The 62,402-nt window shown below is 39.6% G+C and overlaps 2 protein-coding genes across 2 annotated transcripts; both read right to left on the bottom strand.

Moving 5' to 3' along the window:
• Positions 1-17,518: 17,518 nt before the first annotated feature.
• lrrc32 (leucine rich repeat containing 32) lies at positions 17,519-27,209 on the bottom strand. Its single transcript, XM_080866141.1, has 3 exons — positions 27,078-27,209; positions 25,388-25,481; positions 17,519-21,676 (listed from the first exon to the last, which is right to left on the bottom strand). Exons 1-3 carry the CDS (start codon positions 27,119-27,121, stop codon positions 19,844-19,846), a joined length of 1,971 nt encoding a protein of 656 aa, XP_080722267.1. The 5' UTR covers positions 27,122-27,209; the 3' UTR covers positions 17,519-19,843.
• A 10,124-nt stretch (positions 27,210-37,333) lies between these two features.
• Positions 37,334-61,059, bottom strand: mpzl1l (myelin protein zero-like 1 like). Its single transcript, XM_080866466.1, has 6 exons — positions 60,903-61,059; positions 54,421-54,602; positions 49,966-50,176; positions 46,829-46,958; positions 40,827-40,932; positions 37,334-38,397 (listed from the first exon to the last, which is right to left on the bottom strand). Exons 1-6 carry the CDS (start codon positions 60,973-60,975, stop codon positions 38,302-38,304), a joined length of 798 nt encoding a protein of 265 aa, XP_080722592.1. The 5' UTR covers positions 60,976-61,059; the 3' UTR covers positions 37,334-38,301.
• Between the last annotated feature and the right edge of the window lie 1,343 nt (positions 61,060-62,402).

The raw sequence follows: 62,402 nt of genomic DNA, 5'->3' as shown, positions 1-62,402 counted from the left end.
GGGCCGGTTTCCTGCAGGTTTTAGGTCTCACCCTGGGTCAACACACCTGAATCACATGATTAGATCATTACCAGGCCTCTGGAGAACATCAAGACATGTTGAGGAGGTAATCTAGCCATTTAAATTAGCTGTGTTGGATCAAGGACATCTAAAACCTGCAGGACACCGGCCCTCGAGGCCTGGAGTTGGACACCCCTGCTCTAACAGATCAGGATTTCTACTGCTTTTTATTCACAATTTCAAAGCACGTGCCTTCATATGCAGTTTTCTGTCTAAATATTCTACTTTGTAATAGACTTCTTCAGTTAAAGCTGGAGGAGTCTAATACGCCCACCCCTCCACCTCCACCCGATCTCTTTTGAGGGAAGTATAATGAAGGTTATCAGGACAGCTTGATGACCTCCACATGCAATGACTAAGAATTGGTGGGCAATAAAAACACATTAGTTCACCACTTCTTCAGAACCAGACGGCTTTTGTGACAAGGCTTTATTGAAACGGTAATTTGGGGATTTCCCCGCCTGGCAAAAAACGAAAGAATTACACATGCACTTTCTGTCATGTTGAACTGCTTTGCTTGGAAAAGCAAAGAGAAATATCCTCCACATACTTTTCTTTCTCACCTTTGACCTGTAACCTGAATGTGCTGAGCGACTGCTGCAGACTGTTGCTTAGCGAAAACCAGTTTTTCCTCTACAGGTGCTTCAGGAAACTGAGCAGTACACATTTTATACCGGGCAGCTGTGTCATTCCCAGTGTGAATGCCAGACTTTAAAATTGGGAACATTCGCATCTTATTTCTTGCACACAGTGACAGTTTGACAAGAGCCCTTTTTTTCATTTACACATTCTCCACCTCTTGAACTGCAACACATTTGCAAACCGTTTTTTTATAGAGTGACACGAGACCTGTTTGGCTGTACGTAACCATCATGCATCCTCTCACTTTTGGCCTGTAAACAGCTACGGCAGCCTCCAAAATGTTTCCAGGATTTATAGTTGCTCCTGCAGGCAAGTATAAAAACCTATTTACTGCATCGTGATGTCCATGTGAGCCAGGTTTCCTGTTTATTTAGGTTTGTCGCTTGTAAAAGCCTAACCGCACACTCCCTTGTAGAGCCCAGCCATGCACTGGTGCTTTCTCCCTCCTCATGCTGTAAATGATCCAGTGGGTTCTCAAGGGCTCAGGTCCACCCAGCAGAGTCTGATTGGCTGGCCTCAACCTGCAGACATGTGGCTCTGTTTAGGAGCGTGCTGACTTAGCGTCCCTCCATCCTGACCCCTTGCTGGGCGAGCGGTGCCAGAGTCCCACAGGAAAACACGGTTTACGCTGCTCTGCTTTCTCACCTGACTGAGAAACCGCTTCAGGGAACAGCCTCTGTGTTTAGGAAGCATGAGCATAAAGTTGTTTTAAGCTTCTTGGTTTTTAGAGCATTGTTTCATAAATAAGACTTGAAATGCTGAAATACTGGGAAGTGTTAACTTAATGTCAGCAACACGTTTTTTTTAAGTTGCTACATTGGCTACACTCATCACAGGATCTCCCATCAGATTGGGTTAACTGGCATCAGACCAGTAGCATGAGTGGGAGAGAGGACTAGTCTTTCCGAAGATTAGAGACGTGAGAGGTTCATCATACTGTGAAAGCCTGAGTGGGAAGGTAGTTTAACAAATTATGAACAATGTTATTTTTTAGAAAAATTAGAAAGGATTCGGGGATTTCACAGATAACAGAACATAATATTATTAAAAGATTCGGGGAAGTCTCTGTGCACAAGGAAAAAGGTCAGAAAAACATTATGAAAAGGTTGTGATCTTCAGGCCCTGAGGCAACATTACACTGAAAACAGACATGGCTTTGTAGTGGAAATCACAGCGTGGACTGTCTGTGTGCCCCAGAACCCAAAAACAGACCGTCCTGTGAGGTCCTCGCCTTCTTTGGGTGTGAGTTTGTTTAAGATGAACTGATGATAACAGAGGCAAAGTGCATCTATTTCAGAGATGGGATAACACAGTCAGTCTATTTATCATGTCATCATCAGTTCACCTGAGGCCTTTGGACCTTCGAGGAAGCTGGAATACCCAGAGGGAAATGCCTCATTTCATTCATGTACTGTGAGGCGAAAGTGCTGATCACTGTGCTGCCTCAAAATAATAATAAATAAATATAAATATTATACATGCAGCTCATCCAGCTTGATATGAGTGCACAGCTCAAAAGCCATCATCTCTACCATACGTTGGAGGATTAGTGCACGTGGCCAAGTACGGATATCTGTGAAGGTGAATCATGGAAGGTCTTTTTATTTCAGAAAGACAGCACTGAGTCACTTCTTAAGTTTGAAGCTTTTCTTTCCAAGCTCCTTAGACTAAAGGTTTGATAGGTAAACTAGTTATCCTAATTTATTTATTTGTATCTTATTATTTATGACAGCAGCCCTTTTTTTCATAAACTATCCCTCAATACATCCATTTTTATTCATCTTTTTTGAACTTGGATGTCCATATCCTCCATATGTCCCTCGAGCTGATTACCTGGAAGATCTCAAAGTTTTCCTAGATGATATTTATGAAGTTTGTCATCTAGATATTAGTTATTTCAAGCAGCAGATCTGTGAGCCTGATTGCTCAGATAGCCTGCAGTGCAGACTTGTCTGCCACTTAAAAAAAAAATAAAAATCCTGCATTATGAAATGAGAACAACAACAATCGAGGCCTACATAAACCGTTATCCTCGACATGAAATTCAAAATGAGAATTTTTGAAAAATATTCTTACAAAATTGAGTAATTACAGTTTATTGATGTGAACGTGACATCTTAACGTGGTGTTCAAACAACCATTTTTTATGTGTAATGTTTTTGCTGTCTAATTCTAACCACAAATGGGACTCGGAACCAAGAGTCAGTCAAACTTTGTACACCCACCTTCCACCCCAGCATCCTCCTCCAGAGTCTTTCTTCCTTCTTCTTCTTTCAGTTGCTCTTTCAGCCACAGTAGATCATCTGCCTCCATCTCACTCCGTCCCTAGCATCCTCCTCTGCCACAACCACCCTCTGCATGTCCCCCTTTACTACATCCATGAACCTCCTTTAGTGATCTTCCTCTTTTCCTCCTGCCTGCCATTCTTTGCTCATTGTCCAGCATATCCTCTCTTCCTCTTCTACATATGTCCAAACCATCTCGGTCTTGCATCTCTAACCTTTTCTCCAAACTGCTCAGCCTGAGCTGTCCCCCTGTTGTACTCATTTTTAATCTTCTCCATCCTGCTCATCCCCAAGGTATTAAGAGCATCTTCAGCTCTGCCACCTCCAGATGCTTTTTTCCAGCACCACAGTCTACAAACCATAACTCATAACAGGTCTCACCACCAACTTTTAAACATTCCTTTTCACTTTTACTGCTATCTTTCTGTCACAAATCATCCCAGATGCCCTGATACACCCTGCACTCTCTCACCATAGATCCCAGCGTCATCTGTAAACATCACAGTCCTTGGAGACTACTGCCTGACCTTATCTGGCAGCCTGTCCATCGCCTCTGTAGTGTCCAACAAATGTCATGTGCACAGTATTTTCACCACGCATACATACATTTTAGGAGACAGAAGTGAGCTGTCACAAAGCCATCAGTAATGTTGAAACCTGCAGTTCCTCCATTTGTATACTTGTCTTGATTATATCATGAAAGGCCCGGATATTGTTCCACATAATGAGCAAATTGTTACAAACACATTTTTCCTATTAATCCCATTAATCTTAAAGTGCTGATGAAACCTGAAGTATGTCTGATGAAACATCTGCGAAACTAAACAATCCCTACGGCTGACCTTATTACAAGCACTGACCCAGAGCAAATGACTAAGACCACAAAAGGCAGCAGTGTGCTTGGTGGTCTGATTGCATTGTTCTCAACAATAGTTGTTGTTCTCATTGTTGGAGACCTCAGTAGGAAAGATTATGGGCGTAAAGGGTTGGGTAGGAGTTTCCTTGAAAATGCCTGTGATTTATCACTGGGGCCCAAGCAGCATTCCTCAGGCTTGAGTTTATTTGACTGCACTTCTTGCCATTTATTCACCATGGCTGCAGACTATGTTCCTCGGGGCCGACATAGAAAGGTTTTACACAGTTATTTACACCTCATATTAGAAAATCATATTTAATGTTGCCACTCGTGAATTAATGATGTTTCCCTGTTTTTTGCCTCTGCTTTTGGTGCTATAACTCAGCTTTTTTTGGCAACTTTGGATGCAGCTGTTTTTGGGCAAACACCACACTCATAATGACCATTAGTAACAGATCCAGGTTATGTTCTAAGGGAAAAAAAACAATCCTATTGTAGTGCCAGCCAGCTTTAGGCCAGCATGTGGACAATAAATGTGAAATCTGGCCCGACTCCCTGTTTCTCTCACAGCCTAAAGCCCAACATTTTGTCCTGCTTGTAAAACAAACAGCCAAACCCCAAACTGAGTCCACCTGAACTCTCAAAAACAATCTTCTTGGAGGGACCTCAAAGTAAGTTAATGTGCTCAAACAGCAGATGCAGGATGCATGATACCATTGTCCTGGGGTGTGCTTCCTGCTCCCATTTTGTCTCCTGCCCTTCTCAACGTTACAACACCACAGCACAAGTAATGTAGGACATATTTAAGCATCTCATCAATTCATGTAGCTACAGGACGTAGACAGTCAACTTTGACCTTTCCCATGGCTGGGGATGATAAATCAGGACAGTGAGCAGTGCGAGGGAGCAAGGGGTGCGATTACTGTGGATGAATAATAGGTTGCTATCTTCTTTCAGTTTACCAGTCGATGAGGCTCGACCTCATGGAGCAAGGCACAGCTAATCTCTGCAAAGGGGCAACATAGGCATTCACCTTTAAAAAAAAGATACTCCCAGGGATGTTTTTATGATGTGAAACAGATGGAAATGGGAGTGAATCATCATTACTGGCAGACACTTCAGATTGAAACAGTATTTCCTGAGTTAGTCTCTTGAGGATGAACCAATAAGAAAGAAAAATAGGAACACAGCCACCTCAGTGCTAGTTTGGACCAGTCATGGTGCGATGTAAGCATATTTTAATAAGATAGAGAGCTAACCCAGCAAAAAGTTGAGAATCTACCCTGATTTCTGAGTTGAAAACTGGTGGTACGACTACAAAATCCGAGCCACAGGCAGATGAATGCTGAGGAAGTTTCCACATAGAATAGATGCTTAAGTCGGCCTTTGCTGGAAAGTCATCCGCTAACACTAGCAAGTTTGGGTTGCAAGCTGCAGGCCACACATCTGCTAACCGGTGCTGAGTAACAGAATACTATAATAAAACGCCAACTTTAAACCTTATCTATGTCCAAACAGATGAATTATCTTTTAAAATCACCCATTGTACAGTTTTTATAATGGAAAAACTACCCAAAGCCTTTTTTGTACCTGGCTGTGAACATTTTTAGGAACTAAATAAACTGCTGTTTTTTTTTGTTTTGTTTTTTTTTGTTTTTTTTCCCGCCTGTCCCATTTGGTTCTTTAGCCATCAGAATTGTTGTCTGAAGACCAACAAGGATACCCAATGGATTTACTTTGCCAAATGGATCATCGTGGCATTGCCGTATTGGTCCATTTGGTCGATCTTTGTTTTTATTATTTATTATATTTTATTTTCAGATGTTACAGACGGGACAGACATGAGTGAGAGATAGGAAAGGGAGAAAGAAAGAGGAAGGAAAGGAAAAACAGAAGGGGAGAGGGACAGTGAGAAAGGGGGGGAGAAAAAAAATCTCCTGGATCACCTGTTGAGAGAAGAATAGAAAACAAGCAAAAAAAGACAAAAAAAAAAGAAACAAAGCAACATACTAAACACAACACCATCGCATTAATCTAGCTAAGTGTAAACAGCAGTAAATACTAAATATTCAATGTTGTTGTGCAGCACGCAGGACAGATGTGCTTCGAAGTAGCGGCCAAGAAAGGTGTAATTTGGGTCTACGAGCAGTGAACACCCGTGTGCATACCTGTGTGGATCAGCGCGCTTGTATTCCAAAGGTTTCTCCATGTAACGATCTGCTAGGGAGTGTGGGGGGGCCACAGCCCCGTCCTCCAGGGTGTGAGGCAGGTATGGAGGAGATCAAAACTCCAGACATCCAGAGGCCCCCAGAACACAAGAAACCATGGAAGACCAACAGAGGGGCAGCCGCGCCACTGTTCCAGTAAGAGCTGAGGAGAGTCCCAGATGAGGGTTCACTCAGCAGCCGCGGAGCAGAAGCCAGGGGGAGTTGCAGTGACGCGCCCGACCACCCCGACTCCGTAGCAGCAGGGAGGCCCCACACTCCAGACCGCAGTCGGACGGCCAACTCCACCTAGCCCTCCCGCTCCAGCAGGCCGCAGAAACTGCTGTTTTTAACACTTCCATGTGTTAAAAATGAATGTTAGCATGACGAATGTAACGCCTCCGGTCGCTGGGAAAAAATATGTATGGTTCCTGAAAGTCAGAAAGAGGGTGCTGCAACAGAAATTGTGGTTATGATTGCTTTGGTCGCAGCTAGATTGCCGCAGTCATCTGGAGTTCGCATGAAAGATTATGACGATTTTGCAAACGCTTGCTAACTAACCCCTAAGCAGCAGTGAAACTTGAAAAAGTGTGACACTAACTGGAAACAGAGAACAGAAGTTGTGCCTTACCACAGAAACCAACATGTTTTGAAAAGGTGAAACTTTTGGCTTTGTAAGCAAACGGTCTCCATTCCCAGTTCGCAGCACAATCTTCACATTTTCACAACTGTTCAGGAAGTAGTTGCCAAGTGTTTGCAGACAAGTTGGTATCTTCCACAGAAATCTGCCAGCAACCAAAGCGACCACAAGGAGTTTTTTTGGGGCAGCACCTCCTAGCAACCAATTTCATCTGGCAATAGCAAGCAACCACTCACTAACCAATCAGGGAGTAGACATTTTTCTCTAATAACTAATGATTACCTGGAGTCACTGACCAGGTTTTAGGCCTGCTAGGCTGTCTTCACAATGACTATCAGCAATCTCCTATGACCAATCAGGGGATACCGAAACAACAAGTAGTTGTCAGGTCGTTGCGACTGTGTTACTGAGACATAAAATTTCTAATGCATTTGAGAGCTGGGACAACCTGACATCTGAACCCTCCCTTGGAAAGTTGGGGTAAATTTAACCACGTCTTGTAGAGCGGTTGATGGGAAATGTGCAAAATGTTCAAGAAAGCTTGATAAATGATATGAAACTTTCAATTAATGCTGTAAATTCATGTATTTCCTATGACATTTTTATGTCTAAGCCAACAGAGAATTCAGGTCATTTCACAGAGTTTATCAAACTACGCAAAGTTGGAAACTGTGATCTCACAGTAATGTGTAGATTATTTACAGGCCAACCTCCATATTTCCTTTGAAGGAAACACAAAGATCTTTTTTGTTTATCTGTAGCAGATGGTCAGACAAGTCTTGTTTTCTCTTTCCACTTTCTTTGCGATTGTTCATCAGTGACTAAGCGAGCTGCCCTTGCTTTGATGAAGCCGCCCCCTTGCAACAGAGTTGTTCTGATCTCAGCGTGATATGCTATGATAAACACAGGGTCAATTATGACTCAATGCCCGGTCACAGAGGAGAGGAAAAGTGACTGAGGTCTGCTTCCAATTTAGGAACCAAAAATATTTTCCGTAGGCCTCCTGTGATTGCATCGCTGCTCATCTAATAAACAAGAGGTTAAAAAAAAATAATAGAAAACAACATGGTGGAATTCCACAAAACAGGAAGAGGAAAGGCCTTTGGAAGGAAATTATGCCTTTTGGGAGGATGGTACAGCTGCAAGAGTTGGCAGGAGCCCACCAGCGCGTTGTTTTGTCTTTCCGTTGTGAAGGGGCAAAGCTGGGAGGAAAACGGTTTCCCTCCGGTGGGTGTATGAGCTCCCCGAGGAAGAGAAGCTCCCAGTGTTGTCTATTTTTTTTTTTTTTTTTTACTTTGCCCAGGAGAGGCAATACGGTGCTGGAAAAATAAACAGAGCTGCAGTGTGGTAGTCTCATTTGATTTCCCAGTGGCTCACTTATGTGGAGCCCTGCAAGTCGTTCTAAGCCATTACTTCAACTTTGACTTCATTCTTAGCCTCTTCAGTAGTCTTGCTATTGCTCACTGATTACAAATAAACTGTGAGACAAAGTCTTTCTGTAATCGGGTCTCGTTTCTGGAGCTGGAAAGTGTGTTTCTTTTGACCTGTTTCCAAGGCCTTTTACATACAGTTGGTAGAGTTGGAGTTTGATATCCGAAGCCCCAGAAGTGGTTTTATGATTTACCCACGGTTCTTAAACTTGCACAAATGCAGGACTATGCAGAGGCGAAAAGGCTGAGGGTAAAAAAAAAGAGATATCAATGGAAAAAAAAGTAAAAAAGTGCTGCAGGTAGGATATTATCACTAGAGCTAACTGAGGGAAAAACCAAAGGAACAGAGGACAAAAGAAAAGAAAAGAGTACAGCAACACAGGGACACAGGCAATGATTGGGAAACAAAACCCAGGTTGAATAGGGAAGAAAAAACAAAGCCAGGATGTAAAAAATACAAAGAGCCACATAAAAAACTATCCTTCAAAGTAGCAGCTTAAACTGGCAAACATAAGGACAGAGAAAGGAGAACTGAAAACACAAGAGTACAAAACCAATAAATATAACAAGAACTGTGACATATAGTTTGTTTAGGTACTCGCGTTAACCCTTTCCACCATAATCTTGCTCCAAAAAGACCAGGCTGGTTTCGTTTTAAATAGAAAGTTTTTCCCCTGTGGCATATTCAGAGATTATTGAGATAACTGTACTTGATGAACTTTATCCACTCATTTCACTCGCATCAGATTTGGCAGAGCTGCGGTTGGTTGAATAATATCACTTTTTACCAGCTCATTTTCTTTATGACTTTGTCGTCTACTCTCTGGGCTGCAATTTTTTTAAAAGGCTTAGAAGAAACGTCTCTGACAGATGATGTGGTATGATTTGGACTCCTTCTACAGATTTACTCTCAGCCAACTTCATCTTGGTTTCCTATGTCCAAAGAATATTTTTTGTGTAACTGTGCAGGCTCCTTTAGATGTTTTCTGGTGAAATCTAATCTGCCTGTAACCAGTGGTTTGCACCTTGCTCTAAATCATCTTTGTTTCCATTCATAAAGGTGTCTCTTGATTGTAGACCCTGATAATTACACACTTATCTCCTCAAGATTTTCTTGAAAAGTGTTTTTCTTAACCATTTTTTGACCGTAGAAATAATTCTATATTCCCTTTTGTTAGTTGTCTTCTGTAATCCTTTGGTCACTTGATTTGAGCCTGTGAAAATGGGGCTCTGTCTATAAAAATGGGGGTAATTCTTAAACAGTTGATGCAAAAAGTTTGTTAAACCCCTCTAATTAAAGCTTAATATCTGCACTTCAATTGCTTCTTGATTGAAGTGTTTTCTGATGTCAAAAAGGGCACAATAATTTGTCCTGGTGTGATTTGACTTATAAACCATTTAAAAGTTCTTCGCTTTTAACAAGAACAATCATCAACCTATCCATATGTTGCTACTGACACGAATCATGGTCTCCTTTTTCTTGGGAACACATCAAATGCATGGAAAATGCTGTTTTAACCTTTTGAACATGGATATTTACAACCATTGAGACGCAATTTCTACGTAAAACATACAAAAATATTAAAATCTACAGGGAATAGTGTCATGAACTTTCAAATCCCTCGAGGATGTTAACTTTCCATTTTGGATCCTCTTTCAGTTTTCGGGCCAAAATCACAACTTTTCTCACAAAACATCTTGTAATGTAAAAGGCAGATCACCATCGAATTTGCTGTTTGCATTGGCTGAGTGTTGATGGGGTTCCCCTGATCATGAAGTGCCAGAAATGTAAAAAAGTGCCTGTTTCTTGGAATCAGTAGGAAAAAGGACTGCCTCAGATTGTGGAGCCATTCAGTTCAAGTATTCAGGTACACAACAGAAGGGCTGCACTTGTTTATTAAGTCAATGAGCAGATGTAATTTTCCCCACGTAAGCACAGTCTACAGTTCCAGATTCCAGATAAAACAGATGTAGATTACAGTTGGAGTTTCCTGTAAATCCAAACTCCTCACAGCAAATAAGCAACCTCTTACTCACAAATACAACAAAGAGGGCCACAGTGGATTTATTCACAAAACTGGATCTTTAATATATATTTTCTGCTTAAATAACCTTTATGTTTCAAATTATTATTTGGATATAAATATTTATGTCTTCGTCCTTTTGCATCTCCTAGCCTTCCCCAACCTCCTAATGAAAGTATAAAAACAACGGCTTAGCACGAGACACTCAACTTAGACTGGATATTCTACTTTAGCACTTGAAAGACTTTAAATAGCTTCACGGTGTAAATCAGGACAGTGTTTAAGTCAAACACAAACACCAGAAGGCTTGTTGACAGACTAAATAGAAGGATAACCAAAGCCTGTGCCAACACGATGCCTCATTATTAACACAAAAGCCAACGTCTAGCTGTGATTTCTGCGTTGACAGAGATAAAGAGGCTTTTTCCCCTTTGATATAAAACAAGATGGCCCTGTTGACAACTTCCTGTACCACCCTGGACAGTAAATTAGGTTGAGTAACTGCGTTTCTCTCTCCTGGTGGGAATAAGGGGTGGAGGGTCTGAGTCACTGAGGGTAAAAGCTTTCTTTGGACAGTTAAGATAAAGCTGCTCGTGCTGAACAGCCTTTTCGCAGTTCCAGAGACTTAATCCCAAAAGTAAACTGAAGAAGAAAGCTGAGGTAGTGAGGCTGGGAAAAGAGCAGCACTACTAAATTTAACTGGAAACTAAAGGCAAAATAATAAAGTTAGGTTTAGCCCTCGGGTTTCTGGTTTAACTCCAGCTGAAAGGATGTGTTTTGGGGGAATATTTTTCTGTTTGGAACAACATAAAGGCAGAGAGGATAACTTTAAGTCTGAAATGACAGTTATCTTTGGGACTCTGGAGAGTTTTCCTGTAGTTAGCCTTTTAGGATGCAGGGATTAGCACAGATTCAGTATAAAGAATAGAAAAGTCCAGTTTCTGAAATGTTGAGCTGAGTGCCAGCTTTGTGAAATCAGATGTGAGTGAATCTAACTGTGTATGTGCAGTGTATGTTATCTTCAGTAGTTTACTGGCTAGCATGGAGGACCTCAGGTCAAAGGGCTCCATAGGCATCGGCGTAACTTTGTGTTGAACATTGGGGGGGGTCAAGATCTCTGTCTAAATAAAAAAATAAATCTGGGTAAATTCCCAGATGATTAAACATGCAACTATTTTGTTGGTAATAACTGAAATGAGTAAAGAAAATCAACAGCCTATTTATGCAAGATAATTCATAATTTTACTGGGGGGGTTATATTGGTTGGGTCTGATTATTGGGGGCGTCATAACACCCCTGACCCCCCTGGAAATTACGCCCCTGTACATAGGTTGCTGGAGCCATTTGAAGGTTGGTAGCTTTTGTAGGTGTCTATGATTTTTAGAGATGTGAAAGCAGAGGAAGTGACTTTATTTCTTTGAGTTTAGCTGCAGATATTCTTTTCAGACCAGAAGTCCATAATCCTCAAGCATTAATGCACTAGGCTATTATATAGCAGACAGATTTCTTTTCATTTGGATTTCATATTTGGTGCTGTCCTGCAAAATGTTTTGTGGACAACCATTTGTTTTTAAGTTGAACAATTTCACCACTCACGAGCCCTTTGAAAGTGGATCTGGTAGAGTGTACGACTGTGGGTGGCTAACACAGGAATCTTTAGATTGCTGTTGAAAGAAGAGGCTTTTTGTGTGCACATAAGAAGTTATAGAACGACAATATCTTGATCAGATTTTCAAGAACAACGACGATCTGCAGATCTGTACTAACTAGAACGATGAAGCTGCCTTATCATAAAGATGATATGATGTATAGAGATGTGAAAGAACAACTGTAACTCCACAATGACAGTTACCTTTGAGACACAGATTTTTTAAAAAAAACCTTCAGATACACTAATATATGATATAGCACAATGGCTGCACATATACATATATTATTTAATAGTTTGATTAATATTTGAAGGCGGTTGATCAGTCCAACAAAGCAAATTGTGGCATCAGTTTCTGCAACCTTAAGTTGAACAATTCAGTTAATTTCTGTCGGGATTCTTGGCAGAGCAGATAAACTGACTTGTAGTAAAAATACAGATAACTGCAATCCTCTAGCCACAGTACAGCAGTCCACTGGCAGCACACATTGTTTTATTTTGATTAACATTAAGAGGTAATTATTGAGTCCTGTAAATCTTTGGTTCAACAAATCAAATCTTTGGTAAAGTTCCTGCATCTGAAACTTGAACAGCTGAGGCATGTGTGTCCTTTGATAGCTCAGTTGGTAGAGTGGAGGACTGTAATAGGCATCCTTAGGTTGCTGGTTCAACTCTGGCTCGAAGGACAAATGTGCTTGTACAAAGAGAGATGACGTTACAGGAGGGCGATGCCTCTGACTGACTGGAATGATTAATGGCTAGAAAAACCATGAGGAATTGTCATCACTATGACAGAAAGTTTGTGGTTTTTCTCTATTTAATATTCAGAGCCAGATGTTCAGTCTTACATACTTGTGGTTAAGAATGAGTTTCTGCATCCAAATCTTGAGTAATTCTACACCTTATGCACCCTTCAGAGGACTAGGTGAGAGAAACAAGTATCCTTAGGTCATTGGGTCGATACTGGCTTGAAGGGGTGCCTTTTGTGTGTAACTGTATGACATGATGGTTAATGAGGGCGATGTCTCAATCTGACTGGAACGAACAGAAAATCTAGAGGTGAACTGTCATCAGTATTTACTTTGACTGAAGGTTTGAGGCTGGCTTTGCAGTCTTGCAAAATAAATTTATGCATCCAAGGAGTGAACAGTCCAACTCCACACACACCCTTTAGTGGGAGGACTGCAGGTGGGAGAAACTGGTATTTTTAGGTTAAAATCTTGTGTGTCTGCACAACATGAAAAAATGCAGAGACTCTTTGGAGTTTTCTGTAGGACAAAAATCTATCAGAATACTAGAAAGATTGTTATTACTGAGCTGCTGTAGGTGATAAAGTGGAACACTGTAGGTAGAAACAACAGTCTGTGTTCACGTTTTGCACTGTTGCAGTCAGTAAGCTTTCAGATAGACAGGATACATAAAGAAAGGAGGTGGCCTTGGAATGATATCACGACTGTATTACAGAGTGGAGCACTTTAGATAGAACTAAATGAGTAACAAAGATGGCTAACAGGAGGATGACGGTTGTCCTGCAAATTCAACTAAATCGTCATGAAAATAACATGTGCAGCCAGTGCGACACACACCTTTCTATAATCACCAAGCAGTGGTAGAGTGATATAACCTTTGTATACAAACTCATTTTGATTTAATATTTGGAGCCAGCATTCCTACAAAACAAGCATCAGGATGGTAAAGCATCATGCTCAACATTCAAAAGCTGAACAACTAAGGTGAAATTAGGTCTATATCTCCATCACAAGGAAATGAGTGACTGCATCCAAGACTCAACCAATTTAGCATTTCATATAGTCTTCAACACTTCTGCTCGACTGGGTGGAGGACTCGTGTTAAAGGAGGGTGATGTCGCTGTCTGACTGGAATGATTGATGTGTAGAAAAATGATTAATTTTTACTGTCATCATTCACTCAGACAGAAAGTTTGTGGTTTGCCTTTCAGGCTTGCAAAACAAACTTCCGCATTCAAGAGGTGAACAATTCAACACCACATGAACTCTTTGACAGTTCAGTTGGTAGAATGGAGGCCTGTAGTCGAGCTCCACGGGTATCCTTAGGTTGCAGGTTCAACTTTGGCTCACAGGGAGTGGCAGGAACCTAGCATTATATTTTTTTAAGTTTTGATTTAATATTCAGATTATTTTCATTGCAGACTTGCTGTTAAACATCAGTTTCTGCATCCAAAATAGTTAAGTATTTCATTTTGTTTTCAACACATAAGCATGGTCGGGTGGGGGGACTGTAGGTGGGTGCTTACTTGATGAACCCTGGCTATTTGAAACCTGTCACAGTGGAAAAGCTGTAAGACTTCCATTCTTTTCATTTTTAAGTCCTGGAGATAGAAACTTAGTCTTGCTCTTTGATGGTGTGGAGGACTTTAGGTGTAGGATCTATGGTTCAAAGGAGGGTCTTTGTAGGAGTAAAAATCACGTTGAAGTACTTTATGAACATTTTTGGTTGGCTTTTCAGTATTGCAAAACAAATTTGCACATCCAAGAACTGAACAATAGCTCAGTTGGTAGCATGGAGGACTGTAGATTGATAGAAAGATGATATCCTTAGGTCACTGACTCAACTAAAATTGAAGTGCTTTTCCATATTATCGTATTTTTGATATAGAAGCATGGTATTAAATAGACTTTATAGGTATTGGAATATATTAAACTGCACAAGGTAGCTAATAAAGTGTTCTGAGAGAAGCATTAACAAACATTCAAGTTCCTATTTTTGTTACCAGAGACAAGCTGCTTCCAGTCGTTGTGCTAAACTAAGCTAACAAACTATCTACATTCTCCACAGGCAAAATCGATTATCTCATCTAACATTTAGAGACAAATCAAAAACATTTTAACCAGGTCATAAAAATCCCAAGACTCTTTCACCAGATGTATTTAAGGTCAACAGTCTCTGGTAAAAAACCATATTACAATGCTTCAACATGAAGGACAGATTTATTTATACACATGGTGACAGCAAAGAGGAAGATTTAATGATCTAATCATTAATAATCGTGTTCCTTTTATGCTACAGAGAAATATCACTGCTAATTACAACACATACTGGAATTCACCCCTTTGCTTTGATAAGGTTAGAAATTTCCCACTCCACATAAGCTACCCGAATGCACCACTCCAAATTGAAACCAAAATACATGCAGCAACATCTGTCATGTTATCGACAACAATTCACACTTATTTAACCAATGTATCAAATATAAAACCTGATAAGTTGTTCGTTTCATGTTCTGGCTCAAGGTAGCTGCCTTTGGGAACATTAACATTAAACATTAATTCATCATATATAGAGAGCAGTATATACTACTTAGTCTCTGTGGTGGGTAATCATCCTGTTTCATATCCACAAAGTCAGAATTAGCTCGCTAAGCTCATGGTTTCTGCTAATCAGAGCTCTTTTAGCTCATGTCACAAGTTTACATGGTGTCAACACAGACAGTATAAAAGATTGATGGAGCCTCTGGAAAGTGCCTTAAAGCTAGATATATATATGTATTTTTTAACGGCTGCCAGAGGGGGACTTCTGATCTCCAAGAGCCTTACGAAGGTTTTGCAGAAACATGACCACTAACCACGTGACTGCTACCCATGTGAAGTTAACTTGTCTGCTGTTTTGGACGTGTGACAATCATGGCGAAACTGTAGGATCAAGAGAACAAAACAAACCACAAAGGCCCAAAGACTCCCCGAAGCAGTGGGCAGCCACCTGTCTTGAGGGAAAAATGAGTATTCCCCAGCAGGTTGAAACCTTCAGGAACCACTGCTAACCAGCTGGGGAATACACATTTTTCCATAGGAACCAGTGGTTGTATCACATCCAGTATGGCGGAGTTGATTAACTCAATCACTCATGAAATAGGAACTTTGTTTTGGTCATTTTAATGGTCACAAGGGAGGTTTATCTTGAGTGTGCCTACTGGCGAACGACTTGTGACATCACATTGTTAGCAGTGAGCGTGCGGTTTCATAGTAAGGTCCTCCCCTCACCCACAACATCAGGTTTTAAAGCAGTAAAATGGTGAAGACAAATATGTTGAGCTTTTACCCCACTCATAAAGTAAAACCGCGCAAGGAAAGACATTTTTTAACTGTCAAGTATTAACTCTGCAAACAAGTGTGAGTCCTGTCTCTAGAATTACTGTCATTTTAAAATACAGCGTTTTTAAAAATCCTAAATTAAAGAAATAACAAAGGCCAAGGTGCAATTCCAGTGAAGCACTGTTTGCTACAGAGAAACGGATTGCCAGCTTTGCACATATGTCTCAAACTCATTGTCTTTGATAGCCACGCTCCTCAGGGACAACTAGTCGATACTTACGGGCCCCTTGCTTATTCCCTCTCTGATACAGTAAGCAACTGAGGTGTTTTTCTGGATAGTTCTTTTAAACTTGATAAACAAGTGTCCTCCGTAGTACAATCTAGCTTTTATCTACTACGTCAAATTTCTAAGGCTAAGCCTTACATGTCGTGTAAGGATATCCATGCCTTTGTTAATTTTAGATTAGATTACTGCAACTCCCTTAACCTGGGCCTCCAATCTGCCCTTCTTCATAGATTGCAACTTGTTCAAAATGCTGCGACACACCTCTTAACTGGAACTAAAGGGTATCGATCACTCCGGCTCTTGCTGACCTACATTGGCTCCCCATTCAATATCGTATTGATTTTAAAATGTTATTGCTTACTTTTTAAATCGTAAACAATATTGCACCTAGCTACTTAACTGAACTCCACAGCCTGTATACCCCTAGGAGAGCCCTAAGATCATCGGGCCAACTGCTCTTGGTGCAACCTAGGGTCTAGGGACCAGAGGTGACCGTGCCTTTGCTAGTGCTGCAGTCAACCTCTGGAAAAATCTTCCAACTGACAGTCACGCATCTGAATCTATTCAATCTTTTAAACTGCGATTGAAAACTAAATTATTTAATCTAGCATTCCCGGCTAGTTCGTGTTTTTATCAGGTAGTCTTCTTTGTACTTTGTAATCGCACCCATATGTAACTTATATTGTTGTATTACCGGAATAATCTTCCACCTGATATTCCAGCGTCTGAATTTATTCAATCCTTTAAATTACGATTAATAACTTACTTAACTTAGCATTGCCGATTAATTAGTGCTCTGTTTCATCTGGCAGTGTACTTTGCACTTTGCTATCACATCCTTATGTAATTTTAATTTAATTTCATACTATTGTATTATTGAGAAGCACTTTGGTGTATCTATGGTCTTTAAATGTGCCATATAAATAAAGTTGTATTGTATTGTATAACTCAAACGACCCAAATGTCAGTTTCAGGTCTTCACAAATTTGAATCCAGCACCAGCACACATGTAAGTTTGGACTGTTAATAAAAAAATGGCACAGTTGCAGCTGTAGAGCAACATGTACCCAAAAAATACACCAAAAAGAAAGCTAACAATCCACTTAAGGGGCAGACTTTAAGTAGAGGTCTGTGTATCCAAAATACTTGTTCAACCTCTATTTAAAAAGCCCTGGAAACACTCTTGGCTATATTTGTTGGATCTTTAGGATACATTTCTGAGAGTGTTATACGTTACAATATAAAGCGCCTTGAGGTGATTGTTGTTGTCATTTGGTGCTGTATATTAAAAAAACAAATCATAACTACACAGAGAGTGTAATCTTTAATAACAATATTTGAGTTGATGTTAAAATAACAAATAACACACACACATTAAGAAATTGTCCTTCATTTACTAAAAAAAATAAAAACTTACACTTCACAAAAATACATGGCATGATAAGAAAAAATATTTAACTTTGGTTTTTGCTAATAACATCAATAATAATTTGCTTTTTAGGATTAAACACAGTAAAAATCACATGAAACTGTGAATCCCAGTGTAGCCAACAACAGCACAGCGCTAGATTTACCATTTTATATAATATTAATGTGGTAAAAACAACACAAACACTCATGTTATGCCAACACATTATTCATATCAGTCAAATTAACAGGTGGAGCACCATGGGCCTGGTATCAGTATGGAAAACATACTATGGAATATTTCCAGCTTTGTTTTTATAGTTTTTTTTAATATATATATAAAAACAAACAGAAGAAAAATAACTTATGTCATCATATGTTCTGCTCTATGTAGCATTATTAAGGTCTTATAGTGTTATAAAATCAGATACAGTCACACATACAAGAGGAAGTTTAAAGTGCAAACTATAAATAAAGGTTAAAGTGACGGCTTGGATTTCTTAAAAAACACAACAACAAAAAAACAACCTTCATCTAATCCTACTTCAGGAATAAAGAGCCTCTTGTTTCATGACCTTTAGTAGTGTTCTCGTCTTTATTTTTAGCTTAAAGGAAAATTCCAACATGTCTGAGTGAAGACATCTGTCTGAGATTCGATGCTCCCTCGCCCCGTTTCATCTTTCACCGTCTCAGTCACTGATCCATCTGCAACAAACCTTCATTCTACCCTTAAATGAGTGTGAGTGACGCTTTGGGAAAATACACAACTTTGCTTTCTTGTTGTGATTTAAATGAGAAGGTCAACTTCAGTATGAAGTTAAGGCGTGGAATGAGCCGGAAACAAGCCAGCGTACGCACAAAAAAATGAGATTAAAAAAATATGTAAGGTGTTTATTTTATTCCTCTGGGATAATCCATCCATAGGGATGATGCTTTTTTTGTAGCATTGCCTTGGTTCGCTACACTAAAACCCAGTGGACTTCTCTTCAGGCAAAAATTATAACAGAAATTAGCTCTGGTCATCGGAAGTACGTTTTGTTAGTGAAGGTGAGTGCCACATTTTAATTTTAATTTTTAAGAGCAAACGTAGTCTCCAAAAGTAAAAGGTTAACATTAATTCATGAACAAACTTAAGTTTCGCTACACTGAGCTGCCGTGTTCGGTGGGATAATGAGTAATTTCGCCGACAGCTTGCTAGCAACACTTAGAAGTTGCTAGCAAGTGGGGATATTTGCTTAGATTAGAATGGCTAAATCTTTTCTTTAAGTTCCCTTTTTAGAAATCTAACCTTAAAAAAAAAAACATTACAAAAAAATGCTGGAAGCGCAAAAATGCAGCCCCATTTCTGTGTTTTATTCATTTCTTTGGCACTCTTTGGCTTGATTTCCCCAACATGGATCATTTTTTACATTTTGATATGAATGAAGATGTTTTTCCAAAAATAAAAATCCCAGTTTTAAAAAGCACAGGTTTAAAAGTGTGGGTGTAGCCTGTGTTTATTTGTACTGAAGCACATTTCCTTTGGCGAGCTTGTTTTTTGATAGCCAAATTTAGGTTTCCTGTTTGTCAGAGCTAACATCCACAAGGCAAATGCCACAAACCAATGAGTGACTAAAAAAAAGGCAAAGTTTCACACTGAAATCAAAGTGTATTTTCCAAAAGGCCAAACACTTATAATAACTTTTATTGCTGCATTTCAGGCACGCTTGTTGATGCCACGCTTTTGTGGAAGTGTTTTTAGTGTTAATTCTTCATTTTACATTCAGTAAGATAATGTGCGGTCATGGCTCTACAACTGGGTTAGCCATAAAGTTGTGTTTAGACAGAAAGCAAAACAAGTTTCCACTGTGTGTCCTGCAAGCACACACAGCTGCTTAACGTCCAATGCACCAAGTGTATCTGCTCTGTGCAGTCTTTACTTGTTATCAAGTCACTGAAAAGGCTTTTTTATGAGTTGCCATCACTCTTGAAATGCTCAGTTTTGTAGTTTTCATTTGACTTTGCATTGTCACACTGCCTTGTTTGGTGTCTCAGCACACCATAAGGTCCTTAAAATCTCTTTTTTTCTTCAATTGGGAAGATACTGAGGAATGCTTGCTTGTTGATAGATGTCTCAGTGATCAATGGTAGCTTTTCGTAGTGGTACAAACAACTCAAAGCCTCACATTGTTCCTCCAGGAGACTTTGGTTTGCCCCACAGAAGTTACATTCACATTTTCAGCTGTGTCTGACTGAAACCTTCAGCTGTTTCTTAAATTCCTTCATGGCTTTCTGTGGCCAACCTTCATTCATTATGCCCTAAAACCTCTGTTATGTTTCCGCCTCCTTGAGTGGCAACATTTAACCAAGAGCACGAACACGATCATCCCAAGTAACAATATCACTATAACTGTAATAACATAGTTCTGGACGGGTGGTCCATGGCACATTGTCTGGGTCACCTTCTTGATGCTGACCGGCTCAGAGTAGTCCTCGTGAACGCAGGTCACCGTTTCAATGTCAGGAATGACCACGGCGGACTGCTGCACCATGATGATGAATCTGAGGTTGCTGCAGCAGCTCAGAGGATTGGAGCCCATGTAAAGAGTCTTTAGAGAGTGCTTCAAAGCAAGGATGGTGCTGTACTCCAGTGTCACCAGGTGGTTGTTCTGCAAATTTAGGGACTCAATGGAGGACTCTTTGCTCCACGTCGGTAGAGTGGTCAACTGGTTGGTGGACAGATCGACGTATTTGAGGCTCCTCAGTAAGGACAAGTCTGCTTTTAGAATGGAAATGTTGTTTTTCCTCATGGAAAGGTGAACCAGGGAGTGCTCTAGACCAGAAAGAGAGTCTTTGTGCATGTCCAAGCCTGGATTCAGGGACAAATCTAAGACCTTCAATGGGGTGTTGGCAAACATGTTCGCGGGCAGACTCCTCAGGTTGTTTTCAGAGAGGTACAAAGCCTCCAATTTTGGAACAGATAAAAAGGACACACAACTTTGAGGATCCTTGTGGTTTTGGTCTGTTGGCTCAGAGTCACAGACTTGCAGGTTGTTCTGCTGGAGATGCAGGTATTTGATGTTGGCGAGTCTCTGAAATATTTGATAGTCCAGGGTTGTGAGGTCGTTTCCTTGTAAGAAGAGTTCTTCCAGCGACTGCACAGTGTTTTCTCCAAATGTCAGACTCTGCAGTGGATTATAGCTCAGATTGATGACCTTAACTCTCTGTAGAAGGCCTACATCAGTAATAGAAAATGAGGTAATGCAGTTATTACTCACATTTAGGACCTCCAGTGATCCCATCATGGAAAAATACTCTTCAGGCATTTTTTTGAGTTGATTGTAACTCATGTCCAGGTATCTGAGGCAATTAAACGTTATGTTTCCCATGAATTTAATGTTTTGGATTTGATTTTTCGAAAGGTCCAGATATTTAAGGCAGTTGTTTTTCGGGAGACGGGGAAAGAAGAGCATTTTGTTTTGACTCAGGTCAAAAGTGACAAGTTCATATGGAGTGTCTGATTGCGCGCTTTGGAATGACTCCAGGCTGTTTTGGCTGAGATTAAACACTTTTAATTTGTCGAGATTGAAGTCGTCGATGCACCTTATTGAATTCTTGGACAAATCAAGTTCGGTCAAATGAGATAAAATGTCAAAAGCTCCATCTTCAATTTTTAAGATGATATTATTGTGGAGGCTGATTTTCCTCAAGGACAAGGATCCACTGAAGGTATCTTTTGCTACTTCAGTGATGCTATTGCTGTTCAGAGAAAGGTTCACCAGCCTGGGAGAGTCAGCCAAGAAATAGTCTGACATCCCCGTGTACAGGCCGTTGTTTGACAGATCCAGTGACTCCACAGCTTTAAGAGGTCCGATGTTTGTTTTGGAGTGGGCAAAAACATTCAAATGATTCTTGGACAGATCCAGGATTTTCAGATCATTCATGTCTTCAAAGAGCCTGGGCTGGATGAAGTGGATCTTATTGGAGTGGAGATTCAGATGCCGGAGGTTGGTGTGGTATGCTAAAGTTTCCTGGGTGAGATTCTGCACCTGGTTTCGTGAAAGGTCCAGCATTTGGACGACATCGGGAAGGTTGAGTGGCGCACTTCTAAGGCTCAGATCGCTGCAAAACACATCCATCTGGACCTACGAACAAAGACAAACACACGAGTCTGATTATCTCGGCATACAGCCAGGTTGACTGATCATGACACAACACAGACCCCATGTGGATGTGGAGGGTCGATTTATGAGTCGGTGTATCAAGGCCCAAGGCATGTTCTTGGCAGCAAGACAACCCAGTGTTGTATTTTTATTTTAATTGTTTAAACTATGATTATTTCTCTTTGAATTGATTAAAAAAAGCCAACCAAAAGAAAAAGAAATCAAAAAGTTCCTAAACCAAGAAGAAAACACACCTCACACCTTTACTTCTTCTTTCGTCCCTGTTAGACGTTTGAGGTATTAAGTGCAGTTTATAATTGAAACCATATGGCCACAAACCCCCATGTCCAAAAACAGCTCATAAAACTGTCTCCCTCTCTGCTTACTCTCTAAGGCAGAGTACATTTAGCTTCTTGGCGTATTTGTGGTATCGTGAAAGGGGCATTCCTTGTTGATTGCAAGCTGTCTGTAAACAAATAAGAACTGGATGGCAGAACATCTCGTATCTGCTCAGGAACAAATCAGTCACACTTGGAGAAAAGTTTTATCATTGAAAAAAGACGTATGTTTCCTACGTGACTTTGCGTCTCATTAGCAATACTGCTCGTGTGGCACGCAACTGCTTATGTCAGACTAAGTCAGACTTTAACTCCACATTATCTGAGTCACACGTGAGGCGGTTTACGGCACATTTAGTCAGAGTAACTGTAAAAACATGACTAATACTTGTGTAAATAATGGGAACAAAGTGGAGAAACTGCTAAAGTCGTGCTCAACTAGCTGAGGCTAGAACACCATAAAGTGCAACATCCCCAATTAGGTGATCTTTGTTTTACGGTCTGCTAGTGGTTTATTTAATGGCTCACAGTTCAGAGATGACAGTAAATGAGAGTGAGAGTGTTTAGTGCAACAATGTCACCAAACTGGACACAAAAGTCGCACAACCATTAAGCCAAAGAGGGGGGGGGGGGGGGGGGGGGTGCCCTTGACCTCAAGTTTCATTCCATTTCCCATCTCTCTATCCCCTCATTATCGGTCACCTCACCACTTTCAGTTCTCTTATAAATACTTGCTGTAACAAGGCCAAAATATGCTTTCAAGAAAGACTTTATTGCTGGAAGATACCTATCTGGTTTCACAAAGTCAGACTGAGAAAACTACACAATGTTTTTTAATCGCAAAAGCATCTATGGACATCCAAACACGGGGATTTTTCCCCCCCGCTCTTGTTTTTCCTTACGGTTGATTAACAGCTGATTTACGAACAAGACTGTATCTTACGCTTCCACACCACAGATCTCCACTGTTGTCCAGAAACTGTGACCACGTTCATAATTTCATTCCCAGTGTACAAAATACAGAGTTTGTTTATCAAAGCCGCTGGTGTGCCGCAGTTTTGTAGTGTGCTTTCTTGGCTGTACACAGCACTCGTCATTTTTCATGCCGAGGCTTTATTGTTGGTGATGGGTTTATTGTAACCCTAACCACAATGTTTTTCTAAACCAAGCAGTTTTCAGAGCCTAAACCCAACGAACCGACTGGAGGATGCAGTGTGGTTAAGCAGGTGACTCTCTGAGGGCCTTACTGCAGCAGACTTGGTTTAAATCTGCTCCAGACCATTTGCTATGCTTCACCCTCCCCCTCTCGCCATTTTCCAGCCTACTCTTCATGGTCCAGTCTAATACAGATCTGAAATGCCCCTCTTTAAAAAAGTAAACAGTCTGTATTGAGAAAAAAACCCTAGCAGGTTGTAAACTGTGGTTTCCTGGCTGGTAAACATGAGATTTATGCCATCGCTATCCCTCTAACCTACTTTGTTGATCTCTTAAACAGAGCGTTTTATATACTTCTCGGGACATTATTGCTGCAGTTACTGTGTAACAGTATCGATGGTTAAAAAACACCTTCATCATCGTGGAGACTCTAAACAGCATCATGTAACCGTCCAGAATGAGAACCTCCGTTTGTGATAGTCCTCCAGAATAAAAACTACATTTGTTCACAAACCTTTATTACAATGTTTTGATTTTGTAAGAGCTTATAATGAAGCGAATGATGAGTTCTTAAGACTGAACTCTGGATTTTAATCAAAAGCATCACCTTTTCTAAACCTAACCAAGTAGGTTTGGTACCAAAACCTTGAAAGTGGTCTCACACTCAAAAGCAGCTCTTCATTTTACAGTGGAAACACACCTATATGTAGTTTCAGCAATTCTTAGAGCAGAGGTGTCAAACATAAGGCCAGGGGGCCAGAATCAGCCTGGCAAAGACTCTAATCCAGCCACATTGGATGGCTTTTAAAAACATGAAGGAGGGCATAAATTGTGGACTTGGATCTTTATTGATAACTGCCATTCACATTAGACCAAAGTAATTAGGTCATATATTTTAAAAAATGATAGAAAAGTTATAGTTTCTTCACATATCTTTTTTTTTTCAATGGATTGTACACATATATATACTTTTTCTGTAGTTTTACATGTTTTTTATAGTTTATAAGTCATGCTGATGGATTTCAATTACTGCAGCAACATTTCTTTATCATGTGGTAAAAAATTAGGACATACTTTTGATTTGCGCTTCTTTTACTTATATCGAGAAATCTAAGGAATCAACTGTGTAATTAAACTTCTTTACACTGACAGAAGTGGGGGGCGTCGCTTGTCCAGCCCACTTAAGTTAAGCCCACATAAGTGTATGGCCCATGAGACATCCCCACTTTAGAGGGAACAAATGATTAATACCATGGAGGACTAGTTTATTCTAATTCCAAAAGTATACCAACCAGTGAAGCAAATAGGTATTACTCCACAGCCCAAAATAGTCTTTAACAAATGCAATATTTGCTGCTGTCTCAGTAACATTTTGTAAGAGCGACACTAACCAGCTACTTCAGGGAACTACAGAGCCTTTTTGTAATGTCTTAGACTCAAGTGTACAAAGTGTGATTTGTGGCATATCCTTATATGTCATCAGTAGTGTCTTTGTGCTGCTTTAGGATTTTTTTTTTACTTCATTCAGAAAGTGTGATGCTCTGAAAACCATTCCGATTTCAGCAGAGAAGTTCGGTGATATCTGGGTATTTATAGAACCACTGATGACCACATCAAATGTAGGTGACGCACCTTTCGCTTTCACTATCTGGCTATTTTTAGCTAACACATCTGAGCCTGACACTAATGACTCTGACCAATTGCTACGTGATCCAACCTTTAACCCATAAAGGCTTTATTTATGTATTTCCGGCTCTTTCCTAAGAAAAGCGAGTACTGTAGCTTACTGGAAGTGATGCATTTTTCTTTTTCATTTCATTTCATTTGATTACAGCAATATTTCTGCAAGATCAATCACCAGAAATACCATGAAAATGAAATCACAGCACTGTACACAATGGCAAAGCTGGGTGACACATGTCCTCTATGCTTTAAAAAAAAACCCAACCCTCTATCAGCATGACTTCCACTGAAGACAAATAACATTTTAATGCCCAGTTATTAAAGCTGGCAACTCGTGAACAAACTCTCTTCAGGTCTAAACTTGCAAATAATTATAAAATAAACTGCCTGTAGTTGATGTGAATGAACAGAGAAAGCGCACATACCATGTAAAATGTAAGTGAACAAAAAACAGAGAAAAGATGCCGTTAAAAAAAAACAGAGAAAAGACCAGACGTGCGCGTCTCTGTTTACTTACAACTCGGCATGGAGGGGGTTGCTGGGGAGGGTACGCGGATGCCGCCACGCAGCTGACCAACAGCAGGAAGAACAGCTGGAGGACGTCCATGGTGCTGCAGGCACAGACAGTCCAGATCACACAAGTGAGCAACACATGAATGTGGGAAGGATGCTGTATATGTAACTAAAAAGGGAAGGAGTAACAGTGTGTGACCTATGAAGGCGTTTTGTTGCTTTTTTTTATGCAATGAAAACAGGGGCTTTTTGTTGCAATTAATCTGAATGCCGTTTTTTTTTCTTTCTAGCATAAAGAATGACTAAGCCAAAAAAAGGGTTTCCATTAACTCTTTGTACTGTTATTGTTTTTAAAAAATTAGCGACTGTTTGAGGCGAGTGAGTCACGCTTATAGCGCTTCACTGTTTCCTGATAGGTTACTTAGAAACAAAACAATACATTATGTCACCTTATAGGGCAGACACGCTGTGCCCCGGATGGGTTGATAAGCTGATATGCATATGGAAACTTACGGGGGAAACAAAAGGTTTGCAGTTTGAGGCTAAGAATGGTTTAAAGTCACGAGTGACAAACACGGAGGCAGTTTGCTCTAATTTAATTCATCACAGTGCTCTCATGTGATGCTTGGAGCACGCAATCATCCTTCATTTAGCGTTAGAGAAACCTTTAAAAAGTTGAATGAATCAGCCTTTTGCTCCGATTTTAAGGCGGATCGCAGAGCTGCAGGGCTTTGATGAAAGTCGAATAGACTTTAAGGTTTATCTCATAGAAAAAAGGAAATGTTTACAGTCTGGTTAAACACCACAGCCGTTAATCTGCAGCCAAAAAAGATCCACACTTTCGGACTTTTAAATGTTCCCATTCAACCTTTTTTTTATTCTTCCTCCCATTTTAATTCCCATTCTACTTCCAGCCCCACCACGGGGAAATTTCACTGCATTTGTTTAAACTATCCCACTAATACCATGAAAGAGATACAGAGCATTGTTTGGCAGGGGGACATCTTCAGATTTCAGATCCACCAAAGAAATGTTTCCCCTCAAAATTCCTCACATGGTTTCACTTATATAAACATCTGAGGCACTAAAGAGGCCATCAGACATTATGTAATGTAGGATGTATTAACTAAGGTGAGGAAAAAGTCCACCTTATTATAGAGCTTGTGACCCCTAGTTTCAGAAACGCCAGAGCGCCTATAAAAGAGGAAGTTTTGTACATTTTGCAGATAGTAGTAGTAGTAACAGTGCTGCAGTGGTGGAGTTTACTGCATAAATGTGAACCAGGAGGCTTTTATTTTGGCAGAATCACAACTTTTTAAAAGATTCTATTACACAAAATAATATTTTAGCACGTAGAGTTCAAGTCCACGTGTTGGTACACGGCAACTTCATCTCAGTGAAGAGAGAAAATCAGCCTTTTCCAGCCTTTAAAGTCCTCATAACGCTGATTTAAAAGTATTTGAAAGAGCTGTTTAGAAGTGTTACCCATGCAAGCAATACAGCTGAGTTAGTAGCTGGTAAAACTTGTGCACTTTTTCTTCTGTTTTAGAGTTTACACGCAGGACTTTTACTACAAAATGAGTATTTGTACTCCGTCCACCTCTACAACTGTAAGCAAGTACACAAATGTCACCGAGACCCCGAGAACCTTCCAAAAACCTCTGCAGCAACAGCCCAACAATATGAACTTTTACCTCGCTTTCAGCTGATGATTAATCTTCACAAGCCTCCTGACCATATCGATTTCACACCCTCACACACCCACACAGGTCGATCGCTCCTTTCAGCTCGACGCTCCTCTCCCCACGGCTGCCGGCTGCTGTCCGGCCATCCTCACATCCTGTGAGAATATCCTGCATGGCTTGGCCTCTTTCCCCCCTCCCACTGTTCTCGGGGAAATGCCATATATGGGGGGGTTGGGTTGGGAATTCTAGTTTTGAGCTGTAACTTCAAGGAGACTCAACCCTAACCTCTCTCCCCAACCTCACAAAAAAAAAAAAAATGCCATCTATTAATCCTAAAATTGGATGTCTCGAGGAATAGTTTGAACGTTCTCACAGGCACCAGACTCCATTTGGAATCTGAGGCATTTAAGCCTCAGCTCTGCCGAATACTTTTCCGTTCTTTGAAATCTCTGGAAAGCAGCCTTTTATGGATGTTTTCTTTATTTTTTTAAACAAGTTGAGCTGTTTTTGATGCTTCTACGTCAGCAGCTCTTATTGATACCGTTCGCAGAGACGTGTGGGTGCGCTGAGAAATCACACATCCTTTTTATGACTGTGGGAGTAAGTCAGACTTGTCATGTGGCTTTTCTCTGGTCTGCCCTACTGTAAACAAACATCGCTCTAATTATAATGAATAAGACCAGTTTATACATACAGACAATCAGTTTTAAATGACTGTACGAATGTCTGCGTGTCTAGACAGGCTGGAAAAAAGCATGAGTAAAACTCTCGCCTCCATAAAGGGCTCTCGAGCTCTGACTGCATCGGTGGAGATTTTCAGCGATAGATTGCGCTGCATGTGAAGCAGAAATGCTATTTTTAACAAATAAAATCAGACTGTTTCTAAACTACAGTCTGATTTAGGACGCGAATATTGGAAAAAATGCAATTTATAAAGGGATTTGTAAGCGTTCTATCTCCGAGTTTATATAAGCAGGTGTTTCTTAATCCGTTGGCTTTTGTGTAAGTTAAGTGTTTAAACTCCACATTTAGTCAAACAAATCTGAATCTGTTATAAAGTATTAAGGATGCTAATGCTGTTTATCTGTTTCACAACCACAAACATAAATATAATCATATTAGAAACTGAAAGCAGCTAAAGGATAATTCTATTATTAAAGGGGAGGTAAAGAGGACATCCTTCATATGCTGTAATTAATTCTAACCAGGTGGTGGCATAACTCTCTAAATCTTCACCCACCTTCTGAAGTTTTCTCCAGTGAATTATCAGAAAACAGATCGCGTATGCAGAGTAGCTGGTTTCTGTTTCTGCATCATTACAGACTTAGAACAAAAATAACGCAGAATAAAAACTAGATTTTAGTGTCAGATTGTGGCACTTTGGAGGTGTGTGAAATTGACCTGATTGCGGAGCGTTTCTCGTGTCGTTAAGCTGGAAAGAAATTTACCCAGAGGGCCTGAAATTTTGAAAATCTTTTACAGGATGAAGGTTACATTTTGAAAGGCTTTGTTAAATTTACTGACGTTATCGTGCACAAATAGAAATCTGTTGAATCTGACCAACTGAACCAAAGAAACAAGACTATCGACCTGCAGAGCGAGGGGAACTCTCTCCTCGGCTCTCTGAGCTTTTTGGGGGGATCGCTTGTCTTTAGTCTCGACCTTTCCTCTTACACGTGGGATCTCACGCCCTGTGCCCTGAGAGTTACTTAAAACTGTGTTGATGTGTAAAACCCAGATTGTGACCCACACCTCGAACCATCAACAAGCCTTAGGTGACTTACTTAGTTTTTCCGAGTTCCTGATGATTTGCCTGCTGAGTCTGATTCTTCAGTATCAGCTTTACTTTGTGGTGTCTGAGCTCAGTTTTGGTTCTTTCCCGCTAAAGACGCAGCACAAGATGAGCTCGCCATCAAAAAGAGTCGAATAAAGATGTCACCATTAAATTCTCTGGTTTTGCTTTTGCTTTCCCCCCCCTTATGTAAATATTTAGGTGCAGTTTTTAACCTGAATTAACATGGCGGAATTTTCTTTAGTTTTTTGAATTGTAAATGACTTCTTGTGGTACACCTGCAGCTGAGAGCCTTCACTTTCTGTTCTGAGAGAGAAGCCACTGTCCACTCATTATGTGGTCCGACACTTTCACGCTTTTCTTATCACTACAATCACATCTATCATGAATACGTTGCTTGCATGTGTTCAGGATGTGTTTCGTAACCTTTTCTCTTCCCTGACCTTGTCGAGAAGCACGCTCTCTGGATTCAGCACCTCCTGATCTGGCTTTCCTCTCCTGCTTCATCAGACGCACATTTCAGCTGTGTGGACTGGTGCGTGTGCAGCTTTTAAGCCTGTAAAGCATTCCCAAAAGTTTGGACAGCTAACACACGCACCGCAGCGTTCCCAAACATCCAGCCTGGAGCAATCTTCATCCAAAAAAAAGAACAAATCCCACCTCACACAGAGAGCTGTGACCCGGACTTCATGGAGCCGGTCTAGGATTAGATCAACAGACAACCTAAATCCACTAAAGACCCGTGGATGCCTCCAAACGAGGCTTGCACCTGAAATAACCTTTCAAACTGAACACCTGCTGCAGGTTTAATGGCTCACACCAAATATTAGCACCACACACACGCGCTGGGTTACGGCACAAGCCAGTCAGCAGATTATTCTTCTTAAGGGTGTTTTTGGTTCACATCACGATCTTTCCCTCTCTTTAACCAAGTAGTTTTTATATGGAAACCTAACCAGTGAGAGGAAGTGAGAGCAAAGTGTGAGGGAAAAAATAAAGTGCCAAACAAAGCCGGTACTAACAGGAGGAAAACCAGGATCCCCTGGCTCTTAATCTGGGACAACGTGGTCCTTCCCATTTTCCAACAACCTCCTGTAGACTTCAAGCATCTCTTAAAAGCACCAACACCAAAGGATACCTTACAGGTAATGGCGAGCTGCAGGATGCACCTGACAGAACAGCATCATATAACACTCACTAAACCCGGCACGTTATAAACTTAAAAAACAAGCGCTCTGTTTAGATCTCCAGCAGCTCACGTGGGCTCATTATGTGAGTTATGTGGCTGAAAGCTCCAGAAATACTCAGCAGGTGCAAGCGGACCATTAGTTTGGATCGTTTGTGTAAATATTGGAATTTGTTCTTAAGTTAGATCTGCGGTTTAGAGGTTTACTGTATATAAATATATATTTCCGTGTAAAATGTAGAGTGGGTGAAAGCGTAAAAGTGGCTTTTTGGAGTAAATCTACAGTGTGAAAATACACAAACACTCCTTGTTTAATTAGATTTTTAGCATATCGCCTCTCTGGCAGGTGGACTCTGATTTATTCATAACTACTAACACTTATTTAGAAATATTTACAAAACCACAGGGTGAAATGGTGCATCAGGTTAATGTTCTGCATGTATATTATACATACATTTGCCCTACAGAAATGATATGGGCAAAAACAAAATCACTTAAAGTGGACTCATTGCACTCATATTCAGACCCAGCCTTTCCACTAAGGGGCTCCAACACAGTAGCTTTGCATGATTCACAGTGCAGCTGACCCCTCAGCTAGCTTTCTTCTGATTGGCTGCCCCTCACAAACAGGTTTAGGACATCACCCTGAACCAAAAGTAGAAAGAAGGATCTGAAGCCTGTTTAATAAAAGCATCTCCTACTGTACCGGCACCTGTGGTGACAGCAGCCGCTTTAAAGCGTCGAACAAGAAAAACTCGTCGTATTTGGCGAAAACTGTGATCTCCATCTCTGAATTTGTTGGACGCAAATATGAAAAGCTGTGTTGAAAAGCTGCCGAGCGCCTGCTGTTTTCGATGCTTCACGCGGATAACAGCTGGTCTATACTAATGCACAAGTTTTATCGTCTTAACCGTGAGTTTTTAAAAACAGCGTAAAGCTGCACGAACACAGGCGCGCTGTGTTCGTGCAGCTTTACGCTGTTTTTAGCAAACAGGTGTCACGTAAGAAGGAGCCTTACCTGGTCTGCTGTCTGCTGTTCATGTGCAGGTTAAGTTTCAGATTAACTATCCTTTCACTCTTTGCCATGTTTTATCAGGTGTCATGTTTACACACAAATACACAATGTGAGTGTGTGTCACAGATCTCCCTGGGGGATTGTCCCCTTATTTAAATTCACCGGGATTCCCGGACTTTTTGTTTCCATTTCAGAAAAAAAAAAAGGTCGCCATTACTCGCGGGTGTGTGGGGTGGTTTTTTCCCCCCTTTATTTCTCAGATATTTGTTTCCTGGAAAAACAGTGAGATCAGAGGGATGTTATTCCTTCAGGTGAAGGGTGCTTAAGAAAAGCTAAGATTATGGACGGCTCAGGTAAGGTGTACCTGAAGGTAATGGAAGGACCACTCTGCCTCCTGCTGGTCATGGAAAGAAAGCACACCTATGTGAAAATTTGACTCTATGTGCACAAAACGACCTCACAGCCAAAGCTGTAATAAACAAAACACGGTGTAAACTAGACTTAAACAGTGAAATTTTAACGCATTTGTCTCTAGAAATATAATAAAGTACTACGTAATAGCCATATATTCACATCAACATTTACTTTTGAATTTGTGACTTGAAGTAGAAGATCAGACTTTTCCACCTCTGTTTATTTGCTCAGAGAAAACAAAAAGTTTAAATTTAAATTATCTTGGTAATTATAAAAATGTGACCCCTTTTCTTTTTGGTACACAAAACTAAAGATTGGCAACTTAAAGGCAGAAAATAGTCTGATGTATCTCACACACACCAGAAGTAGAAATTCGTTTTTCTAATTTCTATTTTTTTCTTTTATGTCCCATCAACTGCTTCTACATCTGTCAGATTTACACTGAGACACTCGCTGTTCTTTGTTCAGCAGCACCCTCATGTTTCCTGCTTTTTCATGGAATAAGTTCTGGTTCTGGAACCAGACCACCTCCTGGGAAGTGGACCATCAGGTCCATCACCAGCAACAGAGCAGACCTGGAGGCTCCGTCCATTGTAAAAGCATTAAACTTTGTATAGTACTGTGCAAAAGTCTTGAGATACCCCTCCTTTATGTTTTAGTAATGTTAGGAATGTGCAGTAATTTAGTGACACATAGACAAACAGTATACAAGACAAAAACAGAGTTTGTACAGCTCTGAAGTTGTATGAGCCTTTATTCTTCAGCACAGCCTGAACTCTTTGAGCCAAGCTTTATTGTAATGTCTTTAAGTAGTCTTCAGGAATAGTCTCCAGGCTTCCTGAAGGGCATTCAAAGCTGTTCTTTGGGTTTTGGTTGCCTGATCTCTATGAAACGCTGCCAACAGTACAGTCGCAGAGCGCCCTCTGGTGGACAAACTGCAAAATCAACACTCATAATGTGGTTAAAGACGCTTCTCACCTCTCTTCTTCAGTTTTTAAATTCTCATTTAATCTAATGTATCAGTATATAGCCAATATATGCCGGCTTCTACTGTAGGCACTCACTCTTCTGACCTCCTCTGTAATCTTTTGCAATTTCAACCAAAAAACACATTTACATTCATGACCCCATCAAGCCTGTTATTGATTTTCAGTCCAGTTCTTGTGTAATGGGCCCAACATGGGCCATACCTCAGCCTGTCTTGACAGCCACTGAGAGAATTACTGATGAGGCGTCAGTGAACAGTAGATGGATCAACTTCTTCAAATTTTTAAGGTTGCATTACTTGGGACATTACTTTATCCTAAGATATGCCAAGTTTTTATTCAATAGCTTATTGAGAATCATCTTGTTGGTGCCAAAATACAATGTTATGGCTCTCTTACTCTTATCTTTGGCATATTTTATACATTCTGCTAAAGAAATGGGATCAAATCAGGCTGATAAGCTACGTGTCGACAACACAGGTTCATCCTTTGGGTTCGGCGCCTTCTTTTATGTTTGACTGACTCGGATTAGTTTTAAGTGGCTTAAAAACAAAAAACATTCCTGTGAAAATGGTCAGGTGCAAGGACTGGACTGAAAATGAGTGAAAAAGAAGCCAATGTCCAAAGAAATTCACAAAGGTATGTGAACTATTGCTCAAGACCACTTTAAAAATATTAAAGTCTGGCTTCATGGAAGCAAAACATGAAGAAATGAGACAAGACTTTTGCACAATATTTACACACAGTAGTTTAAAACTAACCAACATACATAATATTCATGGGGAAAAAAGTAATGGAAGAGAAATCTGACAGTTTTGTGAGTATAATATAATAATAATAATAAACAGAAACACATGGATAGTTGGCCAGGAATAAGTTTTATATAAAATTTGAACAGTGGATACAGAGGCGATATTATGTGTATAAAAAAATACATACAATAAAAGGAAAATAAATGAATCTTATTTCTATTTTGAGCAGATGTTCAAGTTAGCTGATGAAATGTAAAAGGCACTAAATGTACAACATTCCAGTTTTAAAGACGGTAAACAAACAGAGGCCAAAGTCATTCAGAGACGAATGAAAATAACAATAATAATAATAATAATAATAATAATCACAGGGCATTTTGTTGTCTTTGTTATGCCAGACATAGTGCAGATTTTACAACATAACATACCAAACGATTCTCAAATAACACACAACTATTTACCATCGATAAACACCGAGCACGCACTTTAAGACCCGCGTCCAATCAGAACACCAAACGCCGCCACCGCGCGAGCTCCGTCACATCGGAAATCTTTCATAATTTATAGTTTACATCACGATTTCTACAACGGCACTAAACACTGCAACGAGTCACAATTAGGAGCAAAGCGACCAGCAGCTGACGGTTTGTACACGGATGTTTCGTTTTGGTTTGGAATGCATTCTGCAAACAAGAGTGTTTTTAAAAAACAACCCAAAAACGAAAAAAGGAAACAGAGAGGAAAAGATGGAAGACATCGCGGTGCTTGCTGGCTGTGATGTCACAACCACAGTTGGGTCAAAGCGGCCAAAGCCTGGTTTTCTTCAGCCTGAAGTTGGTAATGACCCATTAAGTTTTACTGCTGTGTCAGAGGATTTCACAAATTTGGGATAAATATACAAAACATGTGAGTAATTTCCCTTTTATGTGTCAGCGCAGACACGGAAACATCTGAAGAGGTCTAACAAACACTTCCTTCCTTGTGGAAACCCTCTTTCACCACAGTTGTCAAATCTGTCCTGAAAACACAGGCTTGGTTGTCGGCCTGAGTTAGGCTGTTTTTACCCGGGGGTTTCCCCGGTAACTAACCAGACTACTTCACTAGTTTTCAAAAGTCAAAGAAAACATTCACAATTAGGCACAAATCTAACAGATGAAGTTAAATCCAGTCCACACAATTGTATGTACATTTTCAACAGCCTTTTAAAATTATTTATCACATTCCAAAGGGCAGACAAGCCGACAACCAGTCAGTAACCCCTGGTAATCACTGGTCAATAGGGAAAAATAGGTAATCTCCAACTGGCTGTTCATTGGCTGTGGGTGGTGGCAGAAAGCCACATGGCGCTGCACCAAAAACCTCACAGGTTGCTGTGGTCAACGGTAGCCTGCACAGAAAACACCAAACTCTCTACACATGCTCGACAAGTACGCGCCAAGTGGTGCAGAAGCTGACGAGCGCAACGGAAACTGAAAACGGAGAAAGCTCACCTTCAAAGTAAAAGTTGTGCCTTACTTTTCAAAAGTAAAGCACAACTTTTACTTTGGAGACAAACACTAGTTGCACTAATACTTAGTGAGCGTTACAGGCAAGTTGGTGTCTTCCATGCAATCTAATAGCACCCAAAGCAATTAGCTGTGGTGCAGCACCTGGCAACCACTCTCCAACCAGTTGGGGAATATAAATTTTTACAAGTCAGGTTCTATGTGACTGAGTGTGATTAATCATCGTCAGTACCGGCAGCCTTCCTTGCAGGTCCACGTTTCTGCAGAGCCTCTTATTTTCTACATCAAAGCACCGCCTTTACCCTGATTAAACGACAGTTACACTGACAGGAAACATTTCTTCTCCATTTCCAATAAATGAACTTTATTTACTGGCCCCAGCAGGTCAATAAAGTTGGGTTTCTCTTACACGTTTTAGTCTCAGGCGTTTGATGAGCTTTACAGCCTTGCTGATAAATTTCTGTCTTTGCAAAAAGACAGAGGAGATACAGACCCTTCATCAGTATAAAATGAAAAGTATCGTACTTGAGTAACTCCTCTGGATCTCAACATCTAAAGGAGGCTTGAAGGATTTAGGCTTTAAGAGCAAATGTGAAGCCTACCCAAACTATTCTGCAGGATACCTCTGCACCAAACAAACATGGACTTAAAGGCTTTTTTAATCAAGCCACATTTATTAGTGTTTTCTGCTCAGACTGTTGGCTGAAGAAACTTAAGCCGGAGCCCTTTAAACCGGCTGGTGTTGCGACACTTCTTGCAGGCGCTCTATGCACATGTCAGAGTGTCTGGTGACAAATAATTAAGACTTAAGTAAGAAAAACAAAGCATGCCACCAACTTTCTCGAGCAAACCGCTTCCATTCTCAGGAAAGACATCCACAGCCATACCACACTGGAATGAGTTACAGTATAACAGCACTATATCTTACACGAGGAGCAAGAAATATATACAAACACTGGTCAGCATGGAGTTTTACTGCATTTGGAATCACAAGACGAAGCTGAAGGAATCAAGATGGCAACACAAATATTCGCGTTAACAAAAACCAAAGAAATTACAACATAAATTTGGCTTTTTGGAAGAAATCAAAAGTTTTGGAATGTATTTAAAGCATCTGAAATCGGAAAGTGTTGGCATTAGATATTTGGCCCATTAGTTTGACAAAGAGCTTTATATTATGCATAAATAAGAAAAAGAGGACGGATAGTCTCATAATAATGTGTGTTATGTTAGTAAATTGCATGCAAATGTGTGTATTGTTGCACAAAATAACATCGCCCAGTTTTCATAGGAAGGAGATCTTTCACCTCAATTGAACCTAACATGCATATTTCAACATAAAGAAATAAACTGCCCAATAAAAAAAAAAAGTGACAGCAACTGAAACTTAAACGTACGGAATTTTCCACTGAGGTGAAAATCTAAATGCGGCGTCTTTACCGGTACCACAACGACATGCCGGGAGTTTACAGAGAAGTGAAGCATTCACAGTAACACCAACGTCAGACGGCTGCTTCTGCTCTTAAAAATTAAATAAACCAGCCGAGCAGTACCAAAGTTATTCTTTAGATGTCATTATATCTGCATGCAAAGTTACCGAAGGCGGTGTAAAAAACAAAACAAAACAAACAAACAAAAATTCTACATCTACATCACTCGCCTCTACAGAACAACATCACTATGGAAGAGCCAGACGATGGAGAGGGAGCCGTGGCTTCGGCAGACTGTTGCACCAGCTGTTAGCGAAGTCGATGATATGAAGGCAGACAGACAGACGTTACAGTACAGGTCGAGTCCGCTTTAAGGGTCACCGCTCACTCACACTACAGGACGTCTAAACTTCCACCAGGAGAAAAAAAATGTTGCCGTTTCAGTCAGAAGTTATTCTTCTGCTGTTAAAGATTTAATCCTTTTACTCAAAGTAGTGTTTTTCCTTTTTAATTTGACTGGGTTTGAGTTCAGACAACACATATTACCCCTAATTACTTTCTAATCTGAGATGACACATTGCACAAACTTTGGTCATTTTATCTCATGCAGTGCGGCATAACTGACAAAAACTGACGCTGTGCATTACCAGCACTATGCTGGGAGACATATTTACTCTTTATCATAGAAACAATATCGGTAAATGTACTTTCTTTTTTGTTCCCCTGGGATGATCATTGTGTTAACTATCAGGACTGAGCAGCTTGAAGTTTCACATTTTGTAAAATTTGTGCTTTAATTCTACAAATTACGTTCTTTTTAATATTCCAGTGATCACTGAATGCAGGGGTTCTTTCCTCGTTTAGATGGGAGTTTAAAAAAAAGTATGAAATTTGTCCAAAAGCGCTCCACAAGCTGTTCTCTGTGAACAGAAGTTACAAATTTTATCTGAAGGAGTGAGTTATAGTGTGTCATACACACAACTTCAGTTGACTCCACGTGTTTACTTTTTTTTCTACCCTGGAAATTACAAGCACCTCCTTCTCAGTGCCATCATCGTCTCAGGTGTAGAAAGATTTTATGACTCTATAATCATGTAATGTGACACAGTGGCCCATCAGAACAGGAAAAACTTGCCCAGTCTGAACTCTGACTTGTTGATGAACCAATCGGGTTTTCAGGATGACAGAGACGCGCAGAGATCAGAAGCCCGTAAACAAAGGAGAATAAAACGGTGGAGCGTCTGCCCGGCTCATTAATGGGACTTTTAACACTGTGAGCACACACTTGGACCACACTACATCTCTTTACATTGATCTAAATGCGGCACAGTTTGGATCAGACAAGAGCACAGGTGCAACTTTGTGACGACTACAGTCTGCCGTTTCTAACAAAAAAATGTAACTTGAGGTTTTGACGTTGGTAGATTTTCTTTGATCTTTACTGATGTTGCTGTTTGTACAGTTTCAGACCAGTCTCACCGGCCAATAAAAAGCACCAAAGTTTCGGCAGAAGTGATCAATGAATGAGAAGGCGATGTAAGACAAACAGTGAGAGTATCGTTCAAATATCTGCTTTATAACGTCTCTTCTCTCTGGAAGAAACAGTTTAACGCACCAATGTTTTTTGTTTCGCTCCGTTTTATTAAACGGGGCTCACTCGGTTCAGGTGTGAGCATCTTAAGTAGGACTGTTGAGTTGGTGCAACAGCCTGCTAAACCTTTAATGGGGGGACGGGGGGGGGGGGGGGGGGGGGGGCACAAAGCTACAAGAACAAAAACAAAACAAACAAATAATACTTGGAATGATAACCGAAGGCTTTCTCGTTTTTATGTGTGCCCCTGGTTTTTTTTGGAGAACAGTTTTGGTGTAACGGAGTGGTGGAACATCGACTTTGAGTGTTTTCATAGCTTTTTTTTCTCTTTTGTTTTTACAACAAAGCACATGGAGACATTACTTTATCGTATAATATCATCATGCTTTCAGAGGACAAAATTTTAAAGAGAGAGAAATAGAGAGAGAGAGAGAAACTGCACCACTTGTGTCCCTGTTGAGATATCCCCACCCTTCCCAAGAGCAGCTGATAGAGAGGTCTCATATTTTACTGGATTTTTGTTTACTTTTTTTTTTTCCTTTATTTGGTCCCCGGTTCCTCTTCAGTTTTTACGAATGTCAGCATAGACCACGGGCTCCATCTTATGGAAGGAGTTTTTGCTGCCTGAGTGATCCAACTGGGCGTATATCACCGGGCCCTGGAGGACAAATGAGATGCAGAGCAGAAAAGAAACACAGTCAGCCAATGACACAAGTAGATACAGAAAGAAGCAAATAATAAACGGCAACCTTTATATCACTTTACGCACATGGGTGATTAAAGAAGCCCAAAGTCAGAAACCTAGGTGGTTTTTCTTTGTTTGTTTGTTTGTTTTTTTAAATGGAGCTTCTGACTGGGAGACAACAGCTTCTTATAGTTTGACTTAATTAGTGCTTAGCTGTGGAGATGTAAGGGCAACACATACACACAGATAAAAAGGCTTAGATAATTAGTCCATATTTGGATAATTACTTAGCAATTACAGGGCCTCTGAAAAGTGGCTTACATTAGTTTTTTTCCACATTTCCTTCCCACTCCTATTAACAGCTTTGGCACTGGTTATACAGTAATAATGATAATAGTAACATTACACTGCCAAAATATGGAGTGTCACTCGATATACAAGTATTTAACATGTGTCTCACAAAGACAGGAAGAGGAACTCTTTAGCACCTCATGTTTTGATACCTGTATTCGGTTTATAGGCTTTAGCTGTGATACAATAGTTTCCAAACTTCTGGGATAGATGCTGAATATTTTATCTCATCTTACTGCATTTAAGATGATTTTAAGGGGGCAAGCTACAGCTGGCCGTGGTAATCGTTCAGACTTGCCGTGATTGAGATTTAGAGCCTTGGGTGCTTCCTAAAGAGAAGCGTGACCAATACACCACAAAAGTGCAGGACTGCCACGGGATCATCACTGCACGCAGACTATACAGTACAGTGTAGTGAGAGTGTGACAGCCGTGACTACAGCCGCAGAGACAGTCTTTCAGTGAGAAAGCTGGTGAACCAGCTCCTCTGTTTCTCTTTCTAAATATAAATGGTGCAGACCGGTGCCCGCGCAGCCGCAAGTTGGGAACGTGTGCTGCACAATACACGATACTGTATCATAAAAACGGCTCTGCACGGGTCACAGGAAATGCAAACGTTATTGTGAGGGTTAAAAAAAGTACTGCAAAGTAGAGCAAAAGTTATCAAAACATCAATTTAAAGGGAAAACCCCCCAAAACAAAGCCAAAAACACCCCACGCTTTAAGAGACTCGAAAACTGAACAGCAGTCCCGTGTCTGTGTGGGATAGTCTAGTCTTCTTTTTAAAATAAAAATAAAAAATAATAATAACAAACATAACTATTACTGAGAAAATAAGGGGTTTTTTTGGACAGTAAACCTAAAATTGTTGAGTGTTGGTTGGCTGATCAGGATAAAACCGATGACATGCTGGCCTTAAGACGAATGTAAAAGTTGTGCTTGACACTGATTTTTCTAATATTACTTATTATCATGGATAAGTGATTTTGATGAAAGGAGATTTCACATTTAAATATAGCAGAAACTAAAAAAAATTTCCGCCTTCATGTATTATTTAGAGGAAACACTTCACTAAAAACAATAAATAGTCAAAATCTGCCCTAAGATTAAAAATAAATAAATAAATTCTCACTGTGACCACTGGGTGGGGGACTCTATAGTCTGTAAATAACTGTCCTTCACCTTTTTTCCATTTTATCTACATTTTTCAGTTTTTGTTAAATTATTCTGACGCCTTTCACTCGCACTTTAGAAATCAAATCCAATTTGTTGTTTTGTTTCATTTCAAGCAAAATTCACTCGCAGGTTTGAAGATTGGTTCTGCTCTCTGTCGTATTAAGACAGCCCACTGAAGATTTCTCAGGGTGAGTTGACTGTTTGATTTGCTAAAACAGATCAATTATTCAGCTGATAAATCAGAGAAATATCAATAAAGGGAGAACACACATGAGAAAATTTCAGTCTATTAGCTAAACACAAGAAATGCAACACCTGATAAATAACTGTTCATGTCTAAAAAAGTAAACTAACAATAGCATTTGGGGCAATCGTGGCTCAAGAGTTGGGAGTTCGCCTTGTAATCGGAAGGTTGCCGGTTCGAGCCCTGGCTCAGACAGTCTTGGTCGTTGTGTCCTTGGGCAAGACACTTCACCCGTTGCCTACTGGTGATGGCCAGAAGGGCCGATGGTGCGATATGGCAGCCTCGCTTCTGTCAGTCTGCCCCAGGGCAGCTGTGGCTATAACTGTAGTTTGCCTCCACCAGCAGTGTGTGAATGTGAGAGTGAATGAATAGTGGTATTGTAAAGCGCTTTGAGGGTCCCTTTTTTAGGTTGTTTTTTTGGCCAAACAATAAAAAACATGAATGGAAACAACTGAAAATAAGATTACATACCAAATAAAATTCATATAAAATCAGAACTAAATATTACGGACGGATAAAAAGTTTTTTTCAGTTGTATTTGGATACGTTGTCCACATAAATGTGACCACCTTCCAGTAAAACAGAGGCAGCCACTGGTTTTTTGCTCCTTCCCTTCGTCCCCCAACTCATACCTGTAGCGGACCCGAGGGACTGGTAGATCTGGAGCCCTCCACTCTGGACTCCACCTTCTTTCGAGGCTGCGGAGCCTGAGAGTTCACGCTTTCCAAGGACGTACAGCTAGTTTAGGTGTAACGGAGTCGAGCAATCATTGGTGCACAGTCAAAGTGAGACGAACACAAATAATGGACAAGACAAAAACAAAATCATGAGACATGAGAACATGAAATGCTGCAGCTGAGCGCCGACTGGAGGTGCACCGATGGGATTTAGACCATATCAGATTGGTGGGTGTGCAATTTTGGAAGCACATTTGCAATCAAATAAAATCCAAATTAAGATATTTTGATGAATATTTTTATGACTGATTCTTTAGCACAAAGGTTACAGTTTATAATTTTGTACTTAATTCATAGTGTAATATAATTTAGCTTCTTTAATTTTATAGATAAACCTTATCTCCATCTCCACCCATAACAGTTTAGCTGTTTTAGTTTTATCTGTGTGATAGTTGCATTTTTTCCCTTTTTGGTTTTGAATTTTTTTTACAACAACAACAACAACAAGGTAATAATTGTGGCTCAGTCACACTAGTATGAAAAAAACAGGACTGAAAATTTGACTACAAAAATATTCATAGTTGCTTAGTGATTGCATTGAACCAGCTGCAAGCAGTTGGAACAATTACAGTCGCAAGCCAAATACACAGCTCATCTGTAGGAGAACTGGTCTCCAAACAATTGTGATCAGACTCAAACGGACTGCAGTTGCTTTCAGGCAGATTAGCAAAGGTTTGCAAATTACTGTCATCTAATTTATAAATGCAGACCGCTTGCCAACCCATCGCAATCAAGCAAAGTAAGTTTGCACTGATGAGTCCAACTAGTGTCTTTGCAAATCTCTTTCCAGGAGGTCAACGAGACTGCAAGTTCACTGCACACAGCTGCAATAATTTGGGTCACTGCACGTCTCCGACCAGTTTTCCCCAGTGTGACCATGTGGGAGATCTTATATTACATTATCATTTGTAATATGTGGTTTATAATCTGAATGTGAAGCCTGGTGATTTCTCTGATACTGAATTTATTCCACTTGAGGACTTACGGATTAGGTTCTTGGCTCAATAAAATTAATTTTTTATTTAACTAATTAAAACTGTTTTCTAGAAATCTGAAGGTCTGTGCTTTGGCTCTAGAAAACTGTACAAATATGTACTATTTTCCAACATTCAACACTAAAACTACCAGTATTGCTGAATGTAATGTAATGAGCAGGGCAACAAATATAGCCACTGATTCAACTGTTTTAATATGTAGAGCAGAAGTACAACAATGGAAATTAACCCAATAAGGTTTATTAACATTCTCCATTGTTTATCTTACTGTACCGCATCTGAATTACTTGATTTAGAGTATATACTCATCTAAATTATGGATAAATATTAGTAATTAATAATACTTTTACAAAAAGTTAGTGCAAACATATAACATAACCAGTCATTAGATGCTCTTCTATTGTAATGATATCTTAATTAATGACAGTTAATCACATAAAAGCAAAGACTGATTGATCAGTTAATACATCAGCAAAAGATTATAAATCTAAATGTTTATACTAAGTTTTATTATTTCTTCCTCAGTATGAAGAGAAAACCAAATATTTTTGATTTTAATCAGTAGCTCAAGCAAACCTCTCAACAAATATTCAATTAAAATTTTATTTTATAACATATAGAACAGACAAAACAATAAAATGCCAATCCGTTTGTGCTTGAATCAATGCTTATTTGATCCAATTTAATTTCTCAGTCTAAGGGTTGTAAATCTTAAGTCAAGCAGCCAATCAGTGCAACTCTAGTAAAGGCAACAGGGGAGAGAGGCAGTTTACCTGAAAATAACAACATGAATGCTAAATGAACAATGAGAGGCCAAAATTTCAGCCCATTAAGATGACTGAACACTGCCCAAAAATAAATAAATAAAAATCTGTAAATACTGTTGTCAAATAAACATGTTTCATGAGGGGGAAAAAGCTGACGATGGGTTAGTCTCACTGAAGCAAATGAGAAAGACACCGTTTAGTTTTGTATGTTAGTGGCAAACGATGGATAAAAGTTCTACACAGTTAAATAACCTGGTTACATGTTTAAATGGTTTCCATCGGCCTGGAGACTAGGCTGCCTCTAGCTTGTCCTATTTATAAAATAGTCAAAAAAGTGAATTAAAGAATTAAAGTTTTATCTTCTCAGCTAATATATGTTACGTACATCGGCAATTAATTAAAAGTATTCTTTATTCCATGTAAATGAGGGTCAGGATGATCGGATAGGTTAGTGTAGGTATCATAGCAGGTTAATGGCTCTACATTAATCCTGTCTAACATTAAACATTAAGCTGTTCTAAAGACAGTAAATCTGCCTAAAAGAGACATTGACTGTAACCAGGTCAGAGGTGTGGACTCGAGTCACATGACTTGGACTCGAGTCAGACTCGAGTCATTAATTTTATGACTTTAGACTTGACTTGAAAAAATGTTCTAAGACTTGTGACTTGACTTGGACTTTTACACCAATGACTTGGGACTTGAATTGGACTTGAACCGGTTTACTTGAAAAGACTTGATATTTTACCCCAAATATAAAATTTAACATGCATATTATATAGAGATTGAAAATGTGACGTCATTCACGGGTAGAACCGCAAAGGATTCTGGGAACTCGTGGCAAGCGGTACTAGCGCACGCAGGCTTTCAATTAAAATCAGTTATACAGCGATAAAAAGAAACACAAAAATGTCAAGAAGCCGTTGTATTATTAACTGCAATAGCCGGTCGCATGACAGCCACGGGAAGCCGACGGGTAAAGAGATCGGTTGTTATCGGATTACGTCGTTGAAGAGAAATTGTTCAAGCCATGTTTCCGAAGTAACAAAGATGCGACGGATGGCCTGGATTGCAGCCATTCAAAGATCAAATATAACGTCCCAGAACACTCCAGCTCACAGGTTAGTCTGCTCCAAGCATTTACACGAAGGTCAGTGTTTTTTAGTAGTTAATACGTCATTTTCATAACATAATTGGTGATATAGGTTACAAGCAAGTCTGGCGCTGAACAGAAATTGTCGCGCTATGCTCCTTTATTTATTGTGCATAAATAGTGAATTGTCCTGACACAATATTGCGTTTCGCTTCTGTTATTATGGTACATTGACAAAAACATATACTTTTATTCACAGGATAAAACAGGTTTTTTGTATCACTAATTGCCCAGTGCGATTACAGCATACAATATTATTGTCACTGCTACATTTCTGTGATGGGTACCAGAAATTATTTCCACTACTAATTAATTACCGTTGAGCTCAAAGGTCCTATTAATAAACGGTTAAGGAATGTGTATTTATGACGACGATTTGTGAGACTGGTAAACTTATGATACGTACGATGGTCTTTCGTTCTACACGGTGCGTTTCAAGGTCCTGCACCCATCTGTCGGTAAACTGTACCTGGGCTTGTTGCAGTGACCGGAAGTTACTAAACTTCATGAGTGTGTGCACTCACTCCAAGAACCGTATGATTATAAATATGCATATAAATATGCTAAGATGAGATAGCTGACTTCATCTAACTAGCAAATGTTGTCCAGGCTACGTTGGTGATACAGTTTTTTTTAATGTGTATGATATTTTTGTCATGCGATTTTAAAGCTGGTCCTACAACCGCATCCAAGAATAACATGCAGCTTATCTCAGAACTGTCGGTGAAAATTATTCTTGGAGCTAGGTTTAATTGAGCTGCATTTTAAAGAGGTGCAATTTCACAATTTGTGTATATTTTCTAAGTTCACTATTTTGTCATGTGTTGAGAAAAACACAGATTTTAAAATTACATGGTCTAATATTTACATTTAGCATATAACTGCAACATTATTTTTTCTTTTTTTTTTTTTTAAAGACTCGAAAGGACTTGAAATTCAAAGTTTCAGACTTGTGACTTGACTCGGACTTTTACACCAGTGACTTGAGACTCGACTCTGACTTGCCTGACATTACTTGAGACTTGACTTGAGACTTGAGGATAAAGACTTGAGACTTACTTGAGACTTGCAAAACAATGACTTGGTCCCACCTCTGAACCAGGTTACTTAATTACATATAAATGCATTAAACGACAATGTCTAGATTAAATGGCAACAAGCTCAACATGCTTGTAGAAGGTGTTGCTGTGAAGTTAGTGGTGTTAATACAATTTAATGGAGGGAAAAAAAAATGACTGGCACCAGTGAAAACAGCCACCCCACAGATCCCTGTTAGCTCAGCTCACAGGCTCAACCCACTCAGCAGCCAAGCAGAAGGTGCCAGATTTTTCTTTCTTACTCAGTCAGAAGCAAGTGCTGGTGCCTGAAGTAGAACTGTTTCCACACAAAGCATTAGCACTGGCATGGCTCCACAAATTTCAAGGTTGAGCACAAAACTATCAACAAGAAATTTGCAGCTGCATTGACAAGAGAGACCTCTCAGCGAGTGCAGCTTCTGCTTTGCAACCTTTAGTGTTCAAACCTTTTAAAAATGTGGGCCAATTCTCAAAAGACAGGGCCTCTCATTGACACCTTCCTGGTGGACAAGAGGGACATCTCTCAGATTTGTGGCTCTTTTGTTTATACCTCAGATGAAGAAAGAGTTTCTATGGCATGCGAGGTAGACGTGGTCAAAAATACCTCAGGCATGCAAAGTCTGGAGTGGACACTTTTTTAAAAACAAACGTGTTAATAATTAGTACCCACCAAACACCAGATACTGTAAAGTGTTAGAGCTATACAGAGGGTCTAACGGGGAAAAAACCAACCTCTCAAGTGAAATATTACTGAAAACAAAACAATGATTCAGGAAACCAGTATCATCTGTTTAACTTACCTTTCATTTTAACAGCATCAAGTATTATTTTTACATCAGTATAATGAATACATAATGTGAGCATTAAACATCAAACAAATCAGGTAAAGTTACTATCAACAGACACAAATAACCAAAGAAAACAACCCAATTATAATTCAGTTATAATTCAGTCAGTCAGTGGGGGTATTTTTCTGTATTCACAGGAGATTAACATTAACATATTCTCGTTGCTAGCTATCAATTAAAATACCACTTGCTGTTTATCATTATTGTTACAGGATGTGCGGATGAAGCACTTACTTTATGGATTTAAAACATCTCATACAGCTGTAGATATAAAGGATTTTACAGGTGAAACCACTGTCTGCGGCACACAAGACAAAATATTCTCAAATCTTTTAGAAATGTTAAACTTTAATACTGTCTAAACTGTATTTATGAACACCTGCAGACCCTGCATGGATCTGGATTCATAACGGTAAATAAATAACTAAATAACACACAAAATTCACTATTAACTACTTTCTGTAGAAAACTGATAAAAGTAATTGCAGTAACTGAGTCACATTGAGAACGAAATTAATTTTACTGAAAAAAAAAAATCTTAGTAGAGTTGGCGAGTCAGAAAAATGTACATCATTATCACGTGTGCATCGCTCACACAAGATCAATATTTCATACTTAAATATAATGATAGTGTCACACTTATAGTGAAACTACTAGTACAGATATAAAGGTGTAAATCATATAATTGTAGTATTCAGTATTTACCAACTTCAAAAACTTTATTGCTCTTTATGATGTATCTTTATATTTTTATATCTATAATATAAATATGGAGCTTAAAGCTGCTAAGAACAAAAATAAATAAACTAACAAGAGTTTGACTGCGACTATGTCTGGATATATATGAGTGCATCACCAAATAGTTGTTTTATCAAGTGTACATATGTGTTACATTTATTAAATGTGCGTTCAGCTTATAACTGCATAACGTTGGCGTTGAGAGTGAAGCTACTTTTAGGTTCTGAATATAGTTTTTAAACTTTTGAAAATTTTGCAGCTTCACTGTAGTTGAGGTCATCGGTAATCTGGAACAGCGTAAAGTTGAACGGCTCACTTACCCTTCGTAATCATGGCGGTTGTGAAGTACCCTCATGACAATGCAGGCCGCCACAGCAATCAGCACAAGCACCAATAAAGCACCACAAACTCCTGCAACTATAAGCGTGGTGTTGTTCTGCGAATAAGACTCTGGGGAAAAACAAACAAACAAACAAACAAACAAACAAACAAAAAAAAACACACACAATGAAGAACATTCAGGATCAGTCCACCCATCCATGATATTCCAGACATTCCCAGCCACACCTAACATTTCATCCTGGGGGATTCTGAGGCTTTCTCAGGGCATCTCACTAGCGGGTACTGGGTCTACCCCAGGGTCTCCTCCCAGTTGGGCATGCTTGGGAGGCACCCAGGAGCCATCCTAACCAAATACCCGAAACATCTCAACTGGCTTCTTTCGACGCGCAGGGCCAACAGCTCTGCGGGACCGTGCAAAAGTCTTGAGTCAACTAACAGACTATTTTGTAATGTTTTAAAGTGGTCCAGAGTTTCCAAAAATGTTGGACTAATTACTCACAGATTATGACAAAACTGCCCAACATTGTGAAATGTACGGATATTACACACGCAAACACAACAAAAGAGTTTCATCTTACTTAGTTTGATAATGGATTTCAGAATGTCCTCCAAACTAAAACAAATTAGACTTCATGTGAAAGACCCACATCACCCAGTCACTGTAAATAAAGCTACGCTACTATAAATAAAACACTTTTAAACCCCATTCCTGGAAATTAACATCACAGATGGGAGTGGTGCTTAAACCTGAGTATCCAGTAGTATTAAAAGCTGGAACCACACTAAGGCAGCTCTTTGTTAGAGCCAAAGCGTGTGAAGATAAACAGAATTGTGCGAATAATAATTTCAAAGTAAAAAGTAGATTTCAGAATACAAAAATAAGATTGTGAGCACAAGGCTGACTCGGTTCCTTCATCATGTATAAATACAGTTATGCTACCATAAATAAAGCACAAAACTTGAACCCCCAGGCCTGGAAACCAAGAACACAGCTGGGCGTATCACTGAAAGCTGAGCAACAAAAGCTGGAACAATACCAAGGCAGCTCATTGTGAGAGCCAAAAGAAACTGCGGCTAAAACATAGCGGACAAACATCTTGAGAAAGTTGAGGGTAAACAGGAATGTTTCCTCTGGATGAGTCCGACTCTACCAGAGGAAAAGGGGAAAGATGCAGAGAAGACAGCGCGAATGGTGCGAGAGCCAACACACATGCTCTATTTAGACTCTTTATTGCTTCCTAGATACAGATGTTTGGTACAAAGAAAAACCTCAACCTGCGAAAAGGTGCAGCCACATGTAAAGCAGACAAGCCATCACATGCACATGTGGTCTTCAGCTGAGTGAACACAAACAGTGGTTGTGCAGTGATTTGCCATATGTGCTTGAATAGCTTGCATTTATTAGTCTTTTCTCATTAACTGATGATATTTGATGTGTTTATTTTGTACCTTTAATGAATTTCACCTTTAACTGATCAAATGGAGTCATTTATTACCTCAGCTATGTATGTAAATGTACCGTTGTGATCATTTTAATCATAAAAATGTACGTCTGATCTACTTCTCCTACAACTTTTTATAGTTTCCTTTATTTTCCTTTTGTTTTTCTTTTACAGGATTTGGCCCATTGATGTGCCAAAGATAATGGAAAATTGTATATGCAACATTAAAGGCTTTTATTTTAGTGCAATTTTCCACCTCAGATTACTACAATGTGAACCCTGGCTGACAGACCTAGTCACAACAAGATTCAGAGATATGCTGAGGTACATGCAGTTTATTAGACAGAGCAGACAATCAGGCCGTGGACTTGTTGCTGCTTTCGGGGCTATATGGATAATGTTTGTTGCCCAGTTACCCAAATACTATCTCTCTGGCAGGGAACAGAGTGGTCACACCCACTCGGTGATGAAATCACAGTTCTTGTGGTCAAAATTCTGTGATTTGAGCAGTCCATAAAAGGCGCAATGCACTCTAGAGGCTAAAATACTCCTGGTGTGATTTAAAGTTGCGTGAAGGGCCTCAAAAACCTGGTGAATTATGGGGTAAAGCCAGAAAATGATTGCATTTTTCATTCCTGATTGGCAATTGCAACTTTACAAATCAGTTTGATCAGGAATATGAGAGAGAATAACACAAATATCTGTCGAGGGACATAGTGAACGGGTTTAGTCCATCACTCACACAGCATATAAAAACAGTATGTGTGTGCCCCTTTTTGCAATGCACAAAAATGCCAATGCAAGTGGAAACCTGCTCTCACGAAAGACCAAAGGTAACGTCCTTTTCCTGTAACAGGATGGCATCAATAAATCTCTAACGAGCTTGTCGCCAAACATTGTTTCTCCGTTGTTGTTTTTTTTAATTAATCATAACTTTACCCACATCTAATATGAACACACAACACTGTAACATAATGCTCAATTGTAACATGTAATAAGGGATTTTTTTATGGCATGCGAGGGAATAAATGTGAGCCCATAAGAAAAAAGAAAAGCATTTTTGCAGCTAAATACGTCACTGTGTGCTGTTTAGTGCCAGCAGGCAGAGTAGCACTTTTATTCTTGACAGTCTTTCATTTATCTTTTGAATTTGGGCGATATGGATCTAATGTTTACAGATGCCTAACAGGAGATTCAAAGAAAGTTTGCAGTTAATCCGGTTTGAACTGCAAGTAGTACAAAAGCATGTCGCAACAGCATTCCTAGATAAACCATTAAGTAGTCCAGGATTTAACTTGTTACAGGTGGTGCAATCGACACACTGTGGTTAAGATGGCCACGATCCAGTCCATCATGTTTGATTGGCTAGTGAAAAAGAAAAGTCCCCTCTTTGCCTGGAAACACAAGCGATAGTGCGCAGAGGCTCACACTGTGCTACACTGTGTTTTCTCGCCATCCAATCAGCATGTGTGTGAGCAGAGCCCTGCTGAGTGGGTGAAAACAACTGACGAGTGTCTGTTCAAGGCCGCAGAGTAGCAGGAGGCATTTAGAAAGACATCTTTCCCAGCCACACTAACTCAACCTGTCACTGATTTTTCTTTTTATTAATTTTCTACATTTCCAACATTTAACTCTGGTGCATTAATTTCAATGTAAATCTGACAAAAACTCACCTTTCAGCACGACCCTGAGCTCGGTTCGAGCCTGCGTCCCCATCACATCTGGGGGGTTCTTCACGTCACAGAAAAACGTGCCGTTGTCGCTGAAATAAGTTGGGCTCAGCTGTATCGAGACGTCCCTCTTGTTGATGTCCCCGATAAACTGCACGCGGTCTTTGAACTCCTCTGACCCTGGGAATCCTCTCCCACTTGTAAAGTAGAAAATCTACAAAAAGGAAGGAAATGCTGGTGAAAATGTACTCATGTATAAATGGGGACATCTCCGACCCCTGAAGGTTCTCATCTAGATCAGCCGTGTTCTCTAGCAACCACCGAGCAACGGGCTAAAATGACCTGATTTTGTTGATCAAACAATCCCACATTTTTCTCCCCTCAATGCGATTAAATGTACTTGTTTTCGAATAGCAAAAACAGACCAAGCAATACTGTAACATGGACTTTTACTATTAAATAAAATGTATAAAAGTACAGTAATGCTAGATTAAGTAAAAGAACAGACATGTAGACAAAATGCAATAAAGTGTACAATAATTAAAAACCAAAAAACAAATCTCCAGGTACTAAAAACAATAATAATACATTCTTTTGACAATTACTTGAACAAAAATCTCTAATATTTACTGCTTTCTTACCATCGTTTTATATTTGTACTCTATTTGTATTTATTAAAATTATAATTTTTATTCTTTTTTTGTCCTTTTATTTTTTGTATTGGGTTTTACTCATCGTCCAGCACTTTGGTCAACATCTAAGGTGTTCATATGTGCTAAATAAAATGACTTTTTTTGGACACTGCAGACACTGCAGCAATATTGTTCTTATATTTGACATAGATAAATTAATAGATAATTTCCATAATTTAGTAAACAAAGAGGTCAAACAAACTGGTTTCCTGGCTGTGACTATTATTCCTGTATACTGGAACAACAGCTGCCATAAGACAGGAAACTGGAACTGACAGGACATCAAGCATCATGTATGTGAATTGTATGATGATACTGAACTTACTGAACCTATTGCTGCTGCTACTACGATTATAACATAGACGGGAGTTTTTCCTCTGTCATTTGTTTCTCTGGTCTTTGGCCTTGGCTCAGTCACGATGACATGACACATCATACAAAAACAAGGCTTTTTTTGCCACAACTCAACTAGATTTTCTTCTTTACTGCAATCCCAAATTTTGTTTTGCAGTTTTCCTTTTCTTTATTATGGCTGAGGTTTTTTCTTTACCTTCAAAAATTAACACAACAATAAATAAATAAAGAATTCTCTCAAGTTGATGTCAGATAATTTGATTCTTTTGTAGAAAAACAGACAGAACTTGAAGTGGCTTTCATATTGTTGTCAAACTATAAAGGATTAAATATGCTAACAATTATTCAGTTTTATTAGTAATAATTAAAGCAGTAAACCAGTGTCATTCTTGTAGTTCTATAAACATAAATGCAACAAAAAATAGCATTAATGTAATTAAAATCCAACATTAAACTACTAAATAACTTGTAATGTAATTATTTGTACCAATCAGTAATGGTGAAAGCTGTGTTACTGTAGCTGTAGCTTCAATTTGTCTTGCAGCTCATTTCAGATTTTTTAAGGGTTAGTAATGCAACATTAGAAAGTACTGATTGACAACTTCTTCTCTGGATGGAAGTCGATGATTAAAGGCTCTCCTTTGTAGTCAAAATGAAAGCAAGAAAATGATCATGTTATCCCAGCAATTTTGTTTTTATAAATCACCGAAAGCCAAAACTAATGTAGCCTAATTAAATTTAAAATCTTATTGGTTGACGCCCTGGACCGTTTCCTGCATGTCCCCTTTGTTTTCCTAGCTGCTCACTAATGTCAAGTTTGGGTCTCAAGCCAACTTTGAACCTCTTTCACTGCACAATGTCTTAAACAAAAGGAGGGAACACCTCAAACCTGTCTAGGCAGCTCAAAGACGGCCCTGCAGATGTTTACAGGGAAAGTAGGTCACTCTTGATTAGTTTTTTTTTGTACTGAAATGCGTAGAATTTGAAACGCATGCACCAACTACAAATTTTTGGTATCCTGCCATCTCTAATGACAACAGTTGCTTAGTATGTTGGACAATTTTGACATTTGGATTAGAGCTGGGTGATAGAACGATAACGATATGTATCGCGATATAACTTTTACTCGATAGAGAAATTAAGCTATCGCGATAGACCTCGCCGCTCTTGTCCTCTTGAAGAAAGAAAAAAAAAAAAAAAAAGGTCAGCCGATCCAAATTCAGTAGCGCAGAGCCGAACCAATCACAGCCGCAGCGTCACGTCACGTGACTTGTTACGTACAGCACAAGTGCCAAGCCGCACGTGTGTTTGTTTGGGAAGCAGCCAGCGGGTAATGGAGGAAATGAGTGTGCCGACTAGAAAAATCAACCGAGCGTGACCGAAGAGAAAACAGATGATGGTTCCAATGCCGGAGAGATTGTCGAACGGAAGAGCCATAGAGGTTCCGTAGTTTGAAGGTATTTCGGCTATTTCAAGAAACAGAGTAGCGTGCACTGTAAATTGTGCCGAAAGCAAGTCTGGAAATACAATAAACTGGTGCATGCGTCACACTGTGCGCCACGTTATTGTTTCGGTGAAATGAATTTCTACAATACTGTTACTGTTAATTCTACTCTCTGCAGTGTTTAAATGCTTACATATACACACAGTTACTGTCCGTCCACACATACGACTCGGTTCTGCTTCTATGCCCCAGCTTTGTTTACTTTTTCCCACCGAGGCTTCTAGACTTCTGATTGGCCAACATTTCTGCACGGTTAGAAATCTAGCTCCACCTGCTGCTTTGGCATGTTCATAGCAGCGTTTTCCTTCATTTCTGCCTTTATGTGTGGACGGGATTATTTTTTAAAACGAAAACGGAAAATCTCCGTTTTCAAAAATACCCGTGTACGTGTGGACGTAGCCTCAGTCTCTGACTGGAAGCGCTAATTCGTCATTCGGCTTTTGTCAGACTAAAGTAACTGTTAAAACTGTTTGAAAAGCTAAACTATACAACAAGGAGAGATTGAGAATTTCCTTTTAGTTCTCAGTTTATTTGATATTGACAAAAGTTAGTCAGTTTTGTCTGTTCTTCTGTAAAACAAACTAAGATTTATTTTTAGAATTAATATTTTGTTTCTAAGTGGAATTGACAATTTAGTCTGTTTCGTTTGTTCTATTTTGAAACTTAAACGCTTTAGCGGCTGCCTTTTGTGTAGTTTGCAATATTTGCCTTTATTTATCTGAAAAAGTCTCATGTTCCTTAAGTACATCTACCCTGTTGAATTTATTATGGGAAATAAATATTTAAAAACAAGCTGCTGATTATTTCACATTTTACTTGTGAGCAACGGCACATTTAAATCTTACAAATATAGTTATTTGGCTTATATCGTGATAGATATCGTTATCGCCTGAAATGAAAAAAACATATCGTGATATGAAAAAATCTCATATCGCCCAGCTCTAATTTGGATTAATCACAGAATATCTGAGGTACTAGAAAGACCTTTTTTTTTTCAACATTACTGCTGCACAGCCTTTTTCCTTCACTGAGCAGCTTTCCCTTATCTTAGCTTTTTGGTGTTTTTTTTGGACAAGCATCATTTCTGTAGGAAGAGAAGTATTTATTCTGCAAATGATGGGTCTGAAACGTCAGAGAGATTGATGTTTTAAGATACACAGCTCGATGTTACAACATGCTCCAAGTGTAGACTGCGTGTATGTGTTCTGCCATGACTGCTCTGCAAATTAAAGGCCCTTCAGCTATGTCATTATATATGCATGAGTCAGATCACAGCAGACAGACAGGCCCCGCCCAGCCTGACTGGACTGTAAACAAAACTCCTTTGTAGATAGGACATGATCCACACAAACATCCCTCTTTCTTTTCTTTTTTTTTAGCTGCTTAAGAGTTTTAGAGGAATATACACTAATAAGTTCAAGCTACTCACCACAAGTCAATTCTCAGCAGTAACAAATAACACTGTAGGAAAAATATGTAGCTGAAAACTAAAGTCTACAAAGAGATTTAAGTCGACAAAGTGCTATAAGAACTAAAGAGAAAAATGAAAGCATACCACGGGATCCAATTACGATGCTCAAGCAAGATAGCAGCAGAACATAAACAGATGAAAGCAAACGGAAAAATTCGATAAAAACAAATATGTAGATATGTAAAGACAGTACATGGAGAGAGTATAACTGTACCTGATATATTTTTAGAAAAAAAAAAAAAAAAAAAAAAAAAAAAGGCTGGCGCTTAAACTGAAAGCCTACTGAAACCAAATCATAACAATGCGCTCTCACCCATCCCTCAGGGAACAGCCGAATCCGTTCTTCTTGTGTCACGACAGATAAAACAATCGCAGGAAAACATCCTTAAAAACTGTGGGAAATCTTCCCAGAGCTGACACAACCAGCGGGGACTTACCACGTATGGAGATTTGTAGTACTGACTGTCGGGATGACTCGACTGAAAGTTCCAGGTCACCGTGGTGGCTGAGCTGACCACTTCGCTGGACCTAAAGGTGCATCGAAGAATCCCCGTGGTACCGTTCTGTACTATCACCTCAGGATCAGCGTGTATCTCGATCGCAGACGTGGGTCTTGTGACTGTTTGTGAACACAAAACAACAAGTGTAAGCACACAAAGCAGCAAGGGTTCGGGGTTAAACCAACACCACGGCCAGCAGGTATACAATCTAGAAAGGCTATTGGTTTATTTTGTAGTTAGTCTTCCAAGATCCCAAAATGGTTTTTAGTTAGTTTTAATTATTTTTTTTCATAAGTAATTTTTAGGTTTAGTTTTAGTTAACTATAATAGCCTTGTTAATCATCAGTTAATAATCGGAAGCTTGGTACAGTCCCACAGTATTAATAAAAAGGGACAAAATCTGTCTTGCTCATTGTCAGGAACTTCTTTGTTGACGCTTTTCTTTTTCTTCTTTTCTCGTTTCTTCAGTTTCTCCAGATCTTTCTTAGCGAGTTCGATAATGTTAGCAGTCTCCTTCTCGGGGGCCAGAAGAGTGGAGGAAAAGGAGCTGGACCCTCCATAGAACGACTGACGGTTGGAGGCACGGGACAGATTCTTCCTCAAATTCTCACTGATAGCCTCGCTCTCCAGGAGTTTTGCCCGAAGGTCTTCAATCTCTTTAATGTAACTCTGAATCATGTTTCCAATTTTCCTCTGTGCCTCCTTCACCTGCACGAGTTAGTGTGGTCAATGCACCTTAGAATTACATCATATTTTTTTAGTTTTTAGGTTAGGAACTCCGTAACTGTCGTTTGCAGAAAGCATCCTTTATTAAGGTAAACAAAACAAGAGGCATTTTTCATCATTCACCAGCAACATTATAGAGCAGCAGTACTGCTAAAACTATCCCAGGGTTTTTTTAATCATTATTATTCTTATTCTCGTTACCATCTGCATCAGTAATTTTAATCCTCTGTTTGCTTTTCCTGTCATTTGGAGTCCAGCTAGGGAGTGCTCAGCTGAGTCAAGCATTTTAGTTTTCTCATCCTCTGCGGCCTGGTTTTACTCCAATGGTGTTTTTGCCTCAAGTAGTGAATTAAGTGTTGTTACCACTTCTAGCAGGGAATGTTTTCTTTCACAGTTTGTAAAATATTTTGCTTTGTTTGAAGTTGTTAAAATAACTTCTTTGACATCATGACACATATATATGTAAAAACTTAGATTGGTATTAGCACAGATGGCACCATTGATCAAACAGGGCGGACAACTTCGTCAGCCAAACGTCTGTATCAGTCAATATTCTTAAATTCTTAAACCTGAATTAAACTGTGCTGAGCTGAAGGGTTTGGGTTTTTTTAAAATTAAGATTTCTTTTGCTTCCCCCAACACAAAGGGCACAACACATACACATAAGAAAAAGAAACATGTGTCCCTATTAAATTTTAATTTCACTGAATTAAAATATTCAAGTGTCCCTAATTAAAAAGATTTTGTCCAAACCCTGCAGTGGTAGTAACGATTACTGTGAGCATGCCCCAAAATCATAAATTACGGTCTAACCCATCATGCCACTGATCTTTGAACCCTTCTAAACTTCCTCACGCTTGTCCTGTAGAGCTGGACGTTGTTTTAGTACTTCTTGCTTGCTCTTAGCTGGCCTCTGTGTGGGAAAACACATATGTATGAGTCAGAGCACTAAATAAACAACTGAAGTGAGGTCACAGGCAGCGAGACAAGCCTGACACAGATTTTAGTCCGTGTCAGGCTAAAATCTGACGTGGAGGTATCTTATCCAGCCACCTGTAAGATTACTCAAACTATTTTAATGTAACCGGAAAAACAGACGGATGGTTTTACAGCTCTGCTCATTTATCCAGAATCCTCAATTCCCATATTTATGGCTGCATTAAAAGGCAACTTGGTGTTTGATGTTGTGCATAATGTAAAGAGAGACGTACAACTGAGCAACACGGGCTTTCTCTGCTCAGAAACAACCTAAAAGGTATCACAATGGTGATTATCAGCAGTCTCTGCTAAACCAGGCTTCCTGCTTCAGGCGCTGTCACAAGAGTCACATGACTCTCGTGACAGAGCCTGCTTCATTTAGACATTATCAAAGGAACAAAGATAAAGATATAAGACAAAGACATATAAAGAATATTTTTTAAACTGTAAAACGCAGCACTGAAGCTGCAAATAAAGAGACTGAAGTTTCAGACTTTTAGCCAAAAACATCCTACAAAAAGGACTGATTAATTTTCAGAGATTTTCTGGTGTAAACGTAGGTCCGCGAGACTTTGCCGAGTATTCTTTTGCAAGGTTTTTCCACAGTTGTAACATCTCCCTTTGTATATATGTACATCTCTAAGCTCTTGTACTGGAATACAATAAAAACCAACACAATCGTACACTTGTGTCTTCAACCTAGCTGCAGTGGCCGCAGCGTAACACAGCACATTAACCCCCCCTAAAAAAAAAAAAAAAAAAAAAAAAAAAAAAAAAGGTGCAATGCCAGCTCCAAAAGGTATAACCAACCAGCAGGTGAGTGGTTGGTATGCAGACTTGTCTGCAAACACTCGCCAAGAATACCCTCTGAGACATAGTGAAACTACATGGCAAAAAGTTCCATCTTTTGAAATGACTACGGCAATAAGGCACTACTTTGTTTTTGTTTTTCTGGATTTTTAAGTCAGTGTTCACCATTTCCGGCTTTGGATTGCACTTTCTCAAGTCATACTAGCGCTCGGCTAGTAGCTGACGAATATTTGCACACAAGTTGATGACTTGCGTGTAACTCATCGACCTGTCGGTGACTGTGGCAATCTGCTAGTGACCAGGTGCAACCACAGGGAAATTTCTGTTGCAACACCTGCTTTGTGATTGATTTCAACCTCCAGCAACCAATTGCAGAACACACATTTTTCCCAAGCAAATGGTTGATTGCCAGATTATTGCCAACTGTTCTCTAGGCCGGTATGACTTCTTAGAGAGCGATGAACACAGAGCTAATGAAAGCACTTTTTATTTTGATCATAATTATTACAATGATTTAGTGAAAATGTCGCACCTGGTGCCAATTTTAAACCTAAACTGCTCAGACCAGATTAGATTATCTGTTAAATTCAAGTTAACATTGCAACCTGCATCAGATAATGTGATACTCAATCTGATTGTTCTTATAGCTGAGAAAATAGATACCCAAATGTGACCCTGACTAACTGCACAACCTTCAACACCAAATCAGAACCATTTTTTACACTATAAATTGTAGAAACAAGACTGCAGTGCAATACTGGACACATTGGAGACAAATAAATGCAACAAATGTTCTTTAAAAGGCTGTGTGATAAATGTCAAACACTGACTGCACAGCTTGATGATTAATAACCTTACCATAGCAGCTATGAGTAGGAAATGTTTGGCAGTACATTCACCTTTTTGCCACCTTGAAAGGTTTTGATAGAACTATGAATATACAAATCGAGCCACACAAGTATTAGCAAACAGAGATACGTGACTTCCACATCTTGTAATCAGAAGAGCTAGCAGGCCAAGGTATAAAAGCAACAGAGCAATAAGTAGCCTCGGCCGCTTGCAGACATTAGATCCAAGTCTCAGATTTAGACTCGGGGAAACACCGTGCTTCAAAAACAAAAGCAACTCTTAGAGCAGCATATAGTCAGCACACTGCTGAGGCAATCTCACAATAATTTATAAAACGAAAGGAAGTATTTGTCAGATGATATCTGTGATTCAAAGCAGAACACTGTTTTCCGTCTTCAAATTTCAGGAAACAGTTTTAAAAGTTGTTTTTAAGGTTGGCAAAACTGTTTGTGATTTCTGCTCTTAATCTCACTTCACAGAAACATCCTGTCCAAAATCAAATAAAGTGACTGTCAACTGCTGAGCCGGCTAATTTGCAATTTCATGCACATCCTTTCTAAAATGCCAGATCATGTTGAGCCTGTAAAAGCCGAGTGATCTAACGATGATTTAAATGTAATTTGAAGTGAAAAAAATAAACTAAACTACAGAAAAAAAGAAAGAAAGAAAAACAGCTGGATTATGCAGAAGATAACCTGCTAGTGTTTGAGTTTAGAATTTATCTTTTTAAAAAAGGTTGCTCTCCATAATCTGCACTTCATACTTTCTGTGCTTTACCACAAGGTTCAATTTTTAGGTGGTGTAATTTTCTATTTGTGAACCTAGAACTTCTTCTTTCAGTTGTACACCAGCATTAAAGACATACTTTGACCTAGTCATCCTAAAAGCTGCCGTTTTAAACTGTTTCTGCCTTTTTAAATATTAGATGGCAGAGACATGTTCAACATTTTTCTTCACAAACCTTATTAAATCATTGTTTTATCGATTATTAACCGCTCTTTATACATTGCTTTTTCAATATAGTGTGGTCAAGCATCTTTTAAACAAACTAAATCTTAATCCTTCAGTTCTTAATAACTTCGGACCAATTTCTTAACTTTAATCACAAATTACAGAGATTCAGTTCTTTTGAAAAGCTTCACACATCTGCAGCTCACATTAACTGTGGTGTACCACAAGGTTCGATTTTAGGTCCTATGGTGTTTTCTGTTTTTATGCTAGCATTTGTGTGCCTAAATGGCAGTTTGGAGAAATTTCAATAGGGTTTTTGAGCTCTACACAGCACAGAAAAGAGGTTCCTCGAGGTAACCAAACACCTTCTTTTAAACAACATAAAAGGCCACTATATCTTTTTAGACATAAGAGCAGTTTTCAATACAACAGATTCTAGGATTTTAATAGATGGGTTGGGATCAGGGACAAACCACTTGGTTTCATTTTTATCTCTTGGGAAAAAAAAAAACCCCAAAAAATTATCTAATAAGAATATGCAACTTATGGTACACCATAAGGTTCAATTGTAGGTCTTATGTCATTTGTCATTTATTTCGTTTTACTACACCCACATCACAGATCTAAATTCCCATGAAACCTGCTGATCATAAAAACTTGTTTTAAACTGTCTCATCATGTGAAATGTTGGACGGTGCATTTTCTTAAATCAGTTAAACCCCAAACAACATCCCTCTCAGCTCCACACTGTTTGGTCTTGTTTTCTCCAAATAAGAACTATCTTGAGAGAAAAACTGATACTTTCACATTCAGACCTGGATGAAGTATACACACTAAATTGTGGATTACAGTCAACACTTTCCTAACACATACTGTTAAAACTACTCAAATTGAATGCAAATATAATTTTTCCAATGTTCAGGATGTTAAAAATGTTTTAAAAAATTAACTACAGATAAATTAGATTAAAGTGTATGTTTTCCTTCTTAAGATGCACATTTTGAGCTGCTAAATGTATAGCACAAAACGGCTTAGCCAAAGTAATGAATGCAAGTTCGTGCTGTAGTTCACAGCTTTTTATATTACTATGCGACCAAACTGTGCGAGGGCACATATACCCTGTGCCTGAATAGAGGGCCCCTGGTCATTTCAGTCCGTGCCTCTCACCAACTTGCAGGCAGCTGCAGTAACACGTAGTTACAACACGAAGCCACTATTGTGCTTCCTGCCAAAAGCAAAAAAAAAAAAATAGTGACGCAAATCTGGCAATCCAAAGCGAAACTTCGCGCAAAAATCATGTCCCCGCCGTTGTGATGCTACGTGTACCATTAAGTACACAGTGTTTAGTACCCAACATACTTCGTTATCTGGGTCAAAATACGGTTAGCAAACGACGAAATGAGACGTTATCGCGGGGGCTGGATGCTGTGCTAGTCCACCTGCATGCAGATTAAAAACTGTCTTAGTGTGCTGTTCGATTATGTAAATAAAATAAGAATTGATTGGTAGCTCTATTGGTAGACGACATTTCACAGGTGACACGTAAATACCGTTGAGACACACGCCTAACAAAAGCTCTATTCAGAAATCAGCGTTTAAACGGCTTTACTTTAAATTCTGGTTACATGTACGACAGCGCACACTTTTAAATATCTCCTGCCTTACTAGAACATTTAAATCAAATCGGCATGGGTCTTAAAACACCCAGGGACTCTTATTTCAGCTAAACAGCTGGTTAGCATCGCTACTTTCCACGCCTGAACCCACCTTCACCTTCCGCAGGACGACGCGGCCAGGGGCGGCAGCCACCATCCTGTGCCAATCTCCATTCAGGTTTTAGTGAATTTAACAGATTGCATTTTCTGTAACACTGTCTCTCACATACGGTGGAGTCTCTAACCCATATCCCAGTTTAAAAAAAAAAATCCGGGCAGTGTTAAAGATAGTTTCTCGCTTACGAGGCTGAAGAAAGGCGTGTTAACTCTTAAAGGATTGGGAATAGAGGTGTAAACGCTGCTAGCCTGCTAACCTGAGATCCCACCTAAAATAATGAACTCAAACGTTTACAAATGGAAATTTAACCCAAGCGGGGCTTCAACACTCACCCAAAACAACACAAAGCGTAAATCCAGTAAATAATATACGCTTGCGAATCGTATTTGGCCATTTGGACTCCATTATGTGGTTGTAAACAGGAGTAGTTGCTCCGCTTTTTTTTTTTCCTCCACCCTCCACTGTCCTAGTGGTTTCTTCTTTTTCGCTGCGGGTACAAACAAATATGGGTGCGGCTGCTGCTGCCCCCTATAGAACGACCAGACGAACTACACATAACTTCTACCAACAGACAGCAAACAAAAGGAGGATTTCATGAATAAAAGTGAGCGCTTTCTGCCTGAGGCTAACAGTATCAGTTATATTTTAAACCTTTTTCTCTTCAATGAAACCAAACTAAACTGAAGAACAGAGGGTGGTATATAAGGGCGGAGGGAGGGGCACACAGGGGAGTCAGGGGAGAATGAAGCTAGAAAAGGAAGTGAAAATTAAATAACAGAAGTTAAAGAAGGAAGAATGTTGCACAGAGTTCCGGGAAGAGTTTAGATGAACTCTGAAGAGTTATCAGATGACTGGGAAATTGTCAAGAAGGTATTTGGTGCATTGTCTGGAAAGAGGACGAAAGGGTAGAAGTCTTGGTGGTGGAACGAGGAAGTACAGAAAAGGATTCAGCAGGAGTATGGGCTAGTCAGAAATATGAAGAAAGCAAATAGAAGTTCTGGGAGGCTAGACGTACCGAAAAGGAAGGGCCGAAAGACAAGGGTGGATCAGGTGGTGTTTAATCTGATGATGTGGTGCATGTGTAATTGTGATGGTTGTAAAGCAGTGAGATGACCGTCAGCTGATAGTTATGCTGTAGTGAGGATGGCCTAGGAGCTACAGTCTGTAACTGATAATGGTGGTGTTTTTGGTGCTGTGCAGAAAGCACTCGATGTTGTACTGAAGTCGGCAGGATCGGTGACGTGATGGAGCACAGTCTGCACACGCTGAAGCAGAAAGGGTAAAATCCTGAATCTCTAACTGCTCAAATATCTGATCGGTAATCATCTTTATAAAATCTGTCTGCAGTAGTTTGCTTAGGAAAAAAAACTACTACATTTTATTACAATCCCTCCTGTGATGGCGTGATGAAGTGAAGAGCTCCATCTGCTCATAAATACATACTAAAAAGAGGAATCCTTTCTCTAGGGCCTGAATGCAACATAATGCATAAAAGTATGGAGGTAAAATGAAGGAAGGTGTCTAATAGAAGATGAATGATGGCAAGATATCTAAGGGGAAAAAAAAATCACCTGTGTGGAAAAGATATGAAGGCACGGTATGATAACTTTAAACCTGAGCACTGGAGGAACTGCGCCTCTCCAAATACGAACCACCGTCTTATCTTTTGGCATTGTCCACAGATGCTGAGTCACTGGAAACAAATATTATTAGTATACCAGTAAGAATGATTAGATTTCAGGAGAGTTGACCAGACCTGCGCAGCAGGATAGGGGCTGGGTTTGAATCCACGAGTCATTTGGGGTCTTTAAGTGTGGATTTGCATCCACCAT

This window comes from Rhamphochromis sp. 'chilingali' (assembly GCF_963969265.1).
Source record: "Rhamphochromis sp. 'chilingali' genome assembly, chromosome: 19".
Taxonomy (NCBI): Eukaryota; Metazoa; Chordata; class Actinopteri; order Cichliformes; family Cichlidae; genus Rhamphochromis; species Rhamphochromis sp. 'chilingali'.
The sequence above is the reverse complement of the archived record's forward strand: the minus strand, read 5'-3'. Positions and strand labels throughout refer to the sequence as shown.

Bases quoted from the DNA above. Each gene is read 5' to 3' on its own strand.
- lrrc32 (XM_080866141.1), bottom strand. From the start codon at position 27,121: ATGGTCAGGAGGCTTGTGAAGATTAATCATCAGCTGAAAGCGAG. The intron at 25,482-27,077 runs GTAAAAGTTCAT...CTGTGCCTGCAG, and splicing joins AATCATCAGCTGAAAGCGAG to CACCATGGACGTCCTCCAGC. The intron at 21,677-25,387 runs GTAAGTAAACAG...CTTTGTTCGTAG, and splicing joins AACCCCCTCCATGCCGAGTT to GTCCAGATGGATGTGTTTTG.
- mpzl1l (XM_080866466.1), bottom strand. From the start codon at position 60,975: ATGGAGTCCAAATGGCCAAATACGATTCGCAAGCGTATATTATTTACT. The intron at 40,933-46,828 runs GTAAGTGAGCCG...CACCTAAACTAG, and splicing joins AACCGCCATGATTACGAAGG to CTGTACGTCCTTGGAAAGCG. The intron at 38,398-40,826 runs GTATGAGTTGGG...TTTGTCCTCCAG, and splicing joins GTCCCTCGGGTCCGCTACAG to GGCCCGGTGATATACGCCCA.